The 63755-nt window shown below is 41.2% G+C and overlaps 1 protein-coding gene across 4 annotated transcripts; it reads right to left on the bottom strand.

Annotated features, from left to right (window-relative positions):
- Positions 1–11683: 11683 nt before the first annotated feature.
- On the bottom strand, positions 11684–56650 carry ASPG (asparaginase). Of its 4 annotated transcripts, none has more exons than XM_052693847.1 (16): positions 56441–56648; positions 51525–51654; positions 47797–47908; positions 44412–44537; positions 42865–42948; positions 41690–41816; positions 34908–35020; positions 33251–33436; positions 30353–30466; positions 27351–27470; positions 26191–26286; positions 25160–25323; positions 20071–20157; positions 14202–14301; positions 13831–13890; positions 11684–12119 (listed from the first exon to the last, which is right to left on the bottom strand). In XM_052693847.1, the coding sequence occupies exons 1-16, from the start codon at positions 56586–56588 to the stop codon at positions 12093–12095; spliced, it is 1794 nt and encodes a 597-aa protein (XP_052549807.1). In that variant the 5' UTR covers positions 56589–56648; the 3' UTR covers positions 11684–12092. The 4 variants fall into 4 exon arrangements, 3 of the variants coding, with proteins under 3 accessions (XP_052549807.1, XP_052549808.1, XP_052549809.1); XM_052693848.1 differs by having other exon boundaries at positions 11684–11892; XM_052693849.1 differs by lacking the exons at positions 11684–12119; positions 13831–13890; positions 14202–14301 and adding an exon at positions 14308–15553 and having other exon boundaries at positions 56441–56649.
- Between the last annotated feature and the right edge of the window lie 7105 nt (positions 56651–63755).

The raw sequence follows: 63755 nt of genomic DNA, 5'->3' as shown, positions 1-63755 counted from the left end.
TTGGTTAAACCCACAGTTTTTGATCAGACCATCAAGGCAACAGTCTTAAAACTATTATAAACCCACTGAAGTCATTCTGATGAAGGTCTGGATAATCCTTTAACTGCCTGCAGTAAAAACATACAGGGAAAATACAGTACAAAGCACCACAGCTTCAGCTTTGCACTGCTCCTGATAAAAGGGTATTCGAGAAAAAGAAACACTTGCATATAAGAAGTGCCATCATTGATTACGCATGTCACCAGTGGAAAGGTGATAAACCTCTGAAGTGCAGCACTGATGGTCAAAGCCAACATGAGTTTTCCTTTATGTCTGGACATAAGGGTAAAAAGAATAAAAAGAACAAATGGTTACACATCAAACAGCATAACGCCTCCCACAGAGCCAGACTGACCCTACCTGTTCCTTTAAAGACATTACACCCCTCGATTCGCGCAGTACAAGCAATAATTATTTTTTTCCCCTCTCAGTACCCCCACGGATACCACAGATACTGTCCCTTCGCCTCCTGTCCCCGCAGCCCCCCCGGAGCCGGAGCATCCCTCAGGGCTCAGCCCCGTCCCTGCCGCCGACCCGCGGCGCTTCAGCTCTCCGTCGGCCGCCCGATGCCCGGACCTCGCTGGTCAAGTGGTCCTAAACATTTCACAATTATGATAGAGAACTGTTGAACTGTTAAGAACCACTGCACCAAGGAGGCTGAGGAGGCGCGGGGCGGGGGACGCGCTTCCCCCTCTCTCCTAACAGCCGGCCTCGGCTCTTCCTCTCGCCGCGGCGGACCTGGGGACGAGACAAAACACACGGGGCAGTCGGGCTGGAGAGCACCCGGACCCCCCCGCTCCTCGTACAGAGCTGCCACTTACTCCTGGCCAACGTCCCGCCGGCCTCGCGCTGGGGCTTGGAAAGAATAATAACAACAGCAAAAGTTTTATAAAAGAAAAAGAAAAAAAGCCATTCTTCTCAGCTCGGAGCCGCTCTCTCCGCCACCCGCCCCAGTGCCGGGCTCAGCGTGCGGGGCACGCTTTTATACCCGCGCGGGCACGAGCCGTCCCCTGCCGCGGCGGCCAGGAATGCAGCCCTCGCCCCTGCCGGGACCAGTTTTTCCAGGCTGCCTTCTCCCTGACGGGGTGGTTTTGTTTCGAGCCATCATCATCATCTGGGGCAGCCCGACGTCAGCAGGGAAAAAAGGACAAACCTGTTCGGCGTTTCCTCCCGCCCTCCTCCCTGTCACCGGGGGGAACCGCTCAACAGGTTTCGCCTGAGCCGGAGGTGGCGGCTGCGGGAGCGCGGAGCAGACTCCACCCAGCGCCCTCCTGACAGCGGCTGCCGCCTGCCCTCGGCGCCCTCCCGGCTTCCCCCCGCCTGGCTGCCAGCCTCACACAAATGGGATTAAAATAATAATAATAATAATAATAATAATAATAAAGCCCTAAACCGGCCCGTCGTGTTCGCTGGGGGATTTTTGTTGTTGTCGAGGCACCGCTCGGCGCCTTCCCCTCAGCAAATATGGGGTGGGGTGGGGGGCTGCCCGCTTTTAGAAAGGCTCCGTGGCTCCCCGGATCGGCTGGTGGCATTGCTGTGCGCTGCCCTGCCCTTCCGTACGATAATCCCCGGGCTTGGTGCGATCCCCATGTTGCTGAGCATGTTTTTTTTCGCTCGGGAATGCCATGAAATGCTGCGTGCTGTGGAAGTAGGGCTGCCTGTGCCCCATCTTCCCCACAGCCCCACCACTGGATCCAAGGGAAAAGCTTCTTTCAGTAATGGTGGTGAGGCGCTGGCACAGGTTGCCCAGAGAGGTGGTGGATGCCCCATCTTTAGAGACAGCCAAGGTCAGGCTGGACGGGGCTCTGAGCAGCTGGTGGAGCTGTGGGTGTCCCTGCTCATTGCAGGGAGGTTGGACTGGATGGCCTTTTAGGGGTCCCTTCCAACACAAACAATTCTTTGATTCCATGAACTTCCATAAATCAGGCCACTTGCCTCAACACCGCGAGTTGCTTTCTCTGAATTTTGAGTTTCTTCCATTAATTCCTCACAATTTCACTCTCTTTGTCTGTAGGTGAAGAATGGAACACAACCCACCGGGTTTTCAGAGCCCTGCTGCTGGGGTGGGCAGGAAGGCCTTCACACTTTGCCATGGTGGGACAGGGCAGCCTGTGTGATGTAGGAAAGATGTGGATGGTTGGCCCTGCTCTGCCAGTGACTCAGCCTCAGGCCTTCACCAAGTCACTTCACCACACCTTGAGGAGGAGAGATAATGCGTACCTGCCTCATCTTATGAGGCTTCACTAAAGTTAATAGAGTGTTTTGCATGTTTAAAGAGCTGTATATGTGCTATGTAGGAATTCTGGCACTCCAGATCCTATGATCTTTGGCTCTTTATAAATGTATAGGCAACTCAAGCCAGTCCTGGAGGAAATGCCCATAAGAACAGGCATTGCAGAGCAGCGAGGGACTCCAGTGCATGTGATTGAGGCACTCCCACCAGAGCAGGAGCAGACAGGTTGCTCCAGGAGCCTATGCAAACTCCCCAGATACAGGCTGGAGGCGTTTCAGTTCCCTTTGGTAAAACCAGCTCCTGCTCTTCTCCACTCTCTCACTCAAACCCAGAAATTAATTTTGTGCTTTTTTTTTTTCCTAGAGAGTACGATCTTTACAGCCTTTCTGAACCTTTGTGTTCTCACAAAATTATTTTTGCCTGCCTAAAATACAGGAATATGCAGTGTTGCTGTGTTAATTCAATGGAAACATATGTTGCTGACAGCAGTAGAAGTAAGGCTGCTCCTCTGTGAGAAGATCCCTTGTTTTTCAACAGTGTCCGATGTCTCGTCTTACCCATGATGCACACACCATGCACACCATGACCATGCTAGCTGTTTTCTATATATAATTCCTTGCTAACTACTGCCAACTTTCATCCGCCCCTAACAAACACAAACACACACCCACACCCATGACTCTACAATACCACTCAGCTAAATAATAACCCTACTGCCCATACTGTAAAAGCCCTTTCCAGACAAACCAGTCAGAACCCACTGCTGTGATGGTGAGATGTAACACCACCCGCTGACCCCACTGCAGGTCTGATTCAGGTTCAGACACGTATGGCTGATGGCCCTGAAGAAGGGCTCTGAGTCTTAGGAGGGGAATTGCCTGGAGCAGGCAGTGTGAACTGAGGTACAAGAACTCGTACTGGGTTTAGGCAGGATAAGTCACCTTTTGCTTTGTGTTTTTTAGGATGTACTGGTGGTTTTACTGATTGAATGTTTAAGGTTGTTGTTTGTGTTTTTATTTTCCGAGAAGAATATAGTAAAAGACAGCACAGGTCTCCTACTTGGTAGATGTGTCAGGGGTGGCTAGGATGAATTTTACTGGCTAGCATCCCATTATCTCTCTTGGGCAGTCTCACAGAACAGAATGAAGGTTTCAAAGGTAGGAGAGAAACCTAACAGTAGTAGTGGACTGACAGCGCTATACAAGGGATAAGCCATGTATTAATTGTTATTCCTCTGTGAAGGTATGAAGAGTGATTGAGGCATTAAAATAGTAGGATTGGTTCTGAAACTGGATAGAGGGGAAATTTGGTTGTATTAAAAGGAACAGTAATTAGCTTGTATTTCTACTGGTGGTTAAACTGGATATCATTTGTATCCTACTCTTTTCAGCTGCATATATATGACCACAGTAGTTATGTGATTGGTTTGCAATGGACCATGGTGCAACAAATGGCCTCATTAAACAAGCAGCATGTATGTCACCCATTGAGTTTGCCACTCAGGGGCACAAGCCGAATAAATAGGGCTATGCTATCTGTTAGGCATTGAGACCTGTCTGATTGCACTGGAGAAACAACACAGGTGGAGTCTGCTTGTGTAGGGAAGCAAATACTAATTTAATCAGCTGATAGTGTCAAACAAAGGAGCAGCACAAATGAAGACTTAATGCTGGGAATAACAGTAGGAAACAAACAGCTGGCCTAGGAGAAAGCAAGGATGTATGGTAAGCTTATGGAAGACATAAAAGGATGTGCTGATTGTATGGTAGAATATGGAAGGCATAAGATCTTGCATATTCTGATAGTGAAAGATTATGTGACATTATGACAGATGATTGGAAGATTATATCATTATTTTCCATCAGTATCCCCATGCTCCTTGGCATAAAGTCCCAACACTCTCCTGCCAATACTGTATTTTGGCAGGTAATATCCTGGAAGGGTGTGGAGCAACATACAGTACAATTCCTTGTACTACAACGTGTTTTAGCTGACAATTCTAAACTCAGAATGAATCCAGCATGCAAACTAGCTTGGATTCAGAGCTTACTATTGTTTTTCCCTGTCCTCAACAGTTCCCCACTGATTCACTATTCTTGCTCATTATTGCTTACCTAAAATTAGGTTGGAAGTTTCTTAAGCAAAGACTTGGAGTCTGACATGTGCTGTAAAATACCTGTCATATTCTTGGGAAACAGACCAAAAACCATGCAAGTAGATTTTCTTCCACCCTGGGAAATCACCGTTCCATATGTTCATAGCAAGCACTGATGGGGCAACTTCTTGTTTACTTGAGTTGACTCAAACTCATTTGCCAATATAGCAGCCCACTGTGTGTCACATGTAAGCATAATAACAGCTTAATAGTAACCTGCTTTGTGATAATAAGCACCTTGAGAGAGAGCCTAATGCTTCCTCATGAATGGGAAGTATTTTCATATTATTGCCTAAATAACAATAAGTAATTTAGAGAGAAAGAAGATGGGTTGGGATGTTTTTTTCAACCAAGAACTTTTAGAAAGATTGCTGGGGGTTGTGCCATTCAGCACTTAAATTGATAAAGACATGCTAGAAATTAAAATATGGAGAACAGTGAAGAATTCATCATTTTAAGCACAAAATTTTGATTAATCTAAAAGTTACCAGCTTAGTGGGAGATGGGCTTGTAGGTCACATGCTCTGTCTAAACAATTCATCCTCCCTGGGCACTCCAGAGGCCATGTATCAATTTGGTGTGTAATATTGCATGTCACCATTTTCCTTGCTCTGATTTAATGTGTTGTTCATTCCATTCAAGCACTTAAATCTGTAAATTATGCAGTACAAATTAATGTACTCTTTCCTTCTAGGGAGAATTTTTCAAGTCATGCTTTGTCTGTATGCAGTAGCACAACAGTTAGCAGTAAGTAAGTAATAGTAGACATCTTCCATTTCCTATTTCAAATTTTTGACTGTATTGTTAAACATGTCAGTTCTTCAAATAACCAGTCCAGAGTAAGGAAACACCACAACTTTGTGTACTTACAGGCTTTATCAGGGGTACAATTACCTGTACATCAGCAATTTTAAAACAAACAAAATTAAACCAACAAAAAAAAGGATGAATGACAGTCCTTGTGCTACAGAGATGGTTTGTGAGCTGTCAAGTGGATGAGCCCCAAGAGATGAGTCAACTTCTTCATTGAGAGATTGATACTGGGGAGAACTTCCAACTTTATCATAGATGCTCTAAAAAACATCAGGAAGAGCATGTTGCAAACAATGAGGGAGTACTTCTGTAGTCACACTGTGCTGTAACTTTCCATTGGAAACTTTGGATCCACAGCAGTACTTTCACCATGTACCCAAGCTATTAAGATGACACTTAAAAATGAATGTATAAGAAATGGAATCCATGGAGTCCTGTTTTGAAATCAACTCTGGATGCATAATCTCTGCAGCATTTTTACCAAAATTCAGAAAGTTTGGACTGGGCTTTCAAAAAATGCCAATCAACATTCACAGAATGGCAGCATGTGCTTCTGGTGCATTGGCCACTCTTCCAAGTTGTGTGATCTGCAGATAGCTTTTCAGACTTAACAGAATGATATGATCTGCTCCATAAAGCTATGAGATAGAAAATCATTACTCATGATTTGACCACTGAGATTTCTTAAAGTGTTTGCTGGTTCAGACCATTGAAGACGGAGAGTCAGCGTGGTATAAAATAGTATGGTAATTTTTAGCAACTTGTCATACTTCTGGTTTTATGTCCTTGAATGCAGAATTTTCCAAACAACAGTGGTAAATGGTGAAATAGCTGTGGGCAAAGAGCTCAGTCGAAGTGGTCAAGTAAATAATGTGCCTTATTTGACATCCCATTCCGTCAGTCAGCAAAGATGACAGGCAGTCATCTTGGCCTTGAAGCCCTGGATCTCTGCTGGATTCAGCAGATCTCTGCAGGATCCTTACCTTGAAGATGCTGAGGATATCGTTATCGCCCAGACTGACCCTTCCACAGGAATCAGATGTTCCACAGAAAGAATTTACTGCACCCAAACCCCACTTTTACTGGGCTCTGATCACAAAAATCCACAGCAGTATATATCTAGGAAAGAAGTTGAACACCCTAAAAGACACAGGTATAATTTTTTCATACGCCATTAGAGAATCTCCCCAGCATAGCAGCTTCTAATGCATGATGGGATTAATTTCTGTCTTGGTTCTAATTGTCCTTATCTCTCAGTAAAAGACTGCCATTATGATTCCTTCTTCTCTATCCTGACAGTCTTCTTTTTGCTATGCATGACCATTGCTTCTGAATTGCCAGGACTGACATTCCTCTTATGTGCTAATAATTAGTTAAATAATTCGAAATCAGGATGTAGAAATAGCCACCCTACAAGAACAAACATTATTGTAATTCCTTTTATTCCCTTTCTTATCACCCTTTACTGCATGGAGTCTCACCTAATCTCACTTGCAAAGTCTTAAAAGCAGGATCTGTGGCAGCTGAACAACACATACTGGAACCTAACAGGATCTGGGACGGCGGCACACGCATTGTACACTTACACATGTAATTAGTGGGACTAATTTGCACTCAGAAATGCTGCATATACAAGTTAGCAGGCAGCTCTGCCATTCTTCTGGGCAAGAAAGTTAGACCGGGCTCCTGTTTTGACACCTAGAAGGCACCAGGGTCTGTGGAATATGGTGTTTTGAGAGACCATTTGTTGTGGTGGTATTGATTAGGAGACTAATCTCTTGGCCTCTTCCCATCTTGCTGTGCCAGGTGCCACGCATCAGCTTGCTGCTGGAACTGGGCTGAGCTGCAGGACTCTGCGGGCTGGCACCTGCCCAGGGCTTGGCTGCCACTTCCCTCTGAGCGCAGCATCCCGGTTGCGAGGGAGGTGCTGCTGCCGAAGACACAGTGGGAGAGCACGAGATCTGCACCAGCTGAGCAAGTCTCAACCAGCTGGTGTTGGCAGGGTTGGGCGAGGGGAAAGGGACACTGCCTCTTCCTCACCATCTGGGCCAGCAATGAGTTGTGCTTCCCATTCGTTTTATTTGCTTCTCTTACGTCTGCAGCAGGTTTGATCAGATGTCAATGTAGATTTGGACACTGAGTACCAAAGTCTTTGACCACAGGATTTATATCAACTCTCCCAACTCGAGACAAATGAAGGAGAGCTGTTTAGTGCAGCTTACAGAAGACATTGCATTTTGCTGCTATGAATCAGGTACTTTTCTCAGCTGCACTTTTTGAGATGCAGGCTTTTGCCTCTTCCCATTCAGCTGATCACAGGTAAACAAATGTACATATAATGAAGTTTCTGCAGTAATTCTCAAGTAGACACTTTGCACAAATAATCAATCTAGTAGTAGCAGGTTTTAATCTGACTCATGGACTATCTAAGATGGCAACATCTGAGTCCAACAGATTCATTGGTGTGGTTTAGTAGGGTATTTTAAATATCTCCCAAGCTTTCTACATTAGTAGCTGTTCCAAAAGAGTCACTAAAATTAAAGCACAATTAAAGCTGCAGAAGAATCATGGAAAGTCAGTCTTAATGATTTTACTTCTAACACAGCCCGCCTGGAAGAGACACAGACGTGTCAGCAGTGCCTGTGATGACATACACCCCTCATATTTGATCGGTTCTTCATAATTTGTTTTCACTTACTACAAAATTATTTCAGGTTTATAGTGATCTAACAAATTACAATGATGGAAACTAAAAGCACTTCATTTCATACACTACTGTGTAGGCTCTATGCAGGGATCAGCATAAGTGCCTGGAGAAGGGGATCACACCTATAGCTGAATATGATTTTACCATAGGACCATTACTGCTTAGAACCAAGCAAAATTTGGTTTCTGTGCACAGGGGATACATTTCTCTCATTTGTCATTTCACTACTTGAACCCATCTTAAAAATAGAAAAAAATGCTGATATCACAGTCTTTTTTTGTAGAATCCCCATAGATTATACTGTTCAGATGACTGCAAAAGTCTGCTTTAAGGAAGTTAAAGGCTTTAGCTTCAGATAAGAGATTTCAATGTCACTCACTGCTGAGCACCAAAATCATCATATGAGACATCTGAGATGTGCTGTTGCACAGTAATTCAAAGTAAAGATGTGCAGAAGTGGAGTTTTTAGGAATTGAAGAAGAATGAGCAGATACTGAAGGCTTGTGAACAGCTGATATCCTTCAGCAAGTACTGATCAGACACAGCTAGTCAATCTGTCAGTGGGTCAGCCAAAACAACGTGCAGTGAGAGCAAGCACATGCTGATTTTGCAAATAATTAAGAATACCCTTCCACTGCTGAAGTTTTATAAGAGAATCTCCAAAAAGAAGCTTAATGTTTTCAGACATCATTAAAAAAGAAAGTGGTGGCATTCAGGAAAGCAAAGCTGTAACTCAAATCAGGAACTCAGACATATTAATTGTGCAAATCCCTGCTTTTTACAGTGTTAGAGAAGTGCTGACATAGCCCAAGCAGTCGCTATCCCTTGGCAGTATTTGCTGGATCATTAGGAAAAAGAAACAAAGTGGAAGCTGGGTGTTGTCTGCCAAGTGAAGAAAGCTTTAAAATTGATGCAATGTTTGACTTTTACATGAGGCATTCACAGCATCTCCTCCGTGGAAGAGGAGAGGCAGCAGAGGTTCACCACCAGCATTCGTTTCAAGAGCATCACTTCAAAGCCCCAGCACCAGAAACAAATCCAACATTTGAGCAGCAGATTACTGCTGTCATTTTCTCACAGAAATGAATACGTCATTTTTATGTTCTGTTAAGCATTAAAAACTGATACTGAAAAACATCATGAGCTCTTCTGTGCCAAAAGTCTGCAAAATGATCCAGCTTCCGCCATGCTATTCCACTGTGTACAAAATATCAAGCTGGGATCTACAAATGATCCTTGAATTAGATGTTTGATCTAGCAGATGGACACAGACATGAAAGAGTGTAAGGGCATCATGGCTGACTGGAGGTGAAGTTGTTAGAGAAGTTAGGAAAGGACCAGCAAGCTAGTCCTGGGCAATAGAATGGGCATGTTAGTGTTAGTATGGCATTGTACAGCTGCTGAACCCACAGAGCTTTACCAAGCAGACAACTGCTAGATAAGAAAGAAGAGCGCATTTGATCTTCCAGTGATGACCTGAAGGGGAAAAATTAGGATGTTTGAAAAGCTAAAGCTGCCCCAAGAATACTTAGCATATTTTAACTCATGCATGACACCTAGCTGCTTACAGTAACTGGAACAAATAGGTAGGAACAAATTGGTACAATTTTCATTCCTTAGTAATATTAAGATTTTGCTTTTAACCACTAAATATGTAAAGCTGAAGTGTTACTGTATACAAGTAGGTTCATCACAAGACTCAGAATTATCACGGAGACTGCAATTATGATTACTACGTCTACTACACAAAGCAAAGGGTGTAGCAGACAAACCAGACAAATGCAACATCTTGAAAGCGTTACTGAGTTCTGCCCCCAACAGAATCCAGAGCTGAAGTTTCTGAGTGGACTGGGTGATCACTGCAACTTCTGCGATCACGGTGCCCTATACAAAGTTTATCTTAAAACTTGATGACTGCTGCAGTTCTTGAGTGAAATTTTGACCAAGATTCAGTTCTCAGATGTTAAATGTGCATTCACACATTTCCCATGAGCGCTTTTTTAGATATCAGTCAATTTATAGGGCAGATTGTATCAAAAAAGTTGCAGGAATACCATCTTATGTGAGGTAATGCATTAATGGCATGTACAAAAGTAATGCATGTACTTTTGTAACGGTTTGTCAGAAATAACCTAATACCTCTTTATTCTTGCTGTAAACATGACCCAGCACACTTTTTAGCTTCACAAGCTTCTAACAATCTTATTGGATCACATTTCTAACCGTTACCCCTCGTGTCTTTACTGCTAGGCCAGCATACACAAACAAAATGGTTGTCTGTTTCCTTCTCTCTGTTTCAGTTTTAATGTTGAGACTTACTGCTTCAGTAATTTAGACCAGAAAAAAGAAAAAAAACAACAAAAAAACCCCGAGGTTTTCTACTTTAGGCAGATGTTAGAAATATAAGAACATCACAGTTTATGTTTTCTGTAATCAAACCAGTTCTTATTGAAAGGCATAAGGATGCTTCAGTATATGCTGCAGTCATCCATCCTGGGACAGAGATGTGCTGCTATAGATATGTCACTGCATCTGAGAATCTGTTTTTTATTATTTATTTAGGTTTTTTTTTTAATTTTTAATTTTTTTATTTTTATTTAGTTAGTTTTTTATTATTTATTTTAATCTCACGGAAGTAATTTGTAGAGAAGTTTATCAAGGGATTTCCTACTTCAGTGCACCTCCTTTTAGACAAGAGTTCAGATACTAGGTCTAAACTATGGGAAAAGGAGGCTCTGTACACTTTTCCTCCTAATTGCAGAAATTTGCACAAACATGGCTTTGTTACAGACATTCCATTTGTGTACTTACAGATAAGACACTGAATTTGAGGCATGATTTTTGAAGCTTATCTTAGATCTCATTTACTTAATTCAATACTAGTTTTATTGAATCTGAAGCATATTTATTGCTATATAGCATCAATTGTTTAATAACAAGGCAGCACAGTTGTAGCATTTGTGACCATACTGAAGGGGTGCACTACTTTTCATATTAAAATACTGTGCATTTTTATTTTCTCAGAGTGCACTCATGGTTGCCCTGTTTCAGGGGGATCTGATATGCAGCATACCTTGGGAATCTTTTAATGCCAGCCAGCTCAGCAAGTCATCCATGCAGCTCTTCTCCATGGTAAGAATAGCTGTGGGAAGATTGAACAGCATAAAGAGGGAAAAGAAACAACTATCTGCACTTCAAAGATTCCATTCAGATGAAATAGATATAAAATCCACATAGATTACTGCAGTAGCTGTAAGGTGAAATTAAAAGTTGCCATTGCCAATATATGCATTTGCCTGGAGTATTCTCTGTGTTTACATATTCTGGGATGGACATAGCTGGAAAGGGGTGTATCACCTTTTTTTTTCCCCTTTAGACTGAAGGTGTTGTGATTTTAAACTTAGGGTTTGTTAACACCAAGATCGCATTTCCAGTCCAAAGAATTCAGTGTCCAGCATGTAGCAATCTTGATTATATTCTGGTCAGGATGTGGCAGAGATGCAATTAGAAACAAAACAGCTAGTTCTCTCAGACAGTCCCACAAACATGCTTTATGGCATCTGCATCCTATTCATTTCAAGTGAGGCTTTACAGTGACACACTGGTGAAGATTAGTACACAACTGCAGGGAGATGCCCACGGCTGATTCAATTGTTTGCACTGACACTCACAGTTGCTGTAATTGCAGCTGAAGTGATACAAGCCATTGCAAAAATCAGACAAAGTGAAACCAACATTGTTCCACAGAGATTTTATTAGTTGAAACACAGAAATGTACAATCCACTGTTTTCTCTTGGAACGAGTTCACCACGGCACTTCCTTTTGCCATGCCTGCAATACTGTCTTCGGTGATTTAATGAAAGAAGACTCAAAAAATCTCCTTAAAAGCAGAACTTGTGCAGGAAGGACAATACATTCCAGCCTCACTTGTTCACAAAACTTTCCTTTTAAAAAAAAAGTGATTAAAACATAAAGCAGCATATTGTTTTTAGAAAATCGGTGAGAGCTGAACGTGTTCCTAAGTAAAGAACATTTCTAAGTCAGTTTTAGTTTTCCTGCATGCTCCGTGTGCAGCTTCTGTTGTTTCTTTCCTTTTTTCTCCTCATAATCACTGAACACCTCTAATACTTCAGAGCTGGTATTTCTAAGAGGAGTGACCATCTTCTACAGCCTATGGATGAAGAGAAAAATGGATGTTTAACAGTTGGCAGTATCCAAAACCTTCCTGGGAATAGATTACCATGCAGCCTGTCAAGCAAGTTCTCATGCATCACTGATGACTTCCTTGAGATCGCCTGCACTACTGATGGCTCAGACCAAAGGAGCTGAGATATCCAACTAAGAGCTGAAGATTTAACACATTAATTCCCTATTTGCAAACTAAAAGTGACCTTTGCAGACAAATTTCACTACAAATGGAAATAACTTTGCAACACCACACAGATTGTGAAGGCATTTTTAACATTTTCATTCTGGCACTGGAAAGCTTCCATTCAAAAGCTTGAGACTGTGACTGCATCTAATCCTACTTCAACAGCTTAAAAGAAATAAAACCTCCAAACTTACAGGAAAGAAAAAAAAAAAGCCTGATTCTGTCTCATGTTCTCATTTGGACCACAACCATTTTTTAAATGCAATTACCCACCTATATACATGAATTCACTCACATTGATCAAATGGGACACGGAAGAAGCAAGGTAGCCATGACTGCAACCAAACCTTTAACTAAATTTCATGTTCTTTTGATTAAATAAAGGACATCATCTCCTCCCAGTAATTAAATTGGTATTAGACTTGCCAATATATTGGAGAAGAGATATCTAAATCCACAACATACTGCATCAGAAAGGAGTTCAGAGAAATAAAAGGCAAGTTTTAAATGTCTCTGGTTACAGCACAGCACTGAGGATGGTCAAACGCCCAGACAAGTTCACTGCAGAGAGACTTGTCAGATCTGATGCTTTGAACATGGGACTCACACCCTTCTCACAAGCGTTCAGCCAGGAGAACACACCTCGTGCGTTAGCAGCACAAAAGAGATTCATGCCGGGAGTCAGAGACAGTCATGAAGCCATGTACGTAAATCAGAGAGGCCACGGCACTGCCCAGTCCTGTGCTCTGGGTGGGAGAGCCATGTGCAGAAAGGGAGCTTCCACACCCTGCTGTGTAGCTACCTTCTGCCTATTGAGAATCTGCCTATTTTTCTGCAGTGCTTGACTTTATTACCCCAAATCTTCCAGAGTTCAGGGAGTGTGTTGACAACACTCTCAAACACAGTTTGGTTTTTCACGGCCCTTTGTGGAGCCAGGAGTTGCACCTGATGAACCTCATGTGCCCCTTCCAACTCCAGATGTTCTGTATGCTAAGATGGGCTAGTGTAAGGTGCTCTGTGAAAAAGCCAGATGGAGAGCACATCTCTGCAAATGCCGCAGTACCAAGCAGTGTTTCCTGAGTGGGAGGCTGTGATCACAACGTGGCTGTGCTGGAGAAGGGCATGCTTCCACACTGTGGGCATAGCACCCTGCAAAACAGGCCTGGCAGGGTGACCAAGGGAAGGAACTTCCTCTCTAAAGCAGACGAGACAGAGGAACAATTTACTGTGTGTGGAAGGCCAGGAGAATGAGATACTGCTGCCCTCAACAGATTTATTGTAATAGCATTTAGGTACCCAACCAAATTCTGAGCCACACTGTAAAAAATCACTTATTGTTTCAGGCCAAAAGAAGAATAAGCATTAGTTCCATTCCATAGACCAAGGCAGGGATAGCAGCCGAGCCCAGCACTCAAATGAGAGATAAGGCTTAAATACAAAGTCCTCCTTCATATAAGCATATACTGACCCATGTATTTCAGAAACAAGGCCCCTGAAATATGAGTCTTACCTTCTTTTGTTGCTTCTGTCTGAGGAAGTCAAGAACCTCCTTATGCCCTGTAGCCTTTGCCTGTGAGTAGAAACATGAATAAATCCTGCCATCCTGTGCACCAGGACATGCAAATACTTTCTTGTGGGAAGTAAGAATATATTACCACAATATAATTAAAATCCAATTTAAATTTTAATTCCTCTGAGATAGATGAGAAAGTTCTGGCTCCAACAATCTATTACTTGAGGACAGCACCAGACTTGAGTTCACAACATACAGCAACCCAGTTTATAGCTCCAGAGCAGCATTTACTTTTCCCAAATTTGTATTACCTGACAGCACCCACAGCGTTAGAGCACTGCATGCAGTATGGCCATGTGCACACTTACTACTTGTAGGGCGTTCTTGCCATCATAACCAGTTTGCTCCAGGTCTGCACCAGCCAGGTACCAGGCGTACAGCCCATCCACATCACCTTTAGCTGCAAGGCTGGAAAAAAACAAGTATGTTGGTTCTTTCAGTGGATTTCACTGTGCTCCTGTGTGCTGCCCATGAGCTCCACAAGCAAATGCTGAACCAGAACAGGTTCAATATGGCTGCAGGACAGAGATGTAAGGAAAGGAATACTATTACAACAGCTTTGAATAGCTGAGCAAGCAACACAGCTTGATGAATCAGTTCCTTAAATTAATAAGGCTGTGCTATAAGTACTTACAACAGGCTGGTTTCACACAGTGGGTGTGACTATGACCAAGGGGGAAAAAAAAGTCATTCAGTTTCATATTTCACAACACGGTATTTATCTCATGAAGTGAGTTGGGGGGAGGGCAATGGCTGTATCAAGATGCAGCTGAATAAGTGAGGGAACAGATGTGTTCGTAATCAGTCTGCCCCGTTTGAAGCCACTGAGAAAAACCCTTCTTAAGTTTGCACACTACCAGAAGTTAAAACAGCACATTTATGTGTTATCCTTTGGAACAGCCAGCTATGATTTTTTTGAGTTCAGGTAATTTGTAAGATTTAAATAGGCAGCATAAAAAAAAAAAAAAAAGGAAAGGAAAGAGAAGAAGCCTGTTGAAGATACTTTATCTGCCATGCATAACAAGCAATAGTAAAGCTCAACATTAATCTTATAGAAATTAGTGAATTAACGTTTTCTGAGCAATGTATGCTAGAATGTTTCTTTGCACATCTTCTGGGGGTCGCACCTGCAGTTCCTAAGGTTCCTTTTTAACTTGTTTCTTCTAAAGGGCTCACAGCCTGCATGTGCACAGAGCATGCCTGTCCCTATCAACTCTGCAGGCTAAGCTGGGAGGGCTGCCTCCGCATTTCTAAGGATAAAAACACACCAGGCCACAGAACGGAGAGCAGCTCCTTGCTGCATGCTGGGACTGTCTGAGCACAGCTCCCTGATAACCATCAGATGAAGCTGTAGCTCATTATGAGGGGGAAACCCCCAGTACTATTAAGTTCAACATTCGCTGCCTGAAATGCTGCTTGCTGTAGAGGAACGGCAGTGATGGGCTCCGGAATGATGAATGCCTGGGCAGACCAATGGAGAGCAGGGTGTGCAGGAAGATGCAAGGGGCAGTCGGTCAGGTAAGCTTATGGAAGAAAGCCTAAAAGCAAGTCTGAAAATTTCAGTTCTCTGCTAGACCGAAATCACCTCTGATGTTGATTAAATCTCTTAAGTACCTGAAAAAATGTTTTCAGGGGAGTGGAAGCCTCTAATTGCAGCAGCCTGAGGAGAAAGGCAGAGAGAAGCTTTCATTCACAGCAGTCCCAGAAGTTGTGCAGGAAAAGACAGTGAAGAGGATCTCCATATTCCTCTTGCAACCCTGCCAGCCCCAGGGCAGGGCTGAGGCCCACAGCTGGGACTCAGGGAGACAGGGATGTGGCAGTGGGGTCTGACGTCAGGAAGAAAAGACCAGTAAGCCATTAATTACAATTGCTGTTACAAAAAGGGCCTCTCAGAAAACAGACGAAATAGAGGAAGCAAAGGCAGTCTAACAGGAAACTCAGTGGGAAGCCCTCAAGGAAACTGTAGAAAAAAGTAAACTTTAGTAAAGAAGTGTTAGCAAATCAGAGAAGTTGCTTAGCAGTCACTTCAGAACACAGTAATTACTGTTCACAAAGACTTGCTGTTGACACTGAGAGGTCCCAGAATGAAGGAATGAACAAACCAAAAGCTGAGCAAGTGGGCTGCACTCAAACACTTGGCCTCAGAATGTCACTGCAAAGTGGAAACCACTCTGGACAAAGTCAAGAACATTCAGAGCTATTACAAACACAGGGCAATTCAGCTTCATCACTGTAAGCAGCAAACTGCACTTAGAAACTAAATACCTAATTAGCACCTTTTCAGAAAGAGCAGTTTAACTCACAGTGCCACAGGTCGACAGCATGAAGTGGTCTCTTTCTGTGATATTAGTGCAATCCAAATACACAGAAGTATCTTCAATTTTGCAGCAGCCATTTACCGATCAAGTTAAAAACGTATTCTGAGGACTGTGACCAGAGAACAAAATACAACAGAGCTACAGAATTCAGATACAGCTCTGAACAGAAGATACTGGCCATTCATTAAGTTGATTATAATCAAGAACACCATGAAGCATTTTCTCTAACTTCAGATCTCCATAGCCAAGCCAAATGCATCTGCATTTCCTTCACACTGTAAGCGTACTTCATAGAGTCAAACATATATATATATATACATATATATATACACACAACGTGAGCAGCAGAAAAATCACAGAGATGCCGCGCATCAATGTCATATCATTTTTGGAAGAAATGATATGATTATGCACTATTTTGCAGTTTCAGCATTGCCAATGTAGTTATGATGATGACAGGAGAGCTAAAATACTACAAACAGCGATAATCCAATTATGCTGCCTCATTTTCTGCCTCCCCGTCACACCAGTATCAAGCAAACTGAGTTACAACTGTTGGGCAAATTACACCAAAAAGCTGCTTGGGTTTCAGAGGGCTGAGAAGGACAAGAGCCAGTGCGGTTCTAGACCTGGGAAGGAATGTGAGCAGCTAAATGACACTTCGGGTTCCCTCCTGCCACCTACAGTAACAGGATTTCATCTTTCCAAGGAACACAAAGCTCTGCTCTTCTGGTGATTTCCTATTTCAGTGCTTATATAAAACAATCAGGAAAGACCTTCTGTTTTCGGATGCATCATCAACATTTATTTATTTTTTAAAGAAAAAAAAAAATTGAAATACAAAGCATGGGTTGTCCCATCCTGAGCAGATCTGGGAGTGCTATTCCCATCCAGTATTTCCACATCTCTCATAGCTGCAGCAGACTTTTTGTAAGACAGGAGGCATTGTAAGCTTGGCCCCAGTTTGTACACAGACACATTTATTTCTTCTCTCTCAGAACTAGCCCTCAAAATTTATGTAAAACTAGGAGCATCTTATTTAGAATGTCACAGATTTTCTGTACTTCCATTGTATATAATTTTATGTAATCTCAAAAAAAAAAAAATGACATAGAAAAGTTTGGTTTGGTTTTATTGCTTCTACTTAATTTTGTGAGGTACAGCCTTGAACAGTGTCTCATTTCAATATAGACTTCTTTCCTATCTAAAACAAAACCAAAAAGCAACTGTTCATCAATTGTAGAGCATGACAAGCCTTCAGAGTATGGCTGCATGCCCCAGTATGTCTGATCATGGCCTGTTTCTGCAAAGATGCCAATGCTATTGCAGTACGAGAAGAGATTCTGCCATTTTTAATAGATAGGATGCTAACATTGAGATCTATTTTGCATTTCAAAACAAAGCTATGGACCAGATTCCCAGCATCAACAGAGTGATTCTAAGGAGCAGATTAACACCTCTCACTTCCTCAAAATAAAGTAAATGATGAAACCATGAAAGATTTAACAAGATCACTTTGGCTGCATCCTTGTGCATCTCCACTTCATACATGAGTTCTTACGTACACTGTCCAAGTCCCAGCTCTGGTGGGTACTCCTTTCCCTCTCAAACATCACCAGAGCCAACAGAGCACATTTATTTTTATCTCCTTCCCAAAATTATGAGTCTGAACATAAGGAAATTGAGGAGGCAGGACAGAAAATTCAGTGTTTGTGGCTTTACGGGAAAGTCAGTTTGTTTGATGATAGGTAAGTAGTAATGGCAAAAACGTGCTTCTAGTAACAGAGAACTGTATGGAGAAAAAAGATGAGCTGGTTAAGGGCAGTAACCCAGAGAGTATCAGATAGCAAGCAGCTTTGTTGTACTCAAATCCAAGAAGCAGACACAAAATCATAGAATGGCCTGGGTACAACAGGACCACAAAGATCATGTAGTTTTAAACCCCTGCTATGTGCAGGGCCACCAGACCAGGCTGCCCAGAGCCACATCCAGCCTGGTCTTGAATGCCTCCACGGATGGGGCATCTACAACTTCTCTGAGCAACCTGTTCCAATGAAATCCAATGACATACTGACATGGGGATAAATTCAGAATGGTACAAACTGCACCTTAAGGTACGTTATATAAGGATAGAAGAGACATAGGAAAATAGTTCAGATCATGTGAAGGGAAGATGTTACAAACAGCCTGTTCTATCAGCAGCTCAGCCATGTGAAAATGCTGTTTTTATATTTACCTTACCACCATTACTAAAATATCTCCAAACCTCAAAGCAAAATATTAGCTTTGAACAAGAAATCATGCCATACAGGTCCCTGAAATGCTGCGACACACAGTGTCAGAAGCATTTTCTGTTTACAGGCCCCTTGTTCTCTTTGTGGACACCCCACTCATGTCAGGCAGCTAAACAGGTTCTGCACGTGGTGCAGCACTAAGCAAGGGGCCAACTTATTTGCAGAGGAATTCTCTAAGCCACTCCTCTCGTCTTGATGGATGGATACAATGCAAAGGAAGGGCTCACTTCTGTGCTATCACCTGCAGTGCCCTGTGAAGCACATATCAGTGGTAAAACTCCTATTATCCAGTCTCCCCTGAGTAAATTACAACAACTCAAAACCTTCAGCTTGTATTTGTTCATTCTGGAATTATTTAAAGAACAGGGTTCGGTCCCTACAATAATACATACTTACCCAGACCTTATAGATTTGAGGATGATGTGCAGTCCTCAAATTGAGACTTGCCCCGCCCTGATACAGAGGCTTGTATTGAGGGATGTTTTTGTTGTTGTTTGTATTTCAGAGGAGAAGAAGAAATGAAGTAAAAACAACCAATAATGTTAGGAAATTAATAAAAGCCTTCTCACAATTTTGAACTCAAAACCTTGAAGGGAAAACACAAAATCTGGTATCAATTTCTTTTTGAAATATGTATGGATATTATATATATGCATATATGTATGAAATATATACATATATACATATATGTATGAAATATTATGGATCCAATTTGAGGGAGGGAAGATTTAGGTTGGATGTTAGGGGGAAGTTCTTCACAAGGAGAGTAGTTAGGCCCTGGAACGGGCTGCCCAGGGAGGTTGTGGATGCCCCATCCTTGGACGTGTTCAAGGCCAGGTTGGACGGGGTCCTGGGCAACCTGATCTGAATGTGTACGTTTGGTGGCCCTGCTAGGCAGGGGGGTTGGAACTACATGATCCTTGAGGTCCCTTCCAACCCAGGTGATTCTGTGATTCTGTGATATGTACCCTTAGCATTAAAGCACATAGATATATTAACAGCAACTGTATGTAAAACCTGCAACTGTACTGCTGTAATATAAGATTATATTCGCTTAAAATTAAATACAGAGGTGGTGAGCACTTGCTGTTCTGGAGTGAAATGCATTTGAAATGCATTTGACCTACATATTTTGAGAAAGACACTTGTTAAAGCCGCTCCCATCAAGCAACAACAGGATTTTATTTTAATAAAAACTATGCACTATGGGCAACTCTGTTTTCAAATAGAGATGCTATTCAAAAATCTATTTCCTTCTCACTGTTTGAGATTGACATTGCCTGCAAAAAACTGTGTGCTGTCTTCTCGGTCACTTATCCTGACAATATTTCTTTACTTTGGAGCCCTCTTGACTTATTGGTGTTGCAGTACAGAGTTGATAATAAATTTCATCACTCTCTTGTTTCTTCATTATTAGTTTCGCACAGGAGGAGTCACATGTCATGTGCCAGGGACACAGGGAATAACTTCCTTGAAAGCTGTTCTCCATTCTGAGAGTCTCCTCTGGAAAATGCTTCCCTTCCATCTCAATTTTAGGGCCCCACCTTCTCTAAAATCACATTTACCTGCAAAGTATTGTTCCAATGTTCTCCAAGTCATGGCTTGAAAGATGCGCTCCTGTTTCTCGTAATAAATTGATCACCTGTATGTGCCTTTAAGAAAAAAAAAAAAACAGAAAAGAAAAAGAAACAATCACAGATTTTGAGAAATTTCTGAAACAAATTTCCTTCCCTTTTCCACAGAAACTCTGCCAAGCTATGGACAAGGCCAGCCTCTAAGATACTGTCCTGGGTAGAAAATAACATGACAGATAAAAAAAAAATCACAAAATACATTTTCACAAGTGGCCTAATGGAAGGTTTGGAACTTGGTTCCAAAGGGAGGTGACTGTGCTCCTCTGCCAAACAAATAATCTGGGTCACAAACCTAAAAGCATACTGTTTTCTCCCGAAAGGGCAAGATGGCATCAGCAGATCAGATTTCCTATTTCCTCTTTCAAATAAATTACTAGACCATACTTAGAGAATTAGAGTGTTGAAGAAAAGACTTGAAGTTTCTCAAGCTACTGCCAAAACTCATCTGTATTAATTCAAAATAACAAGTAAGTTCACTTATTTGTGCTACATCACTTGCATTTTCTTGGAGGTAGCCACAGGCCTTCCCATTTTAGAACTGGACTAAACTGCTTACTTAATTCCACTGCTTCTCTTCAAGAAACTGCATCTTGAATGAGAAGTTACTTTAACATTATCCAGATTAAGTCTGTGTAATCTTATATATTCCATGTAAGGTCTATCCTTATAAATTAAAAACCAAACACTGTAGTGGCAATGTGGGAATCATTTTGCTTTTCCAAACATGAGTTATTTGCCCTATCAGATGTATTTTTTCAAAATGTACTTAATTTCAATATATATACATATATATGTCATGGCAGGCAAAGCATTGCTATAACAGCAAGCACCACAAGTTGTTTATCCGAAATATTTTCTCAGGAAGGTCCCTTATAACACAGCTTGTCACCCACAGGCATCCCCTTGAGAAAGTAAATAATGACACTGCATCCTATTTTTCAGCCTGCAGAGGAGAATGAATTCTACATTTATGAATTCTTAGACCAGTAATTAGCTGAAAAGTGTTAAATTTGGTACTGTGACTATGAAGAGCAAGAAAGCATAGACCACCACTCACATTCCCATCACTCAATGTGAGAACTATGTGGGGCTAAGCTGTGCAGCAGCTTGTTCCTATTTGCGTTCAAATGGCATCTATATTCTCAAAAAACTTAAGCCCTATCCAGCTCTATCACTTCTTATATTTACCCACAAGAGTGTTATTCAGACTTCGAGAGGCTGGCAGTGCATTTGCTGATATGTCTTATGCACAAGAGAGGTATTTGTCTTCAGACGTTGTTTCTGCTCTTCTATGGCTTTGCTAAAGCCTCAGAAGGACCAGCGGTTTAACTGATGTCATGAGCAATAAAATTCCTGGCAATGGTTCAAATGCGACTCCCTTTCTAACATGACAGCACACAACCAAGAGCAGTGCAACTGCTGGATAATTAAAGTATAAGTTTAGAGAAAAGACCAATGTCTCCATGTTAACCTGCAGCGCAGAGCTGCTTGTCCAGTCCAGCTTCATCTACTAAGCAAAACCATGAGCACGCGCGGTGCCTGCGAGCTGCTCCTGTCTGCCTTTCCTTAGCTCCCTCTATTACCTAACCATGGCTCTGGCTCAGACACAGCCCATACAAACAGTGCTATTTCATGTTACTGAAATTAGCTTTTTGATACTGCCACTGACATTTATTTGCTCTCGAATGGAAAATATAACAGACCAGAAGTGTTTCTAGTGTCTCCCCTGCTCTGATTCTATTACTAATGATAACACTGAAGGTTAAAAAAACATATATGATAATAACAATAAAAAAAAAAGTAAACTAGTATTTTAATGACTGAAGAGCAAAATAAAGGGTTTAGTGTGGTCTTCAAATATCCATTCCCATGCTCAAAATTTAAGATCCAGATAAAGACACCAGAACTTCTGGCTCTGACTTTGCAGCCACCACGAAGCTGCACCGTACGTATCATCCTAGGCTTTGACTTGGCAGACACTTACAGAAGGGAATCGACTTCAAAAGGCATGAATCACACATGTGAAACAAACACACATGTAAGAGTTTGCAAGGTTGGGGCCCTAGGGTATACACCTTCCACCAGCTCTCTTTAAAGAAATGCAGGTGTAATGTATATCCAAACTTGACAGGCTTCATTCTTTTTAATGCTTGCTTCCCTAGCAACTGCAATGGTTATGGCAGGATGAGCTTAGTTTCACTTCTTCAGTTTTCTACAGAGTATCAGTGGGAATTTTATGCTCTAGGATTGTAAGGACAAACTTCAGAATACTTTTCTAAACTTCAGTGTTTAAACTCTCGCTCTGCCTTCCATTTCCTGAAGTAATGTAAATGGAACCTTGCAAAATATCAAGTATTTAAATTTTTATTTACGTGGGAGGTAATTTTACTGCCTCTAATCTGACAGCAGCACACCAGAAACTCCCTGTTTTCAACCTCTTACCACTGTGCTATAAGTAAAGGGAAGTGCTTTTACTACATAAAATATACAGTTTTTATTCAAGACATTTTCCTGCTTAGAAAAGTTTCTGTTATTAAGAAAATATTATTCTATTGTTTTGAAAATGAATTATCCCTGGAGGGTACTCTAAGAAGTTAAAAGAACGCTACTAATTTTGATATGTCAAGCAACTGGCCTAAATTAACAGTGGTCTGTTTAACTTCATGCATAAAGTGAATGAGACTACATGTAAATTGCAGTTACAAATGAAAAAGCGGAAATGCAGTACTTCATTTCTCATTTAGAACTGGACTCCACATTTTACCATCTACAGAAATAAAGAGTCACGTAGAGTAAAAAAAACCCAAAACAACAACAAACAAACTTAAGAGACTACCATTGATATAGATCAAATTGCTGATCTATAAGTGTCAGGACTATGTTAGGATGCTTTTAAGAAGAGACATAACTCCTGATCATCTTTACACGTTATGAAATGGAAAAGGAAAATCAGTCATCATTACACAGATTTACATGCTAGGTCAAAAGGCAAGCTGCTGAACAATGTGACATAGAAAACTGAAGGAAAGCTGCTTTTAAGATGAGCGGATTCTGTACTGCAATTATATTCCAATTAAGCAAATATTAATTCTCAGAAAATGGGATTAAGCTGATGCAATATTCAGTAAAATTGAGAAAGTTACAATATGAAACATTATAAAGCACTGACTGCTCATTAAAGTTGGTTTTCCCCCTTCCCTTTCTGCACACAGTACATTGCATCAGGATAATCTTCACTTTCAGCACGCAACCATTTAATAAACAGAATTTAAATATTTCTGTAGCTCAAATCTTTTTAGTGGGTATCTAATTACACACACATAAAGCTGTCTGATCTTTGCCCATCTTCTTGCAGGCTTATCAGAGCGAAACGCAGTGTGAGTACACAGGAGATCATAAACACAAAATTATGAAATTACTTCCAAGTCAACTCTTCCTCTCATTACAGCAGTTGAAACAAAAAGAGAAACTGAAAATGGTTATGGTTCAGTTTCCTTTTACAGTTCCCAATATCAAAATGTGTGTGCAGTTTTAAAGAGCTTAAGAGTCATAGCAGGAGTCTTAATATAGGAGTGGCAATGCTAAAGAATCCAAACAACAAGCTCATGTGAAATTCCTCAGGCGGTAGTTGGGTGCGGTAAAAAAAAAAAGTAGGTGCCTGATTTGCAGGAACATCTAATGGTATCTAACGTTTTAGCATTTTCTCACATTGGACTAGAGCCACTTCTATTCAGCTATGAGGTTATTTGTTTGATTTGCTGTTGGGCTTGTTTTCGCTTTAAGACTTCAAGGGTTTGCCACTGAAGAGCTCATATATTCATAAGACTAAGCAACAACTTATGAATCCATAGGGGATCATGCAGCAGGTATGGCAGTAGCACAGTGGGGCCAAACAGGACTTAAAATCTCAAGTTAACATGGCCTGTTGAGTTTTCTTGCATCTGGTGGTTGAGACAGGCAAAAAAGTTACTTCTGTAGCCAATGCAAAAACATGGCTGTTAGACCTGCCAGGGAGCAGTCTCCAGCCTGAAAGACCAGGTGAACTTGTCAACGTGAGAAAGCTGTAGGAATATCTGGGGACAGACACCCATGAAGACCATTACAGTTCTACCACTCCAAGCTCCTTTATGTAAAATAGCTTCTCTCCTGCCATCATACAGACTGAATATGAGATAAGGAGCTGAAAGTGGATCAAAGAAACAAGAGATTAGGGCATGCAGCTTCTAACACGTTGGAAGACCAGTGGCTCTATGACTCCCCAGGCTATAAAAAACAACTATTTTAAAATTAAATGTCTCCTAAATGATAACTTTTACACACTATGTCATGGCCGTCCCTTAAGAGCATGCAACATGGAAAAGACCAGTACATCACTTGTCCATGACTATCATTCAAGAACTACTGACATTCAGAACAACAGGAAGAGGAAATCCACAAAGCAGGCAGAGCCACACAGACATCTCATATTATTACGAGTGGGTGGAAGAGAGAAAAAAACATATATAACAAAAAAGTCACCCAGCAAGAGACTCAAGCAAGCATAGGTGAAAAGGAAAGACTAAAACATGACAACCTACCAGTATATTTTGTGCCAATTGAAACAGTCTGGTCTTGATGAGAAAGGGGAGGGCAGAAAAAAAACAAACTGCCCAGGGTCCTGCGTTCGCACTTCTGACAGTCAAAATGAGTTTGGCTCTGTTTTATAAAGAAGCCTCATAGCAGAAAGTGGAGACCTGAAATTACGGACAAAGCCTTGGCAAGAAGGCAGCAATAAGTCACCTTATGCTAAAATTCCACATGCGTACAAAGTTTTTTGCTTTAATTTTCTGTCATTTCAAAAATAGTTTTAATTTAGGCTAGTCACATCCTTTGAAACAAAGCTGTTTTGTGTTATTTTCACTGCTGTCGTTTACACATGATCGCTGAGACAACACAAGGCCAAAAAAATAGGGATGGACTTTAACATTCAAATTGATGTAATGTTTATAAGCTTAACACAAAGTGGTATAGAAATTGTTACCTGAACTTGATCGCATTCATCAGTGGGGTAGATCCATATCTGTCTCTAGCGTAAACAGTTGCACCAGATGTTAACAAATACTCAACTAATGGTAAATGCCCTTCAGAGGCTGCAATATGAAGTGGAGTTCGGCCATCATAGTCTTCACAGCTTAGGTTTCCACCCTACAAAAGGACAGGTCTTTCACATGCTAAAAAGGCAGTGGCTGCACATTAAATTGTTGGTACAGCAAACCATGACAAGCTGTACCGCCAAAATATTAAGCTTACAAGTTTATCTCATAGTGATATTTCTAGCACCAGTACAGGTATTTATTTCACTCTCCTTTTCTCATTCCAGCCCCCTCAGATAGGCTTTTTGCTGCTCTACGTCACACAGCAGCTTTGTGCATAGAGTCTCCTAATTTGGTCTACATTTATTGTTATTTTCAAGATACATTTATCCTTTTTCTAGACCCATTATCAAAGCCTCTAGACTAGAGTTAGAACAAGGAAAATTAAAAGAAAGAGGTGTAGAAAATGATACAGGGTAATAGGTATTTCTTTTTTCAAGTATAATCCAAGCTAGAGCTATGGGGAGAGCCAAAATCCTGATTTAACACTGCACTGCATTTCACTTAAATATAATTTCCAAGTTCTTTTTTTTTTTTTTTTTTTTAAATCACGACAGATTTACATCCAAAAGCTGGATACTATGAATATGCATAAAGAGAGTTAAATGAAAGAAGGCAGCACAAATCATTTTAAAGTGTTCCAAAGTTAGCAGATAAGAACTTGCATATTAATCTACCTGTATTTTTGCAGTTCAAAAGAAAATGAAAGCAGCTGAGAACCAGATAGAGGAAAGAACACACCAGTTTTGAAGGCAAAGTCTGAAGTGCCTAGAAACTAGTTCTATTAGTCAAAGCACCTTGATTTTAAGACCTATATCGTTGCTTCCCAGAGAGCATTAGCTTCCTCCTATCATGTACAATATTCCTATATTCAAGCTCTACTTGAATACTTATTCACAAACTGTGAATTTCACATTACCATTTCTGCTATGGCTCTCAGTGCGTCTATGTCACCCAGTTTAGCTGCAGCACAAGCCAAAGGTGGAATTAATGCATCTCTTACAGCTTCTAACTCCTGAGAAACAAATAAAAGCAAACATTTAATATCAGTCTCGCCTGTAATGTGATTAAAATCTAAGTCATAAAAACTCTGCCCTTACACTTTCATGTAAAGTTTTCAAATTAGTCATCTGGATATTTTAAAATGGTAGCATTTTGTTCTTGGAAGGAAAGAAGTCTCATGTTTACTTTACATTTTGTATCTCTCCCATCCATGATTTATATTCCTCCCTAGCAACACTACAATTACCTGGTATCTATATATACCATTTAAAGTGCACATACTAATTACCATCTCTGCCCTGCCACAGTTACACATCAGTACAGTAAGAGAAACAGGGTTGGTAGGAGTTAGAGGAGATCATTATCATTTATTCTCGTCAAGAATGAATCAACTTTAGTCATGTGAGTCCTCAGATATTTGTGTAATCTGTACTTCCAAACCTCCCATTTCTCATACTAAAGAACTAAATAAATTCAGTATTTGTATAGCTATTAAAAATCTCATCTTCCCTCAAAACATGTCAAGAGGAAAGCAAACGCTTGTATCTAAGAACCAGTACTATAGTTTCTGATTTTCCAATTGAGACTAATATTAAAAACCACAAATTATACTTGTGTAACGCTTCCTCAGTATCATCCTTCTATGACTGCATGCACAATTAAGTTGTTATACCCCTTATTATTTGGCTTGCTCCAAACTGTCAATACATTTGACCACAAAAACACACAGCACTTTTTCATATCATTGATACCCTGAATTACAGCAACTGTCTGAGGCTTGTTATTGTAGCCAGGCAGCCAAGAAAATAAAGTCAAGATGGGGCTACAAAGAAAGAAAAAAAAAAAAAAACAACTAACAAAACAGCAAATTTAATGTGTTTTTAATTAAAACCATTTTAATGCCCTGCTTGTCATTGTGTCCTTTCTCTCCACCCCAGCTGGTTAGCTGGGGCACTTGGTACTGAAAAAATAATCTAAAAGTTTCAGTGTTCCATTTTTCTTTCAGCTGTAAACTAGGTTCATTTAACTGAGTTTATAGATTTACATGAGTTTGGGTTTAAATATTTAAAGATATACCTCCTTGCAGCTGATACTTAGAGATCTGGCAATCACTTGAATAAACTTGCTATCTCTGAGAGAGATCTTGGCTCCTGTGGGTACAACAGTCATTTCTCCTCTTAGATTCTCACTCAGCATCTGAAAAGCAAGCAATCAAATCCTTTGTTAGCAAAGGAAAATATGGTAGTAGTCTAATAAAATAACCTTAGGATCAACTAAGAAGATTGTTTGGAGGAATTATGGAAAGTAATTGAACGCAGACAGAAGATTAAATAAATTGTTACTGTCCCATGAAGATTGCAAGTTTAAAAAGAGCGGGGGGGGGGGGGGAAGGGAAGGGACAGGCAAATAAAACTTTCTTCCAAAGCAAAAAACCAAACTAAGCACATAGCAAAACACCTCAGTTTTTAGAATATGCAGACAGAAGTTCCCTAATGGAGTATGCTACTTAAAACACAAAGATATTGAGTAATTAGCAGAGCAAGGCGGAAGACCAGAATATTTTGAAATATTGCCTTTTGCCAGCATTGCCAACACCCGGTACTCCTACACAGACTACGCTTAGGCCTCAAAACAAAGCCCAGTGCTGCCTGTGGAAGTCATCTATTCCAACTGATTTTCAAACAGCTCCAGTAGCCCCGATTTTGTTAACATTTTTGGCCATAGAACCAGTTTTCAATGCAGAGCTTCTGTCATAGTGCTCATTACTTAATCACAAAGCAGGTGTGAATAGTATGCAGTGTGAGAGCATCTGATGCAAGCAGGAAAAAACAAGAGACAACAAAAATGGACAGCCAAATCACGTGTAGAAATTGCTGGAACATGACAATAAAGAAACTAAAATGCTGTGAAAAGCAGGCTCTATGAAATCTGGAGAACAAGGAGAGAAGCCATTCACAATTTTACATATTGGCACCCTTTCACTACGGGCTGCTGATGCAGCTACAAAGCACGTAGTCGCTTCAATTAGAATTTTAAAAAGCAGGATTGTGAAAGTTTGCAAAAACAGATGTGATGTTGGAAGGAGGAATGCCCCAGGTTCACTTATGTCTAGGCATGCCCTTTATTACAAAAAAAGCTCCCAAGCGCTGACAACACTATAGCTGTCTGCTGGAAGAGTCCCATGTACATGTAACTCGCTCGGATGATACCAATTGCTTTGGCACACTTTTAGAGTTTGACAGGTTGAGATCATTACTTTGCACAAGTAACCCTAGCAATTGGCACCGATGCTAAAAGCATCCAATGCAAAAATCCTGTGTGCCTTACTCAGACCTACCAGCTGTGCAGCCATTTGCATGTATCTAGGGGCACATTCCTTGTTTCTTCATGTTGAAAGAGAATCCTAAAATAACCACTCCAGCTTCAGGAGAGCTTCTGTCTCTTGGGAGACCATTGTTTGGGGATATGCTTAGCTGAGGATATTGCCACAGACAACATATTTCCAGGCTTTCTTCTTCTCCTGATCTCTACCACTCATTCCTGCCCAGGCAATGTAGCATGTTGCTCCCTTAGTTGTGCCAACACAACTGTTTGTGAGTCTGTACAGTGAGACAAATGAGGAAAACGGTCCTGCTTAACTCAGAGAAACTGCAAAAGTTATTTATTTTTCAAGTCGTGTAAGGGAGCTGGCAGCACTACCTCATAACACCATGTAACACGTTACAGATGATGCAGGAATACCATGCGCCAGTGGTACCTAAAACGTAGTGTCACCAAGTCCTCACCTGAATAATTCAGCTATCTCGCCTTGGCAAACTGGATCTCAAATTAAGTTTTAACCCATACACCTAGGCAGGATGTCAGCCGGAAAGTTTCTCCGGTTCCAGGTCAAATGATCCTCTGTGCAAGAAGATTAAAGTCTGCATTAAGAAAGAGGCTAGTATACGTGTATTCCAGGGGTCAGTGAGTCTACCAGGGGGGCATCAGTAAAGAGCCTGAGTTTCTGAAGTGTATATACACAAACACATGCAGTACCACAACTTGCAACGTCATGCTGCCTGCTTAGCATGTTGTTGCACAGAGTATGTTCTTGCCATCCTCAGTGAAAAAAAACCACAGCCTCTCCTCCTCTCATTTTTCAGAGTAAGGACTTCAGCAAACAACACAAAGCTCTGAAACTGAAAGTATTTCCAAGTACAGTTCGTGGTACTTCCAGTCACCCACTTATGGTCACAGGTACCCTAACATGCTTGTCTCAGAGTTCCTACTGAGCATGAAATCAAGGTCAAATTTCTTTCAATTTTAGTTAAAAAAAAAACCAAACCACGAATATCATTAGATATACACGTGCACTCAGTGCTGAAGACAAGAGAGTGACTCACTGTGATGTCATCTCCCAAAGTGTCATGATTTTGGTTTCACTGCATGCAGGCACAGAAACACATGCATTCCTGTAGTCTGCTGCTCCCCCACCTAATTCACAGCTCTGTGTTCCTTGTATACAGGAACTTTATCATTTAGAGGAAAACGCCATAATTAAACAACGATGGACAGAAAGAGCTATGTTAAAGGGGCTAAGATTTTTAAATACATTATGATTGGTTCTTAAAATAATCCTCTACTTTGGATGTATTTATAAAATGCATCCCTAAAGCTCACAGAAGTAGTACTGTAAAGGAAGAGGTTGTACATACCATTCATTTTTAAAAGTAGCTTTACCACTAATATCAACGACACGATCTTTGCTGACATCAGGAGAGTTAGGATTCTGCCTCCCTTATTAATTTCCACACATATTCTTTTGTATGGAAATCTCTAACGCAGACTACTGCATTTTTATGGCTTGGTCATAGCCTTCAACTGATTTATGCAGATAATTCTTTTCTTCCCCAATCTACATACATTTCTTTGCCTAAGAGTATTTTCTATAAGAAAAAAACCAACATGATGTTCACATAATGGCTCTGGAACCAACTGTTTTTAAATGGAAGGGAGAATCTCAAAGCATACAGCTGAGCAGAAGTTAGCACAGTAGATGAGAAAGTTAAAGCCTTTCAAGGTCACACTGAAATATTTACCTGTCTCTTCTCCTCCCAGCTAAGCTCACTCTTGCTGAGCGCGTATGACAGTTTAGTTAAGGCTGCTTCTGGTGTCATATCACACCCAGGAATTACTCCAACATCAGCGAGAGTCTGAAGGAAAAGAAATAATGGCTCCAATTAGCATAGCATGCAGAAATATCAGTGTGTACAGAAGACGGACATGAATGTGCAGCAATACAGAATGCAGCATGCAGCCGTGCCTCCGCACTTTTACTCCTACTGCCACTGTAATTTCTGTAATCTTAGCTATCAAATACTGGGCAAGTACTAGAGCCAGCTGAATAAAGCTGGCTTATACTTTACGTTCCTTTTCACACAGCAACACTGAAGAATTCAGCCTTGCCACGGTCACTGACTGTGCTCAGGGGGAAAGGTCACTGCTTTGCATCAGCTATCCGCAGAGTTGTCAGATTACTTTTACTAAAAAGCTGCAGTTACTCCATTTTAACCCAGTGGCGTTGTGAACACTGCCAAGTAGGCTGCTCTTACTCCGACATATTTACCGTTCTTTTATGGGGCATATCTTTGGATGAGTTCCAGCATTACAGTGCGCTCACAGCAGGAGTGCTTTCATATCCTTTCAGGCTGCACGAGCATTGTGTGATTTAGAACATGCAACTAAAATGTGTAATCTACGCAGTTGTGATGAGAACAACTGAAAAAGATGGCCCAACATTTTAAACTTATCTTGCTGGTAGTTAATAAAAGCACACCAGCGACTGAACCAGAGTAAGAAGCTCAAGCATCTTTACTGTGGTTAGCAAGCTTCATAAGTATATAAGAGATAAAGAAGATTTCTGATCCCATCAGTAAATTGTACATGGGCAAACATTCAGGTTTCTATAAACTATAGGCCATTAGCTTTGCCATTACATGATGCCTCACAGCTAAACATCTTGCAGTAGCTTCTTTACACTGATCTACTTTTAAGTGCCTTGTGTATAAACTTCATCTTTGGAACTTGTGACTTAACTAATATTTCAGAGACTTGATCAGCATATTAACATCTCTGAGAGCCCCAGACCAATATGAAAGTCATATGGAAAAAAACAAATATAAAGAAGATGAGAAATACTCTCTGTTCTGGAGAGCTAACTGAATAACAGTTAGTGCTTTTTCAGTAGGCTTAGGAAGGAGGATGAAGGGATTTCCCAGCTTTCTTCCTATACCTTAAGTCTCCTCAATTATAAGTTTCTGCTTTGCAGATGGTTCAGAAGCCAGGCATTCAGTTCATTAAATAAAACCAACGACTCAGCTTACACACTAGATGAGTAAAAAAGAGCCTAGCCACATGCAAAGACCTGTGAAAGGTTATATTTAAAGAAAAAAATATATGTATTATTGTTCGTTTCCAGCATTCACCCACGATACTTCCTCCAGTAAACAGTTTCTCATGAAAAAGAAAAGGCAATGAAAAAAGTAAGCACTAAGTAATTCTGTAGGATTTGGCTTGCTCAGCAGCATTTCGAAAGATGACAAGAAAACAGGACAGCCTCCATCAATGGGTGCTGAAGCAACGTATTAAATGTTCAGTGTAATAGATGGATACCAGAAGTGAATACATTTCTGCATGGCCCTACATGTTTGGTAAGACAAATGCTAGTGACATGAGTAGAACCTTCAATTAAACAAACAAACAGTCAGGATTAGAACGTAAAAAGCCTGGCACGGAGCGACATGGTTAGCGGGCATGGTGGGACTATATGATCTCTGTGGTCTTTTCCAACCTTAATGATTCTATCATAGTTGCTACAAAGCATGAGATCTCTCCTAAAGTTGATACTTTCAAAACGTTCCCCCTTAACTTAGCTAAAATTCTACTAACACCCAAAGAACTGCTCATATCACAGTATATGAAGTTAGAATACCAAAAAGGTGAAAATAAAAACCCCTGACAATTGCTTTTCTTTCTGCTCAAAACAGACTTTATTCTTAAAGCAAATATAACCTAGAGCTGTGCCAAAACCAATGTTAAAATAGGCAGGTTTCAACATCAGTTCAGAGGACCTAGGTTTGCCTTACAGTCATGTCAAGAGCGACCAATGATGAGAGTAGTCAGTGGATACGCTCTGCTGGACAGGTGACTACTACCAACTAAAACAGGTGCCTAAAACAGGGCCGTGCATCACCCTACAGCAGTGCCTCCTGGATACATAATGGCTGGCTGTTATAAAGGCCAGCCAAACCAGCTTCCTTCACACCACCATATGTATCACATACTCTCATAGAATTTTGAGCTCTTATTAATCTCAGTGATGTCATATCTTAACACACAATTAAGAAACTCACTAGAAAATGTCCTGAATAGTAAGAGCATCGACAGCTTAAATACAACTGATTTCCACTCTGCAAGGCATATGCTTCCTTACACATTGTTCCCCTTCCCGCTGAATGCAGTTGCACTTCCAGTCAAATAAACACTGATTATTTAGAATACTGCTTGGATTTGCATGCTTTCCTGCTGTTCTTACATTGTGACTAAGTAATCACAGGCCTATCAAGTATTACTCTATTTGATCATCTGATCCACAAGCTAGATTCTAGCTCAGGGAATGCCCTGGGGACAGACACTAATAATCTAATGTAAGGTACCCTGGAGTGCTGCTCATGACAGGAGAAAGTAGTCAGTGATTTGGGATTTGAGGTGAATACGTAGACCATTCAGGCTGAGAGTAACAGGACTGTGTTCTTAGATATATATTTACACGCTTACAGCTTAATATTTTTCTAATATGGTTATATTACGAGCAGCATCTTCACAGTGTAACAAATCTGGCTTCATACATCGGTGCTACTTGACGCATAAATCACGATTATATCAGCAAAATGTCTTTTACACAGAAGTAGAATCTGAAATCATTGCACAACCCTCACCTGCCCTGTTGCATAGACTGTTTTAACAGACCCTCGCAAGCACTGGGTACAGTTTAGAATCACTACTTTTCGTTCAGTTGCTCTCTTAAGTTCTTCTAGCAAGTCTTCTCTGCTATTCGGGGCATTGCCACTTCCATAAGTTTCAAGTACAATGCCTTCGATTGGAGGCTGGAGAAATGCTTTCACCTGTTTAAAAACAAGACAGCAAAGAGAGATGAAAGCTGTGTTTACATCACATTAAGATTTTCTTATATGGCAGTTATAAAAAGTAGGCTTTTCCTGGTACAGTCTTATAGGCTCTCATGCCTAAGTCTTCTCATGCCCTTCTGTACTCCTCGTTTGCAGTAACAAGGACTGAAGAAAAACGTTAAAAAAATGTGCATTCCAAATTCTTATTTTCCTTTCAAATTCCTACAGGGATAGATTTTAAAATAAACTATTTTCCACGATTGTGACCTCAGTGTGAGAAAGGATGCTATTGTTTAAGGGCCATTAACGGGCTATAATGTTGCACCACGGTGGAACAAAAGGGTAGATTTACACTTACAAAATAAAAACAGAATTATTTCAATCTAGAACTCCCACCACTGCCCAGATTTTTCATTTTAGCAAAGTTCTGCAAACGAATACATGCCTAAGAGAAGGAGTATCTCACCTTTCAGGAAAGAACACTCTACTGAGGCATGGAGGTTTTGTTTTGTTTTGTTTTTAACTCAAAAAGCAATTGATTTAATGCAGGTTCAAAATCTTTCTGGGACTGCTGTTAACATGATAGCTATTGTGCCTCGTTCTAAGAAAACGCCTTGCTAATTTTTGTTCCTAGAAAAATATATTTTATACAATCTAAACGTTTCCTCGCTGATCACATATGCTAAACACAATACACTGTAAGTCCCTGTGAGACTAGCTATTCAGTTGGAGTTTTATTGCAAATATACCACCTCTCTGCCTTTCCATCTGTTCATATTCACCTAAAAAGAATGGTAATATAACTGAGGAGTGCTTCTTAAACTACTGGATTCAATTTAAATTGGCAACACTCATGAAAGACCCATCAATTTAATGGAAGTGGTACTAAACAAAAATTTAAAGACAAATTCACCTAAACCCATAGTTCTGTAAAACAATTTTTAAAGGCTCAGAGCAGGAAAATCCTACTCCTCATCTTGAGCTCTGTATGAGTGCTGAGAATCATGCTAACCACCAGTATGAGATGAAATGAACCTTGAAAAGCAAGCATGAGCTGTGGAAGAAATCACACTCACCTCCACAATCATGTATTCTTTGGCAAGGTATGTATTAGTGTGCCCTAATATGCAGCAAGAAACATTTCCACCATCACTGAAGCTTATGCTTCTCCAGAAAAGCACACTTCATCTATTTATTTATAAGCCCTTATAAGAAATTAATTTTAAGTTTCAGAGCCCAGAAAGTTTAGATAAAAGAAACTCTGAAAGGTTTTACTAATAGACTGTAGGTCATGAAAATAGTCTTTGAATGCTCTGATGTTACAGAAAATGTTTATCAGAAAACAGATTATTTCCCTTCCTTCTAAAACCCAACCACTGCTACAACAGCGTAGCATCCCCACTTAGCTTACTAATCAAGTATTTGAGCATCATTTCATCCACTTCCAAACCTCCGTGGTGGCACTCACAGCAGCAGCAGTTATTCCTGGGAATATTCGCAGAAGCGCCACGTTCCTGTTCATATTGGTATGAACTCGGAATTTCTTTTTGGTATTGGCTCTCCATACTGTTTCCCAGTTTACTGCAAAAGAGAAGTGGCCTTTTCAGTATAATACTGAAGACATAACATTAAAGTACATTTGTAGCACCTCATACTTACAGCGGTATCTTCAAAACTATTTCTTATATAGGGGACTCATGAAAGACAATATATTTTTTTAGAAGAGGAAATGAAGAGTCATTTAAGACAGCAGCCTTAGCAGCTGATCTAACACGCTTTACCTATTACATGCCACAAGATGTGTCTTTAAGGCCATTTGCAGGTCAAACTCAACTGTGTTATATTTTAGCTTTAACTCCAAAATAGTGTAGACTCTGAGATAAATCAGTATTACTTGTCAATATTTCTAAGTTAGTGCCCTTCAAGGAGATATTTAAGTACACTTGTTTAAATTTAATAGCATTTTACAGCTAAGGCTTCCAAAATAGACATTTTAGTTCAATGACCACTCATCCAACTACAATGCCTTCAGAAGAAAAGTCTGCTAGCTGCGAAAACCATTTGAGTACAAGTCCTGTTGGCATCAGCTCCCCAGTTTCAGAGTGGTCAGGAAGTCTCAACTAACTCACTGATATATACTGACTTATCACACATTGATCAGAACCTTACTGTTATATAGCTGGACTGATATCAGCTTGGATTAAAGCTTAGAAAATAGACCTTCATTTTCTCAGACAAGAGATATGAGAAATGCATTTAGTGTTCCTGCTAATCACCTCCTGAGTTTATTATGTAGTTACTAATGATTAAATAAAATAGCAAGGATTCAATTAACTCCGATTACACATTTAGAGCTAGAAGCCAGCTGTTTAACTAATAGTTTGTTTGTGCTGTATTATTAGAAGCCAAGTCATGCATTATTGATTTCAAAATTTTACTACTTCAGTAGTGCAGACGGCTGCTACAAGCCTGCAAAGGAAGTTTAACAAACAGCCAGCAGCACAGTGCATCATGCTTCAGTGGAAGCAGACCCTGCTGAATACCTGTTTCCTTACTGTGATCTAAGCTTTTTAGATTTTGGCAAAATCCCTGAGCAGCAATATAGATAAAAGGCCTGAATGCGTACTGAGCCACGATAAGGGTTACTCAGACTAATTACTGTTAACATCTCTTGCAATCAGCAGACAGCCGTTTGCAAGAGAATTCAAAGCACATTTAGAAGCCTGCACTGAAGCCTACTCTATTGCCCCATCACCAGAGATACTGAAAAGAACACTGTCCTTTCAGCCAGGACAGAAAAACAGCAGTCACCTGTAAGACTTTATGAGCCCTCCTCGAGGTGCCCATTAACAACTACAGCCTCTTTCCTAAAAAAAAACAAAAACAACAAACAAACAAAAAACCCACACAAAAAAGCAATCATACAAAGCAGCTGGCTTGGCATCATGTTTACCCTGCCTTCTGTACTTCAGTACATGTATCACTAATGCTCCGGGAAGGGAGAATAGAAATATAGACAGTTTCCACAGCTCGTTTTTGAGAAGCTGGACAGTACGGTTCTGGAATCGCTTGGCTGGAGCTAGTAGTTGGCCCAGTAACTTTCTGGAATAAGTTAAGACACGTGGAGGAGAAAAATGGGCAAGTGCATAGAATCATAGAATTCTGCCTGAGGTTCATAGAATAGGCTAATCACATTCACTCCTGAGCACTGTGCTTTAAGAAGCAGCCGTTAGCAACAAACTCAGTTGTTTCAACTTTCTAACAATCAGATGGATTATTTAAAAGCAGCTTTCTCTGTAAGAAGGGACAGCAGTAAAACTCCTAATGGTTTCATTATCCCCCATAAGCTGGGACTCCCTGCCAAAACTTCACAAATGCATGCTGCTACATTTGGCAATAGCTAGCATCCCTGATGTCTTCAACAAACTTGAGGAATGAATGGAGGAAACCAGCATGGCAAGTTTCCTAACTTCATAACACGCTGCCCAAAGTAGAAGACCAAGGAGAGAGATCAGAGGATAGGTTCAAAAGCCAGACTACACCAGGCCTATACCTGTACTCATGGGAGTACATTTTACCAAATAACACGTAGGCTTTAAGATTAATATAATGCAGTCAGATGCAGTAGGGTGATGCAATTCTAAACTATATTAAAAAAGAAATAGAGATTGTCTCTGAGTTAACATTCTCTTAGTCGTGAATCTCCTCAGTTTACATAATGTGCTCAGTACTGCAGACTCTACAGATGTCAGATTTCCATTAGACAAATGAGCTTAAAAAGCGGAACAAAAGGCAACAGTGATGCAAGAGCCACAAAACCACCCAGATTTCATAAAAGCTCAACTTCACCTCAGATTTATTCAGGACTGTTCTAAGTGAAGCTACACAGGGGAGGAAAAAAAGACACATTTAGAACACATCTTTTGCATTCTCCACATCAAAGATTATATCCCCCAAAAGGAAGAATATTTAGACAACGTAATTAAGTTAAGCATCTTCATTGTACCGAATAAACTAGCCGTCCTGCAGCCAGTGGCAGCACTGTAGTGATTAAATAAAAGTAATAACAATCTTAGCAGTCACTAGCAGTTCTTAAATAAAAAACCTCTTACAGGCAAAGTACAAAAAGCTCTATGTGTTGGTGTTCATAACAGTTTCTATCCCGGATAGGTGTGTAAGACTGACTAAGTAGGGATACAGGCGATAGGCACAACAGAAGAAAGTAACCTGTCCTGACTTGGATGGGCTGTGCTTGTAAAAAGTTTAACTGGTATAGTCTGCTGTATTATGTAAATATGGATGCAATGCTGGGGAACAAACCTAAGTTAGCTACTGGTCTCACACAGCAGAGAGAACATTTTTAAAGCATAAAACAGAAAGGTAGCGGCTATCCTGCACTGACAATGGCTTTGGACAGAAAAGGTTGCATTATTCAAGGATGCTGTATTCAAAGTATTAAAGGCCTTCTGTTTGTTTTTCCAAACAAAGCAAACATAAACAATACTCTGCTGCTCACAATCCCTCTCTCCTTCCCAAACACTACAGCTTTTCAAATTACTGGCCAAAAAACAGATTTGAAAGAGAAGCATATACTTAAGTCACAAAGTGAACTATTAGGGGTTTGAAGCCTGACTAGCTTTTGTTCCTCTTCTGAGCTCACTAGTGCAAGGATAGGAACAAAAGGTACCCAGCAGTCCATGAAGAGGCAACTTCTGTCAGAGTACTGCTAAGAAAAATCTCAGGCTTCCTTCACATCCTATGGTTGAACAGTGATGCAGAAGGAAACAACCAAAACCATTTTTCCTTCAAGAAAAAAACCCCCACAACTTTAGAGTCCTTATCTTATTCAGCATCACACGTACCCACACATGAGATAGGTCTAGTGTGGAAAAAAACCAGCAACAATAACCTATCTGAAAAACAAAATAAAAAAGAAGCAACAGCTCCGAACAGTGAAGAAAGCAGCAAACCCCCTTCTTTTAATAGTGCCTGTTCTACAGTGCAGGTTTCAACTTATAATGGGGGAGCAGTAACTCAGAGGGACACTTCCCTTACGAGTGGTGACTGAACTCCAAGTTATGAAATCAAACAAGAAATGCAGCTTTTCTTGATTGCAGAGCTCCAGACAAACAGCAACGCTTTTACAGCCCTCTCTGTAAGGCTACCAGTGAGCCATGCCATTATATAAGCTACGCCAGCGTTCATTAGAATTCATGGCCACAGCCAAGGGGTGGGGAACACAGGCCAACCTATGGGTGGAAATTCCTGATGGAGGCAAGCAAGCTTAGACCCCCTTTTTTGGCAGTTTATTATAAAACAATTGACACACACCTTTTGAAATGAATATTTAAATGGAAAGGTATAACTGCAAGCATTAACATGCCTACTTACAAGGGGGAAAAACACCAAAAGTACTTCAGTGAGCAGAGCTGGCGTTTGCCTTAATGCATAAATGACTTGGGCTTTTTACTATAAATAACCAGAACTGCCAACCAAGACAGACTTGGCCAGTGGCAAATAGCTTCTCTCTAATGAGACTGGTGGGTAGACGAGACTACAGGCCTTCCAACCTGCTGCTGCTGTACCACACCTGCACACACAGGCACAGACTCTTTTCATCCCCTACACAAGTTATGTTTCTAATCATACGGTCCTGCACATATGCACCACTCCCAGAAGTTACATGCATGCATGATGAAGAAAGTCCAGTCATGGTAACAAAGCAGGTTTCATATTTGCCTCATTAAGACAAGAGAGAACAGAGGACAGTATTCGGTTATGAAATATATTGAGACTCCTCATACATTTCATAAGAAACAGACCTCCTCATCTCTTTTTGTTTTCAAAGCATGAGAGAAATACGACAAGGTATTTCATTTCATAAGTTGTACACATTTAGAAATATTGGGTTTTGATTCTCTATTGTTCATTTCCAATAGTTTTCTTGCAAAAGCATTTCCCACCAACATTAGGCTTCCTATTCATCTAAGGAGTTTGCTCAAATTTTTCATTTCTGTCAAGAGTTTTGTGTGCTGGTTTGAAAGGAGGCTGCCACACTTGTCAGTCTAAAATTCGGTAACAGAACTCTTAGGTCAAGAATCTGTCAGGTGATGGGAACAGAAATCTGGGAGTTTCACCTGAGGGAGAAGATGGGGAAAAATGGAGATTAAAAAAATGAAGAGGGCAGTAGCTAGAGCAGGGAGGGGAAACGAACTAAGCTTCTCCCTCTCCTCTCTGACTCTGTTGTCTTTACATGGTATGTCTAATCTTAAAACACATCTCCTCTCCTTGTTCCTGTGTACCAGCCCATGATCTCAAGCTCTTATCCCATCATGCTCCTCATTCCCTACATCTTGCCACCCATTCCCTCTCTGCTTCTCCAGAATTTTCATTCCCAGCTTTGTTACAAACTAGGAAGCCCCAGGAAGAGCACATGGCCTATTGCTTCTGGCGTTGTCAGGCTGCTCTACATAATGCTGAAGCAGCAAGAGTCAACCCAGTCTACAGGAAGATTAAGAGGTATTACACAAAGTGATCTAGAAAAAAAAAAAGAATTAAAAGACACTAGATTTGTTCAGTTTGTTTCTAAAAGCCCTGACTGGTTCCTGTCTCTGTGAAACATTCATACTAGGACTGTGTGAGCAAACACAAGGGAGACAGCTATGTTTCAAACAATCACTTTGGACAAAATAAAGCAGCACTGGTAATTGCCCATACTATACACTGTGTTTTCCAGAATGAAACAATCCTTCAACTCTGACACCGTCATCTTGGATAAATGATGCTACCCTCACTGGGTAATCAACTGAAACAAATAAAAATAGAGCCTATCACACCATCAGTTTTTAACTCAGAAATCCTCACTGACCTCAATGGGGCATTCTACCGAAAAGATAATGCGACAAAACATGGGCCAAGCAAAGTACTTGGTAACTTTCATTTTTCTCCCCTAGACAAGGAATCACAAAACAGGTCATTTAAATCCAAAAGAAAGATGGCATGTGATTTGCAGCCTGATTTCATTATCGATCAGCCAGTAAACTGACTTTATTTATAACCTATCTGATGCACTCCATAAAAACCCAAGAAAGAAGACTTTCCTCAATTTCCTAAAACAATCAGCTGACAGCATTTCAGTGTTTGACGCAGCACAGTAAAACTACAGTAGCAAACTACCAGAGAGATGTCTTACAGATCACTACAGTATTTTACAGGTTTCCTTAGTTTATCTGGCCCTGCTATAAACATAGCCCTTTTGACCCTAGAACTTTTTAAAGTGACTGCCATGCATTTGGTTGAAGGGGTACATTTATTTTTCCAAATTACAGAATGCTCCTCTCTAGTAGCAGAAACCATTCAGAACACCATGCTGCAAAATCTAGAGCTCCTAGCAAAAGAATTTGTGAACCTCCATCTACTTCTTATTTGTGGGAATAATGGAGACTGTCACCAAGGACTCTACCTTCTAAAATATATCCAAAAGCAGCTAGCACAACTTATTTTTGAAAAATGTCCTTTAGTTTGTTTTTTTGACAGCCTCTCATTTGGCAAGACTCTACATAGGTTTCTTTTCTCTCCTTTCCAAAGAAACAGAACCAACGTTCAAGAACCAACACCAGAATGCTAACGCCTTTACAAACAGGTAATGAAATCTTTCTGTAGTTTTTCTCCTCCTTTTAAAGCAGACACATACAAATTACAAGGAGTCTTCATAAGTCAGGGAAAAAAAAAAAAAAAACTTCACACAAAGCATAATTTTCAGTTTGCTTGCAGTTTAGACAGGTTCTAAATATCCAGTAAAACATCTTACAAAATGTCATGCATCAAACAGACGATCTGTTGAAACGGCATGTACTCAATAATGACTCTTTTGCCTGATCTCAGAGCCCAGCGCAGTCATTAATGAGAGTAAACTCTTTGTTCTTTCAATCCTCACTCACTCATTTTTATCTTCAGAGCAAGCATTTTCATGACACAAGGGAAAAATTCCCTTTGGTTAGTCTACATCTTGAGTCAAAGTCTGTCCAGCTCACATCTATATTCAAGAGATAAATACAGTTGAGTTCACAAATTCTCAGTCCTACTAATATTTGAAGTTTCAGAGCATATAAAGTGGAGTCAAAATACAGTGCTTTCAAACATATTTGAGTTTTAAAACAGCATTTCAACTACATAGGCACAGATTCTTTTCAGCTACAGCTCTATTACATGTGGCATAAATTACAAGGCTTAAGAGAGGATGTTGCTTACTTGTAATATCAACCTCAGCATTTGCAAGTGGAGGCAGGTTAGGTGAGGAAAAGGCATTGAAACTCCCAGCATCCACCTTAGTCACCCTATTTCCCCTGTACAGTTTATTATAAAAATACAGGCACACCTGCAAAACAAGTAAAGAAACAGGTCTATGAATAAGCCAGTAATTAAAAGATTCAGTAGATAAATACTATAGTCTGTCCTTTATAAAGTGTTTTCTAAATCTTTAAAACTACTCAGAGGCCAGTAGATGTTTACAACTCCTACCCTTTCAAAAAGAGTTGGCACATCTGTTGCACGTTGGTTTAAGAATTTAAGAAGAAGAAAATAGGTTAAGAGCTAACTAGTTTCATAATCCTCTTGTGAAGTAGAGTCTAGGAGACAGCAAATTTGCCTGAGTCCAGAGGTAGAGGAAAGGAACAGTGTGGACAATTTGTGCACACTTACATCTAAATTCAGAGTCCCAAATCTTAACAAAAGGCCTAGTAGAAATGAAGGATAACTTTCAAAAATATAAATAATATTGGTTTCTTTTCAAGCCCCTAAAAGTAAGTCAATTGGAATTTGAACAAAAACAGATATCTCAAAGTTGCTGTTAGTTATGAAGATCTGGGCCTTGCTGTAATATCCTGTAAAGACTGGTAAGCATGGCAGAAGTTAAATAAGGAATAACCTGATGAGATTTCTCTCAGATTTTTGGCTTGCATAGCATCATTGTCTTTAAAAGCAGGGTGCTGAGACCATGGAGATGCTCCCATGTTTATTATGTGTATCATCCTTGACACTTCAGTCTTCAGGTACTAGAGCTAGAAGATATTGCTATCAGTTCTAGCACAACTCAAGAACTTCAAAGTAACTTTCAGTTCAAAAACTGACTTAGAAATGGCTTCAGATCCCACGCGTTTGTAAGAGAATCTCTGATTTCAAGTCTGCTGCAAGCTAAAATTCAGACTAGATAGTGTTTATAGATTGCATACAGGCAAAATGAGGCATTAATCCTGAGAAAACAGTGTGTGCTTTGCCATGCAAGGGGCTGTTACCTCAGCAGAATCTTTTTTTTTTCCTTCCCCTTTCAAGTGCAAATCCTACCAGATATTTTGAGTATTTAAGTATGAGTTCCTAACTAGAGGGAGAAGAGCAGCTGTCAAGATGGTCTTCACAGGCAAACAGACCTCGGGAATCACGAACTGCCCAGCAAAAAGCAGTGCCCCCAGAAGGTTGGCTCGGCCGTCATTCTGCAGCTCATATATAGGCACCTGAAGAGTAGAGAATGAAATTAAACCCCATCCCTTTCATAAAGCCTACACAGCAGGAAAAAAAAAGAATCCAACTTATGCAATAGAGATACATGAATAATTCATATAACAATGATTTATGACAAGTTTACTTCTTCATCCAAACTATTTTAAACTACAGCAGAAGGTGGGGTTTCCCTCTGCTTATCCTGCTTCTATAATGCAAGTGCTTAAAGATAATGTAGAGATGATTCTAGTATGATTAAGCAATTGTTTTTAGAAGGAAAAATATCAAGAATATAAAGTAAGCAAGCTCAGTTTACGTGACTGAACATGGGAGAAGTGCTAGTACAGAAACAAGTCTCAGTTCATACAGAACTGCCTCTATGGCTTCAGAACAGCTCTCTTGCACCATCTTTCCTCATAGTAGTATACAAGACCTGAGCCAGCAGGTTGTGACTGACAGAAATGAACAAGATTAAAAGCAGAAATCTGGTCTGCTGAATGACAGGGATGACCTCCGTGCCTTTGCAGATTGTGTCTTTATTAACAAAGAGTCAGAGCTTCTTTCAGCAAAAAAAATAAAAGTCACATGCTCTACTGCTAGATCATGCCAGGCAGCTCCCCAAATAATTAAGCAAAAAAATAGTAAAACCTTGAATATGATGTACCACAACTGGACTGTTCCACGTCAAGTCACTAAGTGGCAGCCTACTCTTTCCTAGACTTTTGTATTTTGACTTCAAATAGACCACAAGTAAAAGGGAAGTTATGAAATGCTGGAGAAGGGTTTTACAGTGCTATGTTTCATCTCTCTTTTGTGACTAGATTAGAGCTGTATTTTACACTCAAGCAAGCTATTCTAGTAAGACAATCCCTCCTCCTCTGACAATATGCAAAGGTCTGATCTCCAGCTAAGAGAATGAAAATTAATAAATCTTGTCTTTAGAGGAAAAGACAGACTGTGTGAGATGCTTCGTGGAACAGAAATGATAAAAAATGCATACAATGCTGAGAGACTGTAAAAAATGAGAAATAACACAACAATGAGTAACATAAGATGGGCTAAGAAACGATGAAGTAAAAAGTAATAAGCTTCAGGGCTTTAAAACAAACAACAAAAAAAAAGACAGCTAACAACCAGCAGCCACCTGAGGCTGGAAGGATGCCTCTCATATAAACAGATTATTACACAATGGCCAATGACAGGCCCTTATATCTTTCTCTGAAGCATCTGGCTCCGACCATAATGAACTACTGGTCTGATGTGGTATGGAGTTGTAAAGTCACTAATGATAAAATTATGGGGCAGATCCTCAGCTGGTAAGCCTGTCAATTCTCAATGATTTCTAACAGCACTGTGAGCATCACCCTGGCGAGAGGCCTGTCCTGCACTAGTAAAAGCCATAATGACAGTCAAGATTCGATGTAGCTTTGCATACAAAAACAGAAAATGAAGTTTTATTTCAAATAAAGCCCATTACCTGCGATCCTGTCAGAACAACAGTTTTACCCAGGTTCTCACACATGAAGGATAAGGCTGAAGCTGTGTATGCCATTGTGTCAGTGCCATGGAGGATCACAAAGCCATCATACTTTTCATAGTGCTCCTGGAGACGGAGAGACATTTTTCATGCAGTTAGAACAATGCACTGGCATCAAAGCGACGGATGAACTGCACGACTTTCACTGATGCAAGCAACAGTGTGATACTTTAAAGGGTACCACATGGGTAATTCCTCCTCAAATATCCACGTTTTGAGTTTAAACATAATTAAGGGTTAATAGGACAATAAACACTACAGCTGTAATACTAATTAAGGAACAGTCAAAGAGATTTTTCTATGTATACATATTAATGCAGCATTTTTAAACCAGAAGACTGCTAATTAAGAAAAGCTTAGCAATGGCTCGAAACAGGAATGTTAACATATGCAAATCGGTCGCATGGTCTGATTTCTTGTTGCTGCTTTCACTGAGGGGATTACATCATTTACGGGAACAGAAGAGGCAAATCGAGGCTATCATGATGTACATATAGAAAAAAACAGCCCGTGTAATCCGGTTGGCAGCCAGGCAGATTGCCAGTGTAAGAGTGCCCTCTTCTGTTTCAACGTCATCACTTCTCAAGCAGTACTCCATTCCTGCAGCTCCCGAGCTGAAGAGGCTGTTTCTGTTTGAAGGTAAGGTACACATGCTTGCCTTAGAACCAGGCATGCTTGCCTTAGAACAGATGCAAAAAAATAAGTCATTTTATAATGACTTTATGAAGTCGGAGTGCATTAAAAAGAGTGTGGCCAGCACGGTGAGGGAGGTGATCTGCCCCTCTGCTCTGTCCTGGTGAGGTCACATCTGGAGTATTGTGGCACTGCTGGGCTCCTCAGTTCCAAAAAGACGGGGAACTTGTAGAGTCCAGCAGGGGCCCTAAGGATGGCTGGGGCCTGGAGCATCTCCCATGCGAGGGCAGGCTGAGGGCCCTGGGACTGTTCAGCCTGGAGGAGAGAAGGCTCAGAGGGGATCTTATCAATGCTTATAAATAACGAATGGCAGTCAAGTGGATGGGGCCAGGCTCTTCTGGGTGATGCTCAGCGACAGGATAAGGAGCAACGGACTCAAACTGAAAAACACAGGAAGTTCCATATGAACATGAGAAAAACTTCTTTACTGTGTAGGTGACAAAGCGCTGGAACTGACTGCCCAGGGAGTGGTGGTGTCTACTTCTCTGGAGATACTCAAAATCCACCTGGATGCTTTCCTGCCCAACTGTAGGGAACTCCTTTAGCAGAGGGTTGGACTGGATGATCTCCAGAGGTCCCTTCCAGCCTCTACAATTCTGTGATTCTGTGATGCAATCTACATACAGTTCTACACAGGAAGTTTTTAATGCAAAGCCATTAATTACTCTTCATCCTGATGGAATAAAATCATCAGCTGGCTTTCAGAGGAGAAAGGAATTGGTTCCTCTATTTTAAGAGCGATGCACATAGTAAACACTTCAGTCAAAGGAACTGATGTCTCTAATGTAATTTGGTTAAAGGGACATGATTATACAGCAGTCTGAGCAAATACGAAAAGTTCCAGTGGGAATTTTTTTTATTTTCCATAGAATTAAATCAGATTCCTTTTGAAGTAGATTTCTTATACTACAATGGGTACACGCACTTGGCATCTCCTGTTATTATGGTCAGCTCCTAATCCACCCATACATTTCTGTTTGTCCTTTACTATTTCCTCACCAATACTCATCCCTTCATGTTGCTATTTACTGAAAGTTTCAGTGGAGTTCTGTTTATTTCTCAATGGTTAGCCCACAGAAAAACCAACGCTGCAAGATTTTTCTGTAGGCCAGGAACTGGGATGCATAAAGCGTGCTGCTGTATTCATCAATGCTGAATCAACATAAGCAAATTCCAAGGGCTAAAATCACAGAAATAGCTGCCTGTCCTATCTAATTCAGTCTGTACACTTCACTAATACTGTCAGCCTTATGAATCTTGTTAAATGATAAAGAACACAGCTGGTCTTAACCTTCACCATACAAAAGATCAGCCTTTTCACTAAGGAAAAATCCCAAAGAAATGACTTAGAGTGTTCCATTCTGAGAAGTCTCCAACGTGTTACAGCTGCACCAAGGAAGCACTGAGGATGAACACAACGTGGCAGTGTCTAGCCACAAGCTGGACAGCTAAAGAATTTTTTTCCTTCTCAGCACTTTTCACTTGGACTGCATGTACTGGATTTAAAGAAGCCGTATTCTGCGCACATTTTTTAAGAAGCTGTAAAAAAACTGATGCCCCATTAAGGAAGAAAGGTAAATTCTCTCCTGTTCAACATGGCATTGCCTTCTTTAAGATACCCTACTCTCAGCCCTGGGCTTTTCCCAGCTGCATCCCTATTCCACCTCTCATCTCTTCTCTGAACTGTCAAGATGCATTCCATAAGTGAAGCATCTCCCTTACTTTAATGGTTTCAGGATTAGAGGATCTAAAGGTCAAAGACGGTTACATAATCTTCAGTAGCATTCCCAGTATTATTGTACCCTTAGTGAAAACGGGTACAGCCTGGTGGAAGGAGACCTGCAACACAAAGACACCACTGCAGAATGAGGAGGAGTGGAAGAGCAGAGTCTTTGTAGGCCCACTTAGGTTACTTATTGCTAACAGCTACATATGAATTCCTGGTGTGAAGTATTTGAAATGTTTCATATTTCTGCTTTCTTTAAAGCACATAGTTAATAAACGGGAACAGAAGCAAAGAAATGCTCTTAATCTAGAGAAGTATATAATGAGTTTATCTATATATACAAAAATATTTAGGGCTTTGATCATTTCCCAGTGTGTGAAAGCCAACCTTGGTAATGCTTTTTCTCCTGGTTGCAAAAGCAAAGCTAGTCAGGACAGTGTCTGAGTAAGAAAGGCATATGAAATTATTTCCTACACTGAGAGCTAACCATTCATCTAGCAGAACATCCAAATGCTGTATAACTATACAACCTTCTGCTAAGTCACCTGCACCTAAGGATTTTACTTGACACTTTTCTTTTTACTTGACACTTGGCACAGTGAATCGAAGCCAATAACATATGAATCTATATATTACATATCTTATTCAATCACAGCTGCAATTTTTCTTTTCATTTTACAGAATTATGGCTTGTCATAGGAAGAGCTACATAAGAAATGAGTCTGCAGCCTCTTCAAAATGCACGCTTTGCAAGCACAGTACTTCTTGCTTTACAGTTAACTAAGAAACAGGGATGACATTAAAACTTTAATTATAGTAGTTCCACATTGTTATACCTTGCTAAGTATACTAAACACAGTGCTAGTTTTGTTTCAGCAATAAATGAAGTTTTATCCCACACCATACCTCAAGTTTCTTTGCAATTTTGGCCCAGTCCTCGGGTGTCATGTTTGAAGAATCAAGTAGTGGTGACAGCTCCAGGATTGTGTAGAAAATTCTTTTGTTTTGCTTAGAGACACTAAAAAGAAAGATAATTCAGGGGAAAAAGTCACTATTAGGGCTAACAGCAGCTCACAGCCTCTCATTTTTTTCACTAAAGCACTAACTTCTCCCTGTATCTGCAAGTCCTTAGCCAAGGAAATGGTCTTACATTTGAAACATTAAGTTCCAAGTGTAGAAACTCATGACTTGATGTGGTTTGAAGTACAAACACTTCAATTTACTAAACTTAGAATTTGGGAGGTGGGGAGAAGTTGGCAGAAACAAAGGCAGGTAAGAATAATGCAGAGTCACTTTGTTTAAGTTTGGAATTGAGTTCTAACGTAAGTTCATATCTAGCCTTATGGTTTCAAAAATGCTTCGTAAGCTATTGAGAGGAATCTGTAAAGCTCCCAAGATACACAGAGGATTCACAGATGAGTTTCAACAACTGCTTAATGCTGTGATAGCTACAAATTCCTTGCAACGAAGGGAGTCTTCTTTTCAGAGTCTTAGGACTGCCCTTTATTTTTATACCTTTTTCAAAGCTTACTTCCCTTGGTTTCTCTGACCTCAGATTTCAGAAAATGTTTCCTTTTTTATCCAATACCATCAAGTAAACTGTTGCCAAATGACCCACAGTTTCCTAGTGTTAGGTTACCTTCCTCAAGTCCTGGCCTATCGGGCCTGTTAACATCTGACATCGTTGGTACCGGACATCTCTTGTGAATGATGTGGACTTTTAAGCACAAAATAATATCAAAGATCTTAAAATACTGGCACAGTTGGAAACAGTGGCCCCACCGGTAATCAGTCATTGGCTACTGCACAAGTGCAGCCTCGATAACTGAGACTTCTCGCAGTGCAAGGCAGATGAGACAAAGCAACTGTGCAAGTATAGAAAAAGTCAAGTACTTGTGGGGCTGAGAAATGCAATGCTTTCAAACTTCACATAGCATGAAGCCCAGCAGAAGACGACCAGAAAAAAGAGCTATCTAGAAGTGCAAAATTCCAAAGTTAGAGGGGAATTTTTTTCTGTGATTCTGTGAATTTTCAGTGTCTAAGGAAAAAATGACTGTAATCCCAGTGGGATTGTTACAGCTGTCTGCTCTCCCTGCCTCCAAAGACCATCCATCTCCCTTTCTTCATCTGAAATCTGACTCTTCCAAGAGCTTTGGATTGCCAGCTACACAGGCTACAAACAGAGCAGGTGTTCTACCCCCATGAAATTTCCCTTTTCTCCACCTTCTTTTACCCATCAATATAGCCAAGTGCATATAAATTGAGCTTTTCTACTTACAAGGTTTGGGGTAAAAAAAAGAACATCACTGCAACTATTTTCTGCTACCTTCTTGAAGCTTGGAAAATAATAGAATATCCACCATTTTATTAGAATATAAAAAAATAATAGAATATCCACCATTCTTATATTAGCATTTTAAAGGAAATTTTCAAGCTAGGAATGAGAATGACCACAGCTCATGTCACTAAAACTTACAGACCTACTGTCTGCTACAGGGTTAAAATGACAAGAAAAAAAGCATTTAAAAAACCCCGAGAAACAGATATGTACTTAACAGTCAGAATATGTTTGTCTTTAGAAATGTGATGACAAACAAGCAGCTAACCTATCAGGACTACTAGCAGGCCAGCTCAGTCCTTTCTACATTCCCTTCCAAGCGAAGCCATCCAGGATGGCATCCAAGTGAAGCCATCCAACAGCATCACCTTCAGAGCATTCTCAATGTTACTCCACTGCCTGATGACGATGCAAAGTTTTGTTTAACTGTGACTGATGCTACTACATTTATTTCCTATGAGTGTAAGACAGTCAAAGGCCATGATACTCCACAACATCTGGATGTGCTTAGAGCACACAGTTCATTGCCTTCCCTCAGCATCTGCAAGTGCTGTTTTTTCCCTACTTGCTATTCTTGCTTATAACAACATAACATATGCAATAAAAAATAAATCACCTAACAAAATCTGAGCAACCACTCCCCATACGAAGCCTGTGTGAACGCTGCTTACAGTAGAGAAAGTACTTAATCAACATGGGGTTATTGCTCAAAAACAACTGACTTACTGTAATTGAGTTATCATACAAAAAATTGCTTTCTTGACATGCTGCCTACCAGCAACTTTGTAAGGCAGTGGAAAATTTGTGAAAAGAGCTTCTCAAGGAAGTGCTGCTTAAATAACACACAGCATACCACAACCAAGAGCAGCCTACTCTACTGCTTTTGACTCCTCTCTCCAAGAAGGATGATCATTAGTTGGTATCTTCGTTGTTACGTCACAGTTACAACACGGTTTCACAAAGTTCACAAAATACTCCCATTTTCTTCCTTCAGAAAGCTGCATTATTTCTCAGCTGCCTGGTTAAAATATCACTCAGCCAGCACAAAAGAGAAAGTGGCAGATTGCCACGACTGACCTCCACAAATGGCACACAGCAGTGCCAGAAAAAAGAGGACAGGACTGTTTTTTAAACTTCAGTTCTTGATCTGAATTGATTGTTTCAAGGTTTTCTGCACTTCGTGGAAAACATACACCAAAAGAAGTATATCTGGGAGTCCAATGTGCATATCAGTGCACTTACATTTTAAATCCCCTGAAGTACTTAAAAGCCATTCAGTTATAACAGTACCAGAACAAATCTCAAATTTTCTTGTTATAGTCATTGGATTTAACATAAATTGTATGTTCACAACCATATTAATCAGCTGGGAGTTCACTGTTTTCCCTTCATTCATCTTCCTGCTGTCTGCCTTCTAAGAAGTTACTTTTAACAGAGACCTTAGTACAAAATAGAAAGAAATTAACAAACCTTACAATTTGTTTTTATGCTCTGATTTTTTCCATAAAGTTTAAGGAATATCCATTTGCACTCATAACAAAACAGCAACAGTCCCATTTATTCTTGAGTGATTGTAAAATTATCCTTTGTGCCAAGTTAACGTGTTTACAGAAGCAGTCATTCATCACAGCTGTGGAATATCTCAAATTAGCATACTGCCCTCCAAATAAAACCTAAAAGCTTACTAATCATTGCCCAAGAGTTAAGAAGTAATGCAGATTAATTGTAAGCCCATCAGCTATTATCATAATGTTGCATAAATCTGGGAAAGACAATCAGCTTTTGGGTTTAAAAAAAAAACAACAGAAGGCCTGCAGAATTAAAGCATGAGGCCTATTCATGGATGCATTAATTAGATGCTACTTTATCAGGCATGCCAAAGATAATTCACACAGAGCTGTATTTGCAGCTTTCCTAGCTATTTGGGAATATTTGTATGCTTGCATAGCAGCCCATTAATATCAAAATCCAGAAAAAATGTAGGACTTAAGCTGTCCGGAATGTCTGCTTGTTGACAAATTTATAGGTAATTTCTCAAGCAATTTTATGACACTTCATATTTTGCATAGTACCAGGCACCCTGGGCTTTTTCCTTTTACAATCACAGAATCATTAAGGTCAGAAGAGTCCCCTAAGATCACCTAGTCCAACCATCAACCCGCTCCCACAATGCCCACTTTTAAATCAATATAAACATTTTTGCTGATTTCATAGCAGAATCCCCATATTAATTGTTTGCAGGGACAATTATTTTAAAGTCTACACAATTCCCTCTCCCCAGGGAAGAAATACTTACGGGAGCACCAATGTATCATCCGGAAATTCATGGAGGTTGCACAGTTTTGTTTCCTGGGCATATGCATCATCATGCAGCATTGGCATCGTCTTCAAGCTGCTTACTAACTTATTGGCCTCAGGAGCAAGTCCTGGAAAAAAAAAAAAAAAAAGAATAAATGAAGTAAATAAAGGATGGAAGGTAGTGAGTAGCACCAAAAGGGGGGAAGAAATCGGTTTATCCAGCTTGTGGCCTGTCCTACATGAAACATTAACAGTCTGCTGCCAGCTCAGAACTTGAAAACAACGTAATCAATAACTCTCTGTGCAGCTACTCTTTTCCAGGCTTTAAATAAATAAATAAATCCTTTATTTGGCAGAAATAAGGTTATAAATCCCCTGTGTATCAAGTGTTTATGTTTTACCTAAATTGTTGTCTGTGTGCTAATACGGACAGCAAAAAGCTACCACTCTCTTCAGCATTTTCCACAGCTACCCTCTAGCCAGTGGCAGGATATTTACCGAACACGGATGTTGTTTTGCACTACAAAGCTGTGATATTTCTGCCTAAGCTCCTTAGCTGACATCCTACAGATGTACTGGCACAGACAGCAAGGTGCCAGTATGGCTGTATAGAAAAGCAGCGCGTTAGGTCTCACCGTCAGCAGCAACAGCATTTGCACAAAGGTGAAAAAAAGGGAAAGCCTGAACAAATCCCACACTAGGTATTGAGCATAGGCAGACACGGAAAAAGATCTGTGTTTATAAAGACAGAGAAATAGCAGCTTGCCAGCTGAGTCCTAAATACTGAGTTCCCCATCACCCTCCCTGAAACAGGAGCTTTCCACCAGCAGGTTGAGGACTGAACACCTTAACACAGTGGAGGTACATGAGGACTAGATGACCTTTGGGGTCTTTTCCAACTTTAATGATTCTATGGAAGTGTGGATGCATCCTAAGCTCTGTTCACCCTCTCCTTGCCCTGGACATCCTCATTTCTGTGGAAGTGACCTTGAAGATGGCTGAGGCCCGCACCAGACCAAGCCTATGAATAGTGTGCTGCACCTGCAGGCATTCTGAGGGCAACCAGGTACTTCAAAAGGAATCCATATGCTGCTCTCTGCTAGATAAAAAGGCACCTTCAATGTTTGACGTTATGTTTGGTTTGACAGAGCTGAGTTCCACTGTAAACTGAGCCTGCAGCTGCTCTGATAGTGGTAGGATGAAGGTTGTCTGCATTTGGCTGCTGAAATGAGCCGAGGAAGATGGTCTGAATTTAGCAAGGTGGAACATTATATATTTTATTAACTCCTATATCTTTAAGTGCCAGCAGCACATGAGGAGTTTCTGGATCAGCAGTATTCCAATTAGATTACAACAATTCCAGTTATAAAATTACACTGCAGTATTCAAGCAGAGGCACTTCTTTCTGAACTCCAAGATTCTACTGGTACTGCTGTCCAGATCTGTGCAGTCTCACCTGCTCTGACAGCGAAGAAATTCTCAAACCTCATAATTCAACTTCTGCCAGTTCCAGCCAGTCACAGTTTGAGGCTAAACAATCAGAGAATCATCCCACCTGGTTCAACTCCCCTCCAAGGAACGGGGACATCTACAGCTAGAAGAATTCTCTCCCACTTCCCAGCTCTTCTGTTTGCCTGAACACCATTTGCACATGTGATTCTATGATCTTTTTTATTATTTCATCTTCAAACAAGTTTGTTCTTTAAAATATTCCAAAGTACAGAGAAACGGTAATAGCATTAGCTGAAGTGCATGCAGCCTGCTTTACTTTCCAAACTGATGGAAAACCCTTAAGAATGCCCTAATCTCTTTGCTGGCTTGCCCTAAATGAAGTACGAGGCCTTTTCATAGCCAGCTTCCTTGCAGGATGGCAACAGCATTTGAGTGGCTTTGCTTGGATTCCTACTGGAACATTTTGTTTTACAAAATATACTCAACGTGCTTCCAGCTTTGGATGTTTTGTTGTTTCATTTACAACCCCTGCTTATTCCTATTAAAGATGTCCCTAGCTTACTCACAAATGGCCACTGCACTTGGATATAGAGTCATCCTAGCTCTGAAGCTCCACGCAGCAGCACAGTGTTTTTTTGTTTTCCCTTGTTCACCTTACTCTAAATACTGGCAATGGATTAGAGAGCTTATTTCTCCTATTTGTTCTAAGAGCAGGAGAGCTGACGAATGATAATATTTTTAAATCTCTTCCCAATGAATGTTCCTCATCTCTGGATCACAAATCCAATGGGATTTCCTGTGCCTGCTCGACTGTGATCAAACCTTCAGAGATTCTGCAGACACACCAAAGACATCTGGCTCACAACCAACGCCGTCCCCTGCACGCACCCATATCTGGCAGTATTGTCTGCTCCACTGCTTCAAGGAGCCACGCAGGGGAACTCAAGCACGACAGTTTTAAGAACACTTCTATTTTATTATGCACGGAAAATATCTTCTGTGAGCCAAACTCATTAACCGAGCATTTGTAGCAGCTTCACCCCTGCAGAGAAGAGGCAAGTCATGCAACTCATCCAAACGCCTCTCATCAGCTGCTGACCTGTTCCTCTGCAGCTGGGCAACCCCATGGTGAGAAGAACAAGGATGACTCTGTCTCACCTGGAGCAGAGGTCTGTTTCGCTCCAGTACTAAAGCTAATATAGCGATAGCTACTTATCAGTCTCGTTAACCTATAGCCTGTGTTGGAGAGAAGGGGGAGCTGAAAGACTCCAATTCAGCTGTATCTTGGGGGCTTCTGACACCCAAAGAACCCACCATAGGAGTTGGGTCCTATTTGGACCACAGCAGTCAGACCTTCAGCAGTCTACTACATCCAGAAAAGACAGAAAATTAACCATGTTACCCAGAAAGACTATTCCAAGTAATCCTTCTAAGGGGATTTAGCTTAGCCCCACTTGTGTTTGTTAGGTAGGATTTCTTTTCTCATTTTTTGAGGTAGAAGCTATGAAAGAGAGCAGTACTCAAGGCTGAGGAAAAGATCTTCCTGAAAGCACAATCCAGGAGGAGCAGAGCTTGATGTGGGGATCAGTGTTACAATAACCTCACTGCACAGAGCAGCAGGATTATCCTTCTGAACTGAGCTGCTGATAAGCCAAAAGAGGTGGGAGGAATGAAGTAGGAGGAAGCAAAAGGAAGAAATCTAAAACATGCATTGAGATAGCTTATTTGAATGTAAAGCAGGAATGCTGGGAGAGGCTGCAAGTGATTTTGGTTGTCACTTCACTGGGTGAACAGAGAGCACCCATCCTCTGAAAAGGACTCCCTCAGGGCTAAGCTCCAGGGCCATAGGGAGTTCAAGAGGTCTGAGAGGTGCTGAGGTTGCCACATGCACACAGATCAACTGCAAAGCACCTGCAGTGGGCTTACCATCTTACCATCAGACCAGGCAGCAATCAACAGTCATCCACACATGCACAACGAGCCCAGGGAACGTGACTGTAACCTGCACTGCACATGGAGGCAGCTCTACATTGGCCTGATGTGTTTTGCAGAGAGTAAGCTCGTCCTGTCAGCATTTACAAATGATACCATCTTTTCTAGTAAGAGGAAAGGCCATAAAAGAGCAGCCTATATGGGAATTAGGTGGGAGCCTTGCTTGAACCCTTCAATTGCTGCTGTAAAGTTTCATGCTGCTCAAGGAACTCACTGCTGTTTACTTTGCTTGAAATAAAACACAGCTTGAGCTATGGTTCTAAGCAGGTGTTTTCTAGGTATTGATTAATAAAAGAAACAAGCATATTGTTGAGGATTTTTTTTTTTCCAACCTTTTAAGCATGCTGCTTTTCTCATGCCCTTTCACCAGCTTCAGTTTAAACACGATGGACTGGCAAATATTCTTAAAGAGGCACTCCAGCTGCTCTGCTGCTGGATCTGTGCAGAAGAAGCAGGCGGAACCCTCAGCGGGATGCAGCACACCGGCAGCATTGGATCAGAACTGTCAGATTGTTTGCATGTGCTGTAATGGATTGACACATGTTGGGCAACAGAAATAAAGCACACGATCCAAAGAGGCTGTGGAGTTCATTCATAAAAGAATGGAGATTTTTTTTTTTTTAAGGTGTTTGGGAAACTGAGCCAGCAGAAATAGGAAATGATGTTAGCAGCAGTGCAAATAGAGGAAAGTGACCACGTGTCACTTGAAACACGGATTCCTCTTGCAGCTGTCATTCCTCAGGCTCATTTCAAGGGTTAAACACAGTGACAACAGCCATAAAAAACAAAGCACAACAACGCTGTGAAGCATGTGCCCTACAGTAACAAGAAACAGCAATTGCCTAAGAAGGAAGGAAACAAATATAGCGTAGAAAACTCAGAGGTGAAGCCCTAAGTGTTTGAAACCTACAGATGCGTACCCGAGATGTTATTTCAACCGTGAAACTCTGCAGTAGGTAACAGGAGCACCCTAGTTCTATTGCTGGAAGCTTACAGCCACCCTGGGACGCTGCGCTGCCTACCAAGTAATGAAATAAGAAAAGAGAACTTATGCTCATCCTAACCAAACTACTCCCATTCTCTCCACACCCCCAACCCGGCATCACTCTACGTGCCACGGAGCCCGGGACGATTCTTCTGGGGCTAAAAAATACGCAACGTGAGCTGTGCAACGAAGCTGGTTTCATTTTCAGCGCGCGAGCGTGGAGAGAAAGGACTGGCGCTGCAGGAAACACGTTGTTCCGTGCCCTGCCGCTCCCAGCCCAGGGGCCGCTGCTCACAAGGATGCGCTTCCACCGGTACAGACGCGGGATTTGAGAAGAAAGGATCCCGTTTTGGTGCCACTCGCCCGCTAGAAGCCGGGCTTTTAGCTGGCGCAAGGAGCGGCCTCCTTCCCTTCCCTTCCCTTCCCCTGCCCTCCACCCGCAGAACGCTGCTCCTCACGGCTGCAGCCCGGCTCGCCCCGCTCACCCTTGTCGTCCTGCACCATGCCGATGGTGCCGCCCGTATTGATGACCAGCACCCGCGCCTCGCTGACGGCCTTACAGCCGGGCAGATCCTGGCGGTGGGTGCCGGACAACGCTCTGCCCAGCGAGCCCCGCGCCACAGCCGCCTCCATCCCGACCCCGAGGAACCGCTACCTCCGGCGAAAAGGGGAGTAAGAGGGCGGCCCGGGAGACGCCTCCGTCCCGCCCCCCGCCGGCCGGGCAGACAGCGGGGTGGGGCCCAGAGAGGCGGGGAGAGCTGCGCCGCCTCCGGAGCGCGCCTGGCTGCGGGGGGCGAGGCGCGGCACGGCCCCTTTGGTGCGGGGTACGGGTGGGAAGGGCTGGATCTTCCCCTTGTCCGTCCGGAAAGCGAGGACGGGAAGCCCTGTGCTTACCTGGCTCGTTCCGAGTGTCAGCTTACGCCCTCCGTTTCCGCTTCCTAAAGTGGAAGCATCGCTTTCCTGCAAGTTTTCTCGCAAGAAAGGAATGAAGATCCACCTTCAAGCAGAGCATCAAGCCGTAGGACAACTAGGAGACCTGGGACAGTACTGCCTGCTGACAGCGGGCAGGGTTGGGATGGAATTCTCGCCCTGCAGTAAGGTAAGAGCTGCTAAACAAGCAACACAGCAGAAGAATGCAAAGCCAGATAGGTCTCTCAGTTAAATCAAGCATCCCTCTGTACCTCTGCCTGCAAACTCGTGCATCTGAGCTCGTGTTCCTTTGAGGACATTCACCCTAAGGGACTGCTATCTCCTGCCAATCCATCACCACACGGTTATCCCGGAACACCAGTTACAGCGCCTGTTGCTCAGCCCCTCCCAAAGTACAGGGGGAAAACCAGGCTCACGGTCAGCACAGATGCTTGGTGTGACAGTGCTGCCCCTCCTTGTTCCCCAACTGCATCCTTCACCTTGCACAGGAAGATGATGATGGACACCACTGATAACACACTTTCTAAAACAAATTAACAAGCACAGATCTGTCTCAAACTAGAGGGCTGATAGCAGTGATAGCAGACATCTGGTTCAAGAGCTGAGGGCCATTGGAGCAGGCACCTAAAAGTATGACTAGGAGTCAGTCGTCTTACCCCAAAAATAGTGAGCAGCCCAACAGTCGGTCCCCTTGAGCTCTCTTGCATGGCCACGGCTGCATGATGGGATCTCCCCTCAAGTATGGACACCTTCTGAGGTTACACCTGCACAGAGATCCCAGACACCTTGATGTCAAGACACCTTGCCGATACCAATCCACAGCAAGTGACTGTTTTAGATTTTGTTAGCTTTACTAATATTGCATCTTTGTGCACATATGATCCCTTAGACACAAACTGCTGATCAAGTGTGGGGCTAGGAGCGGATCCAGCCACACCTAGACTCTTCACCCCTGTGGTTGCAGGGGCTTTGAAAGCAATAGAGGTCCACTCTAACCCTCATGACTCAGTGGGACAGTTTTCTATGTGTGTGTTTAACCCGACCTGCTATGCAGTAAATAATTGGGTGTATCCAGCCATCTGGTTGGTCAAACCTGATTACGTCACAGTTAAATCACTACATTATATTATATCAATAAATATGCTCCTGCTTTTCTCTTCTGAGTGAAGCGCATAGCGTGGTTGTTTCCATACATGCAACCAAGTGTTGTATTTGTAAAAAATATCCTAACAATGAAATATTGGTGAACTGCCAATATAGGGATCATAAAAAATTGGTTTCCAACCTATTCTGGTTGGTTCATTACAGACTTGAGTTTCAGCTTACACATCACCTGCGACCAACAACAGGCTAGGTGTTTCTCAAGTTCTCCTACAATTTCCTGTAATAGTCCTCTTAGGCTTCCAGACATACAAGCCCCTCTTCATCTCTGAAGTAGAAGCATTATGCTTCAAAGCTAAATACAAGTTGAGGCCAATTTTTTTTAGTGTCTAGGTCTAGTGTCTAGTTGACATCTGCACTAGAAAGCAATTGTACAGGTAAAGGAGCTAGAGAAGTATGATTTGTGTAATCTGCAGTTCCACAGATCTGACATCCTTGTCTGCACACCCACTGGTACAGGTAAGATGCCTCTTTCAGATAACTCAGCCTTTATCCTTAGAAATCAGTAATATGGTTGAAAATTTCACTGCATAGTTCTGTCTCCTGTAGTATAAGCATTCATAGAATTACTAAGGTTGAAGGAGACCACCAAGATCAAACAGTCCAACCATCAACCCATCCCCACCGTGCCCACTAACCATGTCTCTCAGTGCCATTCCCTGCATTTGAGATTTTTGTTTTTAAAAACCAAACAGAGCAATCAGAAGAGCAATCTATTGGATTGACGTCTTCACTTTACAGAACTGGGTGGAGAAGGATCTTAAATGCTCTTTGAATTACTTCTGTTGTTCAAAGTTGACTTAGTATGAAACGATTCACTTAAAATGCAGTTGCAGTAGTGCATTCTTACATTAGAGGCAAGTACAGGCACAGCGCCATGCTTGTGCTGCAGGTAGAATAAAATAAACATATTCAGTATGTAACTTTGCTTTCCCTTCGGAAAGCTGTCCCTGGCATAGAATCATAGAATCACTAAGGTTGGAAAAGACCTAAAAGATCATCCAGTCCAACCGTTCACCCATTCCCAATAGCTCCTACTAAACCATGTCCCTCAACACAACATCCAGTCTTTCCTTGAACACCCCCAGGGTCGGTGACTCCACCACCTCCCTGGGCAGTCCATTCCAGTGCCTGACCACCCTTTCTGAAAAGTAATACTTCCTAATGTCCAGCCTGAATCTCCCCTGCCACGAAATCTTTTGGGTTGCTTGTCCCTCACCACACTGTCCTCCCCACAGCTGCTGGGGTGGTTGAAGTCCCTCAGGAGAACCAGGTCTATGATGAAAACTTCTCACTTTGTGAAGGCAGCTTCACCCCCTCCTCCCTCCTGTGGCCTTTAGTGCCTACTGCTACCGATCATGGGGATGATGCCACCCAACAGTCAGTGATAGACTGGAAGGCTCTCAAAAAGCCTTGAGACAGATTTGCTGTGCAATCAAGTCAGCCCTTTGCACAGAACAACGAGCCAGGCACAGCCCTCATCTCCCTTCTCACCATGAAAAAGCCTGTATCTATGCATTATAGATATAAAACTACAACTGTATACTGTTAGCTACATGCACCTAATAATCGCTTTTTACTTCGTACTGCACCGCTAAGAAGGATATTCATGGATCTAAAGTAAATTGAAAACTAGCATAAGAATGACTCACTGCATAAACGGATGGATGGGTGGATGGGTACCAGCTCCATAGAAACAGTCTAAAGAAAACACAAGAATAACACCTCAACTTAAATAAAAGATGTTGACAATAGAAAAGCAATCATGGAGCACAAAGAGTTGCAACATGTATTTCCCTGAAATGATGTCACAAGTAACAGAACATCACAGGGGAGGCAATACAACCTTAAGCTGTCCATTCCAAGATGGGTTTATTCTAACTCTTCCAATAGCTCAACAAAAGCTCCCAGATGTCTTAAGAGTGTAAACCTGGAAGGATCAAAAAGTCTCCCTGGAAACTTAATTGGCAAGACTACACTTCAAATAATATTCTTGTAAGCAGAGAGGAACAATGGCCTTGAGTGACTTAACAGACAGAAGATCCAAAGCTGTGAAGAGTGTGAAGCAGGGAGTTTTGGAATCAGAAAAGCAAAGAGGTTGTCATGGTTTTACGTTGTTTGTTTTTTCGGGTTTCAGTATTCCACATCAAAACATCATGCAGTGTAGGGGGCATTAAAGTGTTAATTTAATATTATACAGCTAATAGCATCCAATAGATCAGAAGGAGCACAGTGACACTCACTAGCTGGAAGGAGTTCCTGCCATCGCAGCCGGTTTGCTCCAGCAGTCGTGTACCAGCCCTGCAATCTGTCAACACGACCTTTAGCTCTGAGGTTGGGAAGAGAAAAATAATAAAAATCAGCCCAGTGACGCAATGTCCTGCTAGTTAGCATTGTCACAGTTGTTCCGAACATTGTGAATCAAACAGGATTAGGAAGTCTGCCAAGTGAGTCTAAGTGGGAGCCGAGGAAAAATACAACAAAAACCAACACACACCAAAAAACTTCAAACCGTGAACAGACAGCAAAGAATGCTGCTACAAGGTAGTACTTAGCAGGCTTTCAGGACAGTTTTCCTTTCTAAAAAATAATTTTAAGTGAAGAGTGCTCACATATTTCAGTCACTGCTTTCTGATAAGTAACAGTGCAACAATTCACTGCACAAACCATACGGGCTTTTACCCCTGAACCCCATTTCAAACTCTACAAAAAATATTCATTACAGTTCGCTAAGGAAGATAATGCAAAATATCTACTGCTCAAATCATCTTTACTGTATTGCCTTATAGTAAAATCACTTGAATATTCTCACATATTACTACCCACTGCTAAAACATCTATACATGCACACGTTACAATGCCCTGCAAGATATGTCGGTGTTATCACCATTCTAAGCTGAAGAAACTGAGGAACTTAGCTGGGTAAATACTCTGGAGTTAAGCTCTCAGCTCTTGGACTGGGTGGGCAGTCCTTCACCCAACAACTCCATTCATAGGACAATACGTGCAAAGCAGAAAAAAAAATATTCAGATTATTTCTGGATATGAAACTAAAACAAAATTTTCTTTCAACTGAGTTTAATGATTTTTTTTTTATTTTATTTTAAACTTGATGATAGGCTTCTGTTATGTCAGATGATTAAAATGTGACTCACCCAAAAAGGCTATTTTTGTTAGAGAATATTTTCAACTGCCCTAGAACCCACACATCTTATTTGAAACTACTGTACCTGCAGTGGGTAACACCAGGGCTCAACACCTTATTCTGTTTTTTAGAAATGAGGTTGACCTGTGACAAGCTGAAACTGGATCCCATATCCTGTAAATCAGTTCTTTGTACTGCAGTCTCATAAAGGAAAAAACAAACCCTCATTCTCCTTTTTACAGTTTAACTGGACTGCATTCCTCAGTGGAGTAGCACCATATCAGCATGATGTAAACTGTTGCATTTGGCCATGAGACTTCTGATCTGCAACCACCACATATTCAACAAACGTAGTAGTAACACAAAGGTCACACAGCCTTCATCAATGAAAGAAGTATTCAAGTGCGTTTTGTACCATTCACTATATATGAAACAGCATTTAATATAAGATTATACTCTGGATATTCAAATGAGGCAAAAAAAAAAAAAAAAAAAAAAAAGGCATTCCTCAGCAGATCTAGGATTCAGCCTTTAGTTCAGACATATGAAAGTGAAAACAATTACCTTCTTGTACCCCTACTACATACAAACAACAATGCAACACTGGCTGCTCCCATTTACCCAACATCAATGGTAAAAGGTAGCTGGCTGAAGTCTGGGAAGAAAAATACTGGTTCTTAGACCAGCTGAGCAACCAAGGTTTTAAACATTATTGCAATCATCTCTACGGCTACTAGCGCTTAAGGAGGAATTTGGTGATCTTTTTTGATTCTTCAGCAATCACTGGATTGAAGCAGTGTGATACATATGCACAGACTGCTTTGGAAAAGTCTTCATCTCCACATATGGGGCTTTGAGCAATCTGGTCTAGAGGGAGGTGTTCCTACCTGCAGCAGGGGCTTGGAACTAGATGATCTTAAAGGTCCCTTCCAGACCAAACTATTCTACGATTCTACTACTCTTTTTTGGACCGCAGACAAGATTAATCTTTTCTATGAGTTAAGTACATAGGAGGGCTTGGACCTTATGGAAATCTTGTTTGTGAATGGTTGACTCGCTATGCTATAAATACTCCCTCTTCCCCTTCCATTGGTACTCTCATCCCTCCTCAGCCATGAGCCTTGTAACCACATCAGTTCAAGAGGACATCTACAAGCCTGAAGCGTACATGTCAATCTGACGATCCTCATTCCTCAACAAGAAATAAATGGTCACACAATGGAATACAGGGTATTGCTGGAATGTGGCTGCAATGACCACCTGTGATACAAAGCGTAACAACCAGCCATAGACAGTCTAAAGCAGTGCTCAAATGACTCAGTAAGAAGTTTCTAGGCTTGAGTTTGCAACATATCCTAGAACTCAACACCATCACCTAACAGCAGGCTGCACGTGCTGGCAAGGCTGCATATAGATGCAGTCAACGTAACATACATGGTTTGACTTAAGGGCTAAAACACAACTAGAATAAAGCAAACAAGATACACAAGTACCATGTGGCATGAGTCAGAGGCCTCATGATAACAGAACCCCAGAGGCTGCCGGCAGGATAAACTACTGACTTGTTTTTTTTTTCAAGGCTTTAGAAGAACAGAGTAATATTAAAAAATCATTCAGGCATACAACCAGTAAAAGTGAACAAGTGCCAGAGTGAGTTCATAAGGCACGTGAATGCAATCAGCCCACTGAGGGTGTGGAGCATACTGTAACCAATAGACCGCTTTGCTGGCAGTTTGTTCTTCGACAACTGGCAGGGCTCTAAGGTGGCTGGAGCTCTTAAAAGCAGCATAATGTTTAATTGCAGCTGTTAGGGTGTTTACTGCACTCCTAAGCTGGAGGTTGTAGGGGTCTATTTGTTTGTTTAAACCATTAGTTGGCGTTTAACCATCAGCCACTGACAATTCAGAACTGCATAATGAACCGGACTGCTTGCCAGTGGCCACCCATGTCCTTCCTTCCACCTGATAACCTGGGGCACTGCACCACAAGACCCGGATTCCTGTGCAACGTCCCACCTCTGCTTGAATCAAGGAACTCACACCTGTTTTCCTGACACGGAAAGACAGAAAGCCACTCTGCAGCTGCTCCTTTACAACAGACTCCACACTTTTCCCTTAGTTTCTAACTTGCTTTATAACAACTGAAGAACAGAATGATGTCAATAGTAGTTCTTCTGCAAATGCCTCCTTTAGACTCAAGGTTCCTTTTGATTGTAACTCTAAGCCAGTCTCTGTATGTTTCAGAACAGTATGCAGCAGCTTTTTATTTCCTTCAGACAAGAGCTACTGCAGATTTTAAAACCAGAGGTTGAAATGATTCAGAACTGCAAAAACTTACTAAAGACAGCCAGCTAAATTTGACAGCACATCAATACTTATAAGGCATGAGATAAACTAAAAAAAAAAAAAAAAAAGCTAGAGAGTCTGAATACCTGCATTTATAGTTTCCAAGCAATCATAATAGTCAATATTGATGTAGCAGAAAACAAAAACAAACAAAAAAAATCTCAGTTCAAACAAACTGAAAAAGCCATAGTGTGAAGTTGGGCAGCAATAAAGACAAAA

Source organism: Tympanuchus pallidicinctus, unplaced genomic scaffold (genome assembly GCF_026119805.1).
Source record: "Tympanuchus pallidicinctus isolate F22 unplaced genomic scaffold, pur_lepc_1.0 scaffold3, whole genome shotgun sequence".
Taxonomy (NCBI): domain Eukaryota; kingdom Metazoa; phylum Chordata; class Aves; order Galliformes; family Phasianidae; genus Tympanuchus; species Tympanuchus pallidicinctus.
This window is presented reverse-complemented; position numbering and strand designations above follow the sequence as displayed.

Coding starts and splice junctions, on each gene's coding strand:
- ASPG (XM_052693847.1), bottom strand. CDS start 56,588: ATGGAGGCGGCTGTGGCGCGGGGCTCGCTGGGCAGAGCGTTGTCCGGC. Junction 26,287..27,350: donor TAAGTATCAGCTGCAAGGAG/GTATATCTTTAA, acceptor TTTGTTTCTCAG/GAGTTAGAAGCTGTAAGAGA. Junction 12,120..13,830: donor GACAGAAGCAACAAAAGAAG/GTAAGACTCATA, acceptor CTTCATCCATAG/GCTGTAGAAGATGGTCACTC.